The sequence below is a fragment of the Cupressus sempervirens genome, chromosome 7, assembly GCF_028749045.1.
Source record: "Cupressus sempervirens isolate cs-2001-9-10 chromosome 7, ASM2874904v1, whole genome shotgun sequence".
Taxonomy (NCBI): Eukaryota; Viridiplantae; Streptophyta; class Pinopsida; order Cupressales; family Cupressaceae; genus Cupressus; species Cupressus sempervirens.
Genome location: NC_143124.1, coordinates 789,241,726 through 789,313,814, shown reverse-complemented (window position 1 = coordinate 789,313,814; position 72,089 = coordinate 789,241,726). Strand labels below are relative to the sequence as shown.

Sequence of the window (72,089 nt, the reverse complement as noted above, 5' to 3'; positions counted from 1 at the left end):
CCTCTTGCATGAGCATGAAACACTTTTCACTATTTAGTGCCAAATTATGTTCTTGACACCTTACCAAAACTTTTTCAAGATTTATCATTGCTTCTTCAAAAGTAACTCCAAATGTTGTAAAGTCATCCATATAGATTCCAATACAATCATGTGATATATCAGCAAAAATACTAATTACAGCCCATTGAAATGTTGCAGGAGCATTACAAAGATGAAATGGTAAAACAAAGTATACAAAAGTACCCCATGGACAAGTAAATGTAGTTTTGTCTTGGTCTTCAAGAGCAATACTAATTTGATTATAGCCACTGTATCCATCTAAAAAGGAGAAGTACTTCTTTCTAGCTAGTGTATCCAAAACTTGATCTACGAAGGGTAAAGGAAAATGATCCTTTTTAGTAGCCTTATTCAACTCCCTATAATCTACACAAATTTTCCATTTTCCTCCTTTCTTAGGTACTATAACCAGCGGTGATACCCATTTACTATTAGATATAGGATAGATAAAGCTAGCATCAAGCAGTTTCTACAATTTTGTTTTGACTATTTATCTGAGGCTTGGATTTATCCTCCTCTAAGGTTGACGAAGTGGTAGACAACCTTCATTAATGTATATCCTATGGGTACATAGTGTAGGGCTTAATACTTTCATATCATCATAATCCCAAGAAAAAGTCTTCTCATGCTTCTAAAGCAATTCTTTTAATTGTTCCATTTGTACGGATGTCAATTTGGGGTTAAATGCAGTTTATGGCCTTTACTCAGTTCAATAGGAATAGTGGATTCTACCATAGCAATTTTAGAGATTGGGCTTCCTTCTAATTCACAGGAAAGTAGTGAACAAAGATTTTCAGGTTCCTTAAGTAAAGTACAACTTGTAATACACTCCTCATATGTAATCAATTCTAATATAGAGCTTTCAGACACATCTTTTCCTACCACACAGGTGTTGGTAAGGATGCTCTGGATTACTGAATCTTCTTCTTGCAACTTTAGAAAAGATTGCCTATGTAACATCATAAGTTGTACTATGGAATTTATCTCTTCTTCTTCATCTCCTAAATCTAGCCAAAAAGATGTTCTCAAACCTGGTAATGGTTGTGCAGGAGGATATAGATCAAATTGCTTGGTTGCTTGGCCATTTGATATGGTCATATTCCCTGATCTGCAATTTATGTTTGCATCACCTGTGGCCAACCATGGTCTACCTAGAATGACAAGATAGCCAGATAGGTTTACTTTAGGGGACAAAATCATGAAGTCTGCAAGATATTCTTGGGAATCTAAGGTCACAACAATATTTTCTATCATTCCATCAAGAGTGACAATGGAACTATCTGCAAGCTACAGAATAGTTGGTGTGGGCCTTAATCCTTCTATTTGTAACTTCTTCATGATTTCTTTAGTCATCACATTTATAGCAGCTCCCAAATCTATTAAGGCATTTTTAACAAATTGACCATTGATGCTGACACTTACTACTGGACTCCTTGGGTCAGAATATTTTGCTGAAATCACTCTTCCTAACATGATATCAGCTAAATGTCTAACAACATGAACTGTAGTAGGATCCTTCTTCTTCCTTCCAAGTTTCTTTAGACAAGCTTCCCTTATAGCTTTTCCATAAACAAGAATGTCCTTAATAGCTTGAAACAAAGGTATTCGAACATGCATATTCTTCAACTGGTTAACAATGTCAAAGAGTTGTTCCTTGCTTTGTTCCTTTTGTATTAGTTGGTCTGGAAAAGGAGGCTCTATTGCTGGTTGATCTGGTATTGGTATGGTAACATTAGTTGGGTCAACAGGTTCATCAACCAAAGGTTTTGATGCTGTAGGAGAGTCTGATACTTCAGTTATAAGAGGTGGCCTTGGTGCTGGTAAGGTCATTCTAGATCTCAAATGTATATCTACGACATCTAGAGCATAAGCAGGGTACTGTTGGGTATCAGTACTATACATGGGTTATTGTGGTTTACTATTTGGATTTGGCTAAGGTTGTGTAGGTAGCTGTGTTTTCTTTTGAGGTCCACTATTTGCAGGTGGTGGCATTAAAGTAGGTTGTTGAGTTGGAGGGGGTAATTGTGGAACACCAATATTTTGGTTAGGCCATTGTTGAGATCCCTTCCATTGGTTTAGAGATTGCCAATTCCCTTGGTTTGGAGATTGCCAATTCCCTTGGGGTGGTTGCCATTGGTTCTGCTAGTTCTGGGGCCATTGGTTATTCTGCTAGTTAGGCCAAGGTTGTTGGAAATTTTGAGACCTTTTAGATTGTTGTGGGTTATTTTGCCCAACATTATTCCAATTGGGTTGGTTTTGTGGAGGACCTTGGGTATTTTGATTTTGCCATCGATTACCATATGAATTTGAATTTTGCAAGGGGTCTTGAGGCATACCTTGACGTTGAGCCCATGGTCACCATTGAGCAACAAAGAATACTTGCTCATCATCCTCATCTATCTTTACATATTCAGTTGGAAGATTCTGGTTCTCCATGCTTGCAACAATTTATAGTGGCAATCCTTCTTTTTCTTTTGGCAATGAGGACAGTACTCAACTAGTTGTAACTCAGCCTTTTCTTGCTTCTTCTTTGCAGTCATTGTATCCAACTATGCAGTGACATCATTACTGATGTCTTGTTTGAAATCTGACAACAAATTGGATATTTCAAGTTTTGAAATGCCTTGACTAATTCCTTTTGTAACCGTAGAACGGGATCCTTGACCTTTCTTCATGGTTGACCTTGAGTAGTTCTGACATATCTTTTTGAGGTCATCCCATTGAGCTTGATATACATCTCCACTAGCCATCAGGTCTAATGCTTCCAAACAGTCTTCATTCACTCCTCTTAGAAAGACTAGTTTTTGGGAATCTTTAGACAATGTGTGCTGAGGATTCTTTTGTAGTGTATATAAAAATCAAGAAACATAGTCTTGTAATGTCTCTTCCTCCTTCTATGATATCCTAAAGATATCATCTCCTCTTGTGCCATATGCTTTGAAATATTCTTTATATTTTTCCAAAAACAAGGCTTGCATTTCATCCTAATTTACAGCTGCATTGGCTCCTAAGCCCATGAACCATCATAAAGCTAATTATTTCAATGTGGCTGGAAATAATTTAAGCTTATGGGCATCAATGTTGTAGTCAAAACTATGACAAAGGATGTCGAACTCAAACAAGAAGGTATCGAGGTCTTCAGTTGTAAGGCCATAGAACTTTGGAAGAGCAGTGGGAGGTATATTCTTGATATTGGCATTGGTTATGAGACTTGGAAGTGGAAATAGAAAAGTGGGTTGTGCCATGACTGGTGGGACTGGATTATGAAGTTGCTGCTGAAAAGGAAGGTTAGGCACTGGGTGATTAACAACTAGTGGATTCAAGGTAGTGTTATCAAGAAAACTGGTCAATATTTCAGTGAAAGGTTGGAGACCAGATATATCTAGGGATTCAGCTCTTGATGATGATACTATGGGGAAAATAGGACTTGCGTCTTCAAAGGGCAACTCAACTTCTTCTTCAACTTCTTCATTCAAATTAACAGATCCCTGTGGGAGAAATCTGCCATATTGATCTCGTCGTCTTCCTCTTCGATGCATGCAACTAAAATTTTCACACTAGTAAAAAGAACTTAATCTAAAAACTATGACTCAAAAATTCTCCTAGCTTGACACAATCCCCGACAACGGCCCCAAAAATGAACCACCTCACAATAGGTGTTCCATAGTCATGCGCTAGGCCTAGCTTAGGAATAATCTATTCAAGCTAAGGACTAATTTTGTCCTACCATGAGGTGCATTTAGATTGTTAACCTAGGGACGTATACTTGAAATGGTTGGCATAGTATGTGCACTAGGTACATTGATGAGTCATTATGCTTGTGCTCCAGGAAAGTAAAAATGCAAAGGAAGGAAACTACACTAGTGCTGTGGAAAGGAAACTACTGAATCTATGAATGTTGAAAACACAATGACAAGATAACAGAGATTCCATCTTGACTCATCCATTAGACTATTCTTGCAGATGCTGCAGGAACGTTCATGAAGTGTGATGCTACAGGAAGGAATTAACTAGCTACGTCTTACTTAAATTATTGCTAATGCTTAGTAAAATGAATCTATTCTATCCTAATCTAATCCACCTTCCAAGTGGGCCCCCTTGGTTGGCTTCTCTAATCTACCAACACAAGATGGAAACTAAAGAGAACTAATTCATTTCATTAATCAGTCATTACATAATTTAGAATTGTAAAACACAACTGCAACAAACTGTGAATTAGTGTTCTCTCTTACTCGATAAAACTTATCAAAAATAAAAACTAAAAAATTCACACACAGGAGTCGATCTCGACATATATAGGGAATCTACTCTTTATTACATAACAAAAAAGTAACTATCCTAAGTTAAGTCCGTAGGAGAGAATATAGGAGAACAACTGAAAGCGGAAAGGAAGGATAACGAAATTGAAAAGGGAGCAATGAAGTCGCGACATCCGCTTGTTACAATGTAAATGGAGAGAAGGTAATGGCTCATAAAAACTCCTCCTTATTCGCTTCCATGTTTCCTGGAGTGGTTATAACTTCCTTTTGTGGTTGTTCCTTGATGCTCATTTCTCCTTGAATGCTGTCGGCAACCAACTTCTGGATTCTTCCGCTTGTCCTTTAATCCTTATCATCAGGTTAGTTATGATATAAGAAATATTTGCAAATAAACATCCATCAAACTAAATTCAAGCATAAGAACGCACATTTGGATATTTATATGAAATACTGCATATTAGATATAATTTAGGCAAAGGATGAAAAAGTTTTTCTACCCCATAAATCATCAAAGGTTTATCAAACATAGGCTTATAAGTGTTAAAATAAGGATAAACAAAGTATCATAAAGTATCTTAAACATAACAAAATAAAGGCATTTTTTAGACTCGTCACTCCCCTAACAGAAAGAAAGCGCTGGAGCTTGGAGCTAAAAAACTCAAGTTAATAAAATCCCTTGACACCTCATTTCCATTGAAAAACTATTTGATAAGAATGATTCATTTTTCAGAAGGGAAAGGGGGAGGAAAGGTGGAACTTTTAGAGAATATGAAGGAATGAACATTAGTACTGAGTATAAACCCAAGATGGTTAATAATGGTAGTAGTTGCTCAAAGGAAGGAATTGCCAAGGATAATGGATTGTTGTCAGAATACCAAGATGTATTTTCTTGGGGGTATGAGGACCTAAAGAACTTTAGAAATGGTGAATTCAAACACAAAACCCCCCTCAAGCCTAAAGTCACCCCCTTTAGATAGAAGCACTATAATTAAACCCTATTGTCTTAGATGCCATCTTTAGAGAAGTTCACAAGATGTTAGAAGCAATAATCATCTACCCCACCATTTGACATTGATATCCAATATTATCCTTATCTAGAAAAAGAATACGGAGATTAGAATTTGTGTGGATTTTAGGAATTTGAATTAGGCATCTCTAAAGAATAGCTACACCTTGCCCAATAGGGATCTTTTACTACAAATAGTGGTTGGATCCAAAATGATTCCTATGTTAGATAGATTTTTGAGTTTTAACCAAATTGAGGTAGACTCAAAAGATCAGTTTAAGACAACCTTCATCACCCCTTGGTGAAAATTTTCATATAATAGAATGCCCTTTGGGCTCATTAATGTTGGAGCCACCTTTCAAAGAGCTATGAACTCCTCCTTTTATGATCTCAAAGATAAGATCATCATGGTAAACTTGGATGATTTGATAGTCTTCTCAAAGAAAACAAAAAGCCACTTAAGGGGCCTGAAGAAAGTACTAAGAAGATGTTGGGAGCATGTGATTTCACTCAATCCCAAGAATTCAGTCCTCTATGTTATAGAAGGAATTTTTTTAGGTCATATAGTCTCCCAAGAAGGCATCTTGACTCACCTAGAATGGGTTAGAGCTATCCAGTAGTTGAATTTTATAGGAAGAAAAATTAGAGTGAAATCATTCTTTGGACAAGTGAACTTTCTGAGATGCTTCATCCCTAATTTTATAGAAATCACCAAATGCATAGTTGATATGATGAAGGGAAATCAAAGCTTCAAATGGAAATATTTTGGAAGAAGGGCTTTTTATCAAATCAAGGATGCCATAGCCAAAGAACTCATTCTATTCTACCCAGGCTATACTAAGGAGTTCATATTGTATTTCTATCGCTTGGCCCAAACACTATCTACAGTACTCATGAAAGAAAATAAGGAAGGTATTTAAGTGCCAATCACTTCCATGAGTACTCCTGTTAAAGAGAATGAGTTAAGATACTCTCAAAATGAAAAAAAATCCTATGCAGTGGTAAGAGTGCTCAAGAATTTTAGATTCTATGTCTTACACTTTCACTATGGAATATGCACTTGGCTCAGCTGTCAAAAGCATATTAACCTAGAAAGAGATAGGTTATAACACTAGAGGCACATTTATGGAAAAGGTACAAGAATACAACATCAAGCTAAAGCCAATGAAGCTAGTGTGTAGAAATGGCCTGTGCAAGATGATGAAAAAAAATTAGGACCCAAGTCAAGAAGTGGAACTCTCCAAAGCACTAATGGTTAATCTCTAGGACCCTTGGTTTTCAAAAATTTCCTATTTTCTCACTTACCAATATTTCCCTAATGGATTGACATACAAAAAAAAAAGAGACCTTAGGATGAAATTGACTAAGTATTTCATATATGATGATCAACTCTACAAGAGGGTAATAGATGGAAGCCCCAATAAGAAATATTGCTTCAAACTTTCCACAATGAGGCCTATGGTGGGAATTTCTCTTCTACAAGCACAACATTAAAGATGTTGAGGCAATGCTACTACTGGCATGGCATATTTAAAGATGCATATAAGTGGGTGACTAAATGAGATAAATGTAGAATGTTCTCTAGAAAGTCTCAATTAGTTACTTTGCCTCTAAAGCTAGTTGTTATTGAAGGTCCCTTTCAATAGTGTTGAATTGAATTTATTGAACCAACCAATCATCCTTCTTCTCCAAGTCATCTATAGATCATCACTACTATGGAGTACTTCACCAAATGGGTGGAAGCCTAGCCTACCAAGGCAACTACTTCTGAATTTGTCTGTGATTTCATCAAATAGAATATTTTGGTAAGGTTTGGGCTGCCATTAGAGCTTGTCATGGATAATGCTACTTACTTTTCTTTTGTGAAGGTCATTGAGTTATACTACGACAAAAATGTACACTTCATTTATTCATTAGATGACTTCCCTCAACAGAATGGTCAAGAAAAATCAAGTAACAATAACTTGATCAATATCATGAAGAAGTTGGTTTTTGAGAACTAGAAGGACTAACACAAGATATTTCTTGAAGCACTCTAGGTAGATAGAGTGACACCCAAGAAGGTAATCAAGATTTCGTCATTCAAGCTAATATACATAGTTGAAGCTAGTCTTCCACTCCCATTAGAGCTATCCATTTGTAAACTATAGAAAATGATCAAGGATAAATTTTTTCCAAAATGATTTGGAGAAGCACATTGTGTATCTAACTAAGATGGAGAAGAATGTGAGAGGATGGTTGATAATATCATAGAGCATCTGAAGCATGTGAAGACATTCTTCTACGAGAGGGTTAGACCAAGGAAATTCATGGAGGGTGACCTAGTCCTATTATGGGATAAAAGAAATGAACCCAAAGTTATGGCCCATAAGTTTGACTCCCTTTGGAAGGGTCCTTCCAAGATTATGAAAGAAAACCAAAACAATTCTCTCATTCTAGCTTATCCCTCTCAAGCGATTTTGTCATTTTCCTATAATGGCCCGAATCTAAAGTCGTATCAAGTTCATAATTAAAAGTAGATAGCACCTATAGTTAGTGCTACTCTAGGTAGGTTTTCTTTGTTTTCCTTCTTTCCTAGGTTATTTTTCCTTTCTATTGCATGTGTAGTTTAGTTTCTCGCTGTAGTTTTTCATTCTTTCTATGTGATTTCTAGGCCCCTTCTCAAAAATTTGCATTGCCTAAGTCCTTAGTCAGAGCCAACTGTTGCCAAGTTTTAGTCCTACCCTTGTAAAACTTAAAGTCATTGGTATTTAAATGAGTTTGTGTCCAAGTGTGATTTTTAAGTATCCTTTAGGTTAATTACTTCTCATATTTCTTAATTACCTCAATTTCTTTGTTTTCTAGGACTCTCTTGTATTACCTTTATCTAATTATTCTATGTGGGTTTTCTATTTTTTTGATGTGCATGGGATTTAGGTGATCTAGGTATGTTTTGATGTGTTTTGGAATCTTCTTGATGAGAAATAATTTATCCATGTTTCACCATCTACTATCTTGCCCCAACATCCTTTTTCCCTACAAATTTTGAGAAATTGAGCTAATTTTCACCTTTGGAAAACTTAATCAAGTGTGTATCTGAAGAATGAAGAAATGGAAATGATTAAAAAAGTTTTGTACATGATTATATCATGATAGAAAGACACACATAGTTGTGCTTCATGGCTAGGAAGAATCTCATTCATGTTGTAGAGGTAAAATCTACTTTCACAATGAAAAGCTGGTCTATAAATTTTCCACTGTGCACTAATGAAAGTGAAGTTTTTTCTTCTACTTCTAAAGCTACAATGATTTATGTGAAATCCAACCCTTTACATATAGGCAGTAAAAGAATGATCTTGAATGATTTTTTTTGAGCTCTTAATCAATGAGGCATGCTCAAGATCTAGCTTTGTAGCTATTAGATTGAGGTTAAGGGGTAAAGTGTTGTTATTTACTTCATCCTAAAAATGTTGCTCAGAGAGGGGTTTTCCATCCCTAGGTAATGAAAAAGGCCTCTTCTCTAAAAGATTTGAAAATAAAAAGAAAAGCCACCCCAAAGTGTGAATATTCTTTAGAGATGCTCAAAAGATACTTCCAAAAAAGTTAGTGGTGAAGATCCAACCTCAATATAAAGGAAAGGAAGTGTTAACTGCTTAGGGCAGAAAGTGAAAGAATGAAGTGCACAAGATGAAAAAGGTTAACTCCTCACACTATAATTCTACATAGAAGGAAAGTGGGCTTACATAAAAGTTAACTTTCTCTCTCTCCCCCACATTTGTTAAGTTATCAAGATCTGCATTCTAGATTTTAAAGAAAAATAAGGCACTTCCCAATAGAACTAAAGTACCTCTTTCTATAAGTAATTTTTATTAGCATGACTATATTTTATGTAAATTAATAAGCTTTTTGGGGTTATGAAGTTTTAGGTGCAAGAAAATGGAAAGTTTAAATAGCCATTTATTATGACATTTAATGAAAATCCTATGATTATAATCATTGGCCAAACTTAATTTTGTTCGTGTGGCACCAATGTTCTAATTCCTATACCTATTTCATCAGAATTTCCTAAAATTGATTTCTTCAAGTATATTAAAATGGCTATCTATCGAGAATTGTATCCTATGCAATCATAATGAATGAAAATTAGAGTTGTAGTTTATGATAAGTTAATAGGCCCAGAGTGTGAATTGAAAGAGCTAACAAATATGTTATTCAAATTATACAATTTGCTTGATCTCCATAGTTGACTCAATTCTCAACCTATTCACCCAATCACTCAAAATCTTAAAGATAGTAGACTGGCTGAGGTTGTCTATTTTCGAATAGTAGTACATGGACCAGAGCTTGTGAGGGAATGTATCAAGAGATATGACCCATAAAAAAAGAAGATGTTGTTTCCTAATCAATCTATGCTCATCTCAATCAATAAGGCACTAATGCAATTTGCATTCAGCATCCCTATAAGAGAGCAGTATTGTGATATTAACTTCATCTCTTCTATGTCTATAAGAGAGATTGAAGAAGATAAAAGAGCTCAGAGAAGATAAAAATGCCCAAGACCTTGTTTGACACAAATTTGGAGAGAGAAATAGTAGATATTATGGCCTACTATTCAAAATAAAAGGAAAATAGGAGATCTTAGAGTTCATCATGTACCATTTCTTCCTAGTACAAGCTATCTATGCTAAGGGTGTGTAGATTAACTAGGCATAGATTATCTATCATGAGCTTGCCTCATAGATGAATTCAGCCAAAGGATTTAAACAATTTTACATATCCTCCTCTCTAATTTATGCTTTGTCCATTCACCATCTATGGCTTGACCTTCCTACCATTCATAAGGTGGTGGCTTGACCTTCCTAGCATTCATAAGTATGATGAGTGTATGAAGGTATATGCATTTTACCCCCATCTATAGCTGCATAGAAATTTCAAGGTGTATGTGGTAGTAAATTATGCCTTCACAATGAGGCTATGCCAGTAATCAAAAGGATGCCCTAAAAGGAGATTCTCACTAGAGACAATTTTGTCTATTAGCTAGTTTGGATGCTCATTCATCCCATTTTTGAGCTTCTCTTACTTTTGGATAGGTGCTTATGATGGTTTTCCCAAGAGACTTCCAAGGTATTTAGAAGACAAGATGGTTCTAGTCAAATTATGTTGACAAATTATTCAAGTGAATGCCTTGTGTTCTAGTGTAAATAAAATAGCTAGGATTCACTTCCCCATAGTGGCTAGACCATATTCATGTTCTTCTATATCCAATGCTCAGAATTTGGTGAAGAGTTTTGAGAACAAAATTAAATGGTGAAATATGAAGTACTCAGGCCTCACTATGACCCATTCATCTTTATTAGAGATCACTTGTAGTTAGTATATGCTTATAGGCATGGTCCAAATATCAAGGACTTCTGGGATGGCTGTCTCAAGAAATACTAGAGTTAGGAGAAATTTTTGTCATGACTAAAAATTGATGAGATTAACTTATATAACAATTTTTTTGATGTTTTTGACTTTACAGACAATGGAGCCTACATGCACCTCACATCCTATGAGAAAATCAAAGGTAGCCCAATTTTGTCTACCCCACTGACAAGTCCCTTCATAGACACCATGGAGATCCTCATGCATGGAATAATCAAAAGAATAGATAAGTGGGTAGAGTGGACCCAAGTGAGGAAAAAGAGGACTAGGAGCACTGGTTCTAGGAGTGGAGTATCTTTTGGAGTTTCCTATTCAACTACAACAGCCACCACCATAGCTACTACTGTAACATATGCATGCCCATTATAGTCTATTAGTTAGTGTAGAGACTAGTCTCTATAGAAAAATGTGCCAATCACTCCAACCTACAGAGGTGGCTCTCTTCTAGATACCAAAAAAGTTGAGGAGATGGAACAAGACAAGGACAAGGAGAAAGAACAAGAGAAATTAGTGGCCAAGCCTACTTCCCCTATCAAAGACGTCAATTTGGATGGCCAAAAATAAGACACATCTTAGTAAGGGGATACCTTGGCCCTATTAGTGACTGAGGTCACTACCTTCCCTACTACTTCCTAGAGCAAGAAACTCTTCTAGTGTCAAGGAAGCTATTCGATCCTACTATCCTATAGTCTACTATCAATGTGATCTCTATTGATTCATGACTTGAGGAGACCATCGATAGGAAGAAGAGAATATATGAAGATGAAGCTCAATCAAATGAATAGATCACACAAGCCACCTCTTCTCATCTGCCCTCTAAGAAAATGAAGAAGCATAAATCAATTGCTACATTGGCCACCAATTCTTCCATTGACCACATGTTAGTGGAAATCGTAGGGCCACCAAAGGAGGGAAAGTTCCATGAGCTTTCCTTAAATGACTTCCGAATGAGAATGGTGGATCTTTGGATCTATTGGTGTTTTGAAACATTATGGTTTCAAATTACCCTAATGAGAACAAGATACATCTAGGGGCAACTACCTGCAATCTTGAACATACCCTTTTAGACACCAGGCCAACTATAAGGCTAGACCCTTCTTCTACTTTAGGCTTTGTAAAACCTAGGTGGGTGGACCTATAGATTCTTCATATTGTACTAGTTGTCAAAAGCATACATTGAATCTAAAAAAATAAGATAAAACCCTTAATCTACTAAAACTTATACAAAAGATCTTAGACATGAAATAGCTAATGACATGACCTAAGAACTTGATAAGCTAAGTGAGGGCATCCTTTTTAGTTCCTTCAACATTAAAGGGAAAGATATTTTATTAATGATGTTGATTTCAAAAAAATATGACATGAACAACATAATACTCTGATCTTGTAGCTAATCAATGTCTTATCTATTTTGAAATCCCACAAACCCCTAACATACATCCCTGAAAGTCATTGACATATCCCATACATCAGTACTTTTTGATCTATGTATTCACCTTGTAAATTAGACATCTGTATATTTCTGAACCTCATATTTGACCTATCCTTTCATGAGATCTACAATCCTATAATGATAAATCAAGAATTTACATAACTCCTTGAGTCATAAGAAAAAAAAATCAACATATACAACCAATAGATTGCAACTGAGTTTCATAATCTTTGTTTACAAAACAGAAAAGATCACAAACAACATGAATGTGAGACAAGATATCAGAATGAAGATTAACTTGCTACTACATTTTCATTCATTTCTTTGAAACATGAATTTGAAATGTAAAACTACCTAATAGATTAGAACTAACTATATTCTTATTTCTTGTTGTTCATTACAAGGGAAATTGCTAAAGAAAATGTGGTTGAGTCATGGCTTTGGAACCAACAATGTGGTCTCACAAACAAACTGGAACTAACATGGTATCACAACAGTGAGATTTTTTTTGCAAAACTGGAACCCTTACAATGAATTAGAAAGAGAGAGATATAGGAGAAGAATGAAATCCTAGATCTAATCTAGAAGTGACATATGTCCACTTGAATCTTCATTATCTACAGTTGTAAAACATCTCTTCTCTTTCTACCCCTAAAATCTAATATGATTTTCATCATTATTATGTAAAAAACTTGGAAATATCTCTTATGAATGATGAAAACCCTTGTGTTACAAAAATATCTGAAATGCATCATGAAATGCTAATAATATCTTGATTCAATCGACTTGGAGGTAAATAAACTTGACCCTAACTACATTTTTACTACCTTTTACATTCATTTAACTCACCATTTTATTGCAAATCAAATCTGAATTTCCCCAACTAAATGAAATTAAAAATTAGGTACCTAAGACAAATCCTCACATAACTTGAACTAGTAGCCTCCTGTGCAAAAAAAAATTCTAGAAATATAAACTTATTGGAGATGCGTAGAATACCATTTTGAAATACAGGCTCCCTAGCAAGGGTCTCACAAGTCTGCAAATCTTTTCTCAAAAATTTAAAAAAATTCTAAAGTTTAAAACTTTAGCTTATATCCCCTTTTGAAAGTAAAAATTATGCACATCATTTTGAGAAATATATTTTAAAAATCACTTTTTCATTGTTTTTTTTTTGCCTTACACATGAATTCAAGTCAACTAAGTTTGACATTTATGCCTCATGGCAACATGCCATTGGTCAACATCTACCACATCACCTTCCACTAGGTACCACGTGGCACCCTCTACTAGTTGACATATCATTGACACATGTCAAAATCTCACTGACTTCTAGACTACCCCATCAGCACCACATAACCTTCTACTTGACACCTGCCACCTCACTAATGACTGAGGCCCGCTAGCACGTGTTAGTTAGGCACACTCCTACATCATAGTTAGTAGTTATTGACTATACATGCAAGGATGGACCTTTGTGACATGTGTCCCCCTTGTGCCACATCAACATCTTAAAATTTATGCTATGTTGGGGAGTCCTTTACCACTTGTCATTATAGAATTCATTCTTAGGTGTCCATGCCATCATGCCATGTCAATATTTTAATTCAATATTACATTTCTTTCTTTAACTTGGCATCGGCCATGGGCCCCTTGATGGCACTTAATGCTTCCAAAAACATTGTTGTCTCAAACACATTTCATTCAGTGAGTGCTAAAGTATATAAAAGGAAAAATGTTTCTCCACATAGTGAATGTCAGACTAAAATACTCCCAATTTCTTTCCTTTGCCATAGGTTTCTACACCAAAAATTGTTGTGCAAGGTGCTTGTTGGTTTAACCGCTAGCCTTCACCTTTGGGATTCATAACATGGCTTAACCACTGCTTGTGTTCTATAATTCTAGTGGTTGTATAGGGCATTAATAGGTCAATCTTTTGGTGCAACAAAAAATCTAGCTTGTAACAAGTGGTACTAGAGCTTGGTCATAGGTTTAAATCTCCTTGAATAATACCGAGGGGGGAATTGTTGGACTAACTACCAGCCTTCCCCTTTTGGATTTTTGACATGACCTAACTACCTCCTATATTCTATAATTCTAGTGGTTGTATCGAGAATTAATAGGTTAATATTTTGGTGCAACAATAACTTTAGCTTGTAATTGTCCTTTGACACGGTCTATGTATTCCATGCAACCATATTATAATTGCACCTTTGCTAGAGCATCTTTCTCTTAGTGCAGATTAGATCCTATTTTTTATCCACTAATTGGTTCAGGCTAGGAAGATGCCATTATAGGATGATTTTGAGAAGTGATGCAATAATCAAAAACCTATCTCCCTTCTGCACAAGGCAGTGTCTCCTTCAATGCTTCTTCATTGCTTCCTAAGGGGTCATTCATAATGATAACATTCTCTTCTAACACATTCCAAGTTTAGACTTTGGCATTTTCTATAGCTTGAGATGGGTTAAGACACACCCTTCCTAGTACTGGCTCTTCATATTTGCTATGAGTAGCCTTCAATATGCATTCAAGTCTAATTGTTAAAGAATACAAGAAAACCCACATGCTATCCCTTCATCTGTACTAATGGTGTCTTTCTACAAGATGACTCTTTCCAACTTTATACTTGGCTGCCTTCCTTCTGCCCTAAATTGCTCTTACCATAGAGCCTTTTCTCCTCTAAAATGCCAAGTACCCCCTTTTAATTATAATCCTAAAGATTGATCATTGGTACTGATAACACTTTGCACTCTATATTCTGGTTTGGTAGGGCATAAAACTGGTATGTACAGTCATGTTTGCTTGCTATCATCAAATGGGCAGTGGTGGCTATGTTTAGTGGAGTTGCAGATAAAATTTATGTTGTATGCTCCCCTCTTTCCTTCTTTTTTTAAATATCCATGTCACTACCTTGGATTGTGAATGTTGATCTTCATAATAATTATTAAGATCCAAATATGAATCCTGGGAAGAAACCATTATAACTTCATTACAAGCATTGCCAAGTGAAGGGTTACTTTCAAAATTCTCAATAGATGCCAATGATTGTTCACATATAATATGGGGCAATGAATTTCTTTAAAAAAAATTCAGGCACACTAGTCCATTGAACACAACTTCTAATGAATTTCTCTTCACATTTTGTTCATAAAATACCCTTCATATTCAATTGTCAATAGTTCTAGATTTCCTAAAAAGATGACTCAAATTGCTTTGCAATATGAATCAAGAATCCTCCACAAGTTGTATTAAGTTGAGCCAAGTTTTAGATGAAGTTAAATAATCAAATGTTTCTAATATCACTATTAGGATTGAGTAATCCTCAATCAAGCTATGAATCTCACATGATGTACATACCAAGAAATTATAATGATTACAAATCATTATAACTTTTCTTTTAAAAATAATGTCTTGTCAATTTGGTGAATTAGCTGAGCCCCAAAATGGGCCCGGCTAAAAAATATATATTTTCAAACACCTAATACTTTAAACTATTCCATTCACCCTCTGACATTGATTTGAAACCAATTCAACCTCTAGAAATAATTTTAAAACTCATTTTACCTCTTTCTGCGACTTATCAATTTCTTGCCAACAGGTCCCTTGACTAGCTTTAAAAACTTATCCAAACACCTGACCAAGCTTTGAAATGAAACCTACTGATTCTTTGTTCTATATTCCTATACCCTACCAAATATCATCTCATGATGAATTATCAGTCAAAAGATATTGACTGTCAAAGTTTCCTTCTCATAACTACCTACAAGAAAACATGTCAGAAAAACATAAAATGCATTCAGATTTGTCTTTGAAAACAGGTCAAACAGACACTTGGGGGCACAAAACCTGGGGCATTGGTTCACTATCATGAGGACAACATAAATCTAGGATTTGGGCTCATGAAAAATAATAGGGAAAATTTGGCAAGTGTTCAAAGTGGGCTACTCAGATTTTTAGAATTGGAAACACTAGCAAAAAAACAATTTTTGCAAATGAAATGGACCTGGTAAAGTGTGTAGATGGATTTGTGAAGACTTGCAAATTGGCACACTTAAAGAATTTTTAGAGTAGAACAAGATGATACAATCCATTTGATCCACCTATCACATATTTAGAGTTATGACATCACAAATAGGGGTACCAATCAATCTAAAATTCTTGACACCAGTAAAAATTTATAAATTACATTTGGAATCGAGTTCGAAAACTGATCAAATGGATTCATCATAAGCTCAAATCAGAAACATAAGTAAAATGCAATGCAAAAAGAATTATCTCATTTAAGTCAATTGAGTCAAATTTATAACCAGTCAAATAGAGCTTTCCAGAATTATGAATAGTTTGCATCAACATGACAACAATAAACAACTGACTTTGAGGGATTCAAAACCTAGTCAAAACATGTTGAAATGACTTGAAATTTAAAACATAGGCTCTTTGATAAGAATACTAAACACTTCCAAAGAAGTTATTTAGGAAACATTATTGGGTGTGCCCCCCACCCCACCCCACTATTTATAAGGGATAAGGGCCTGCCTATTATTTGCCTCAAATTCTATGGCCACTCACCCCTAGCCTAATGCAAACTAGGCCTCATGTCACTGTTTAACATGTAGGAAAAAATGCAGATTTGAAGATTTCTCAAAATAGAACTTCACAGAATGACTTAGAATGGAAATTTATCTTTATGAGATGAGTAGATATGTTGAATTCAAGGTGTTAGAAATATTAATCACCTCTTAGGCCTCAAAAGGATAGCTGGGTACACATGCATTAAATGCACGTATAAGGCTTAGAAACTTGGAATGGTACTCAAATCAAGAAGGTGATTTTGAGTGCCAATAGTAGCTCTGTCTGGGGATGCATTTCCCTTGTGGGGATGGAGAGGATCTCAAAATAACTAGAAGAAGTAGACCACACACTTGGCAACACAAATCTTCTCTTGAACAACTTATTGAAAGCAAGAAAATTTACTCCTAAACTGTAAAAATGATGGCCCCGAGTTTTACCTCTATCATAGATCTAATTTTTATCTATATTTTCATGAGGTAAGTTGGAAACATCTCTTCTATTGGTCTCACCAATCAAGTCATCATTATGAAATAACTCACTTGGCAAAATGAAATAACTTCCTTCATTCCCATAGTGCATATATAAATCAGCATTAACTTCTACTTCATGCTCATGTAAACTAGAATCAATCTAAAAACAATCATCTACGTATGATTTCTACATGCTATCAACTAGAAACATGAACAATTCATATTATGCTTTGTTCAAAAAATTGCACATGTCAAAAATTTGCAACTCACCTTGTGTATCTGAGTGTGAGGAGTATGTGAAATTTGATCATTGCCTATTTGTAGTCATGTTACTCATCAAATTAGATATATCTTTTGCTGCAACCTCTTCACACTCAAATAATTGATTAGTCACCAAGTACAAAAACTTATCCTGAAAGTGTTGATCTAGACTATGTTGATCACAATTATTTTCTTCATCTAACAAACTATTAGAATAAACCTTGAACTTATCACTAAAAGACTTATTGGCACATAAAGAAAATCCATAGCCAGATTGATAACTTTCACTATTTTCCTCTTCATTACATGAAACATCAAAATGGATTGTAGCACTATCATCATCAAGAGAAAAATCTAAAATAGTGTGAAATTTCTCTTCACTAACATCCTCTGCATCTGACAAGTTGTCATGCGAAATGATATTTGAGGTACTATCATATACACCTTCAAATCTTGATCAAGATTGTTTGGATTTGATATCTCTTTCCATATCAAACTTTGGGAAAGTAACTTGACTGAATGAAAAAATGTTATGGGGGAAAATATGAGCATCCTTAGAAGCACTTACATGTTTTTCAAAATCATGAGCCAACAAAGCTGAAATTTTATCAAGGATCAAGAAGACTTCATCACAAATATTCTCCTAGTTGTGATTATCATGTAGATGACATGAAGAACTTACAACAACAAAATCATTAGTATAACAATCTAGAAGATCAAAATCATTACAACATTCATTCTCATCATGGCAAGAACTACCTCTACGACTATTATATAATTCCTCAACTTCATATTTACTATAACAAAGTTCATTTTGACTTTCGTATCCATCTTCTTCATGCTAATTGCAATTATTTGATTCATTTGCATTTGAATCCATCTCTTTAGACTTGGAAGACAAATTATTTTTATGTACGCATTCATTATATTTATCACTACATTGACTTTCAACACAACCCATTATTATCATTAGAAGATGGAACATGAACTTTATAATTATCACTTTCCATCTCCTCAATAAATATTTCAACTTGCAAAAACTCTTGTAATATTATAGGTCTTGGCTAATTAATTGAATCATGCATTAGAACATCAAGGAAAACACTAGGTAGGGAAGATTCCTTAGGTCTAGACTGAAAAGGCATCTTGTTGATTACTAATTTAAGCTTTAGATAACATTGTTCAGCATTTAGACCTTGAATAATTCCTACTTCAATTCTTATGATGTTGATAATCTTATTGTATATTTATTTATTCAACATCGTAATGTTGTTAACCATAGTCTCCAAACATTTAAAACTTGGCAAACTAATTTCAGATTTGAGATTTGATTGCATCTTAAAATAGATTTCTACCTTTTTCTTCTGGTGCTAAAAATAAGTGAATAGAGGCAACCATTTTTAACACTTGACTTCCATGAAAGAGAAATATGAAAATCAAAATACCTCAAGTGTTGATGCAAGAATTTGATCTGCTGATTTGACGGGGGTACATATTGAAAATCCTTCACACTATTGATAAAAATTCATAGAGTAGCCACCTCCTTGAAAGAGGATAAATAAATTAGTGTTGTGATTTAATTTTTAACACTTCACTTTCTTATAATAGTAGATTGCAAACAACACTCTAAAACTTATCAAGAATGTAAACTTTCTTTTTCAATAAACTATCAAAAGCTTTAGATTTTCCCATACAACTAAAGGTCCTTCAAAATATTACAATGAAATCAATTATGAAACAACTAGTACAGAGATTTTAGATTTTCTACTCATGCATGTTATAAATAAAACATAATTTTTTACTTGACAAATCCAAACTAAACCTTTGCATGTAGGAGAAATGCAAATCATCAAACCACTCTTGTAGATTTACAAACTTGTAAAAGAGAACACAACACTTTATTCATTCTTGACTCTAATTTTACAAAAACACTTCAAAAACTAAATCCATCTAAATTTACAAAAGATGAACTCTCTTAGTAACCATAATTTACACTCAACCCCAAAGCTACTGTTGCAAATGGATAAAACTTCACTAGGGTTCATAACTTGGAGTTAGAAACTAGAAAGAACATCAAAAAACTTACTACTACAATTTTTTTAATGTACTTCTACTATATTGAATCTCCTTTTTCAAATTATCAAGGTTTATCTACCATTACAATTCAATATAGTCCCCAACAATGTCACCATTTTGTTGGTGACTTGGATGGGCAAAACCATACTAAAATATTCAATTCACACCAAATATTCTTGTCCTTTTAACAAGGCGTATTTGCCACCATGCCCCCATCAAAGTCACCATTTTTTTGGTGACTCAAATGGGAAAAACCATATTGAAAAATAGGATTGAAATATTCAATACACATGAGAGATTCTTGACCTTTTAACAAGGTGTATTTTCCATCATCTCCCCAAAAGAGTCACCATTTTGTTGGTGTTTTAAAACATTATGTTTTCAAATTAACCTAATGAGAACAAGATACATCTAGGGGAAGCTACCTCCCATCTTCAACATACCCTTTCAAACTGATGGGGACACAAACCAAGCACAGAATGGACACAACAGGAAAGGGAAAATTTAATTAACTGTAAAAATATGCTAGTACACTTAGTGCATAGAAACAGACTCCAAAACATGCCCTATGGGCTTACAATAGCATAAATCTAGAGATAAATTCTTCTCCCAGTACCTTCTCTCAAACTCCACACCTAACTACCTTTTACAATTCTAGAAATGTTCTTAAATAGACCCCAGAGGGTTAAGGATTAGGAATACATTCTAGAAAGTGCTAGTAGGCATCCACCAACCAAATAGAAGGCTCTAGAAGTTGCATTAGAAGTCGGTGCAAAATTAGAAGAATTCAAAAACGGTAACTGAACTTTTGGGAGGCATAACTTTTGAACCGTAGCTCTGATTGACAAACCGTTTACATTTCTAGAAGGCTTTCGAAGTGCTCTATAGCCCTATGGACCAGCTTTGCTAGTACCCTATTTTTTGGCCCCATTTGAGGTCATTTAATGCCCCTAACCTGACTTTGAAGCATTCTTAGGATGTCTCCAAAAATTGAAAAACTGTAATAACTTTCAAACGATGGGGCCTTTTGACCTGATTCTTTTTTTGGAATGCTCTAAATTACAATATTTCAACCAATTTACACCTTCTAGTTCACCAAAATGGTGGCTCAATTACATACTTGTATTTTTTTGGCATTCACACGTATCCCAAGGTGATTAAAAACTCTATCTTAGAACACTGATAGTGGAACTGTGAGAGTTGGAACCTTTATTTGACCCAAATGGGTATCCAAAAATGAAAACACATGAAATAGAAAACTAAGTAAATTTTTTTGGGTGACACAGGATTTCTCGTATACCTTTGGATGCTCCTACATCATAGACACTGAGCCAACTATAAGGTTAGACCCTTCTTCTACTTCAGGCTCTACAAAACCTAGATAGGTGGACCTCTAGATTCTTCATATGGTACTAGTTGTCAAAAGCATACATTGAATCTAAAAAAAGTAAATAAAACCTTTAATCTTCTAACACATATGCAAAAGATCTTAGACATGAAATAGCTAATGACATGACCTAAAAACTTGATAAGCTAAGTGAGGGAATCCTTTTTAGTTTGTTCAACATTAAAGGGAAAGATATTTGATTAATGATGTTGATTTTAGAAAACCATCAGATGAACAACATAACACTCTAATCCTATAGTTTATTAGTGCCTTATCTATTAGGGAATACCACAAACCCCTAACATACATCCCTGAAAGTCATTGACATTTCCCATAAATTAGGACTTCCTGATCTATCTATTCACCTTGTGAATCAGACATTTGCATCTTTCTAAACCTCATATTTGACCTATCCCTTTATGAGATCTACAATCCTATGATGATAAATCAAGCATTTACATTACTGCTTGAGTCATAAGAAAAATACATCAACATATACAACCAATAGATTGCAATTGAGTTTCATACTCTTTGTTTACAAAATACAAAATATCACAAACAACATGAATGGGAGACAAGATATCAGAATGAAGATTAACTTTCTACTACATTTTCATTCATTTCATTGAAACAAATACAATAAGATGCATGAATTTGAAATGTAAAATTTCCTAATAGATTAGAACTATCTTTATTCTTATTTCTTGTTGTTTATTACAAGAGAAATTGTTGAAGAAAATGTGGTTGAATCACAACTCTAGAATCAACATGGTATCACAGCAATGAGAAATTTTCTCCAAAACTAGAACCCTTACAATGAATCAAAGAGAGAGAGAGAGATATAGGAGAAGAATGAAATCCTAGATCTAATCTGGAAGTGACATGTGTCCACTTGAAATGTCATTCTCTATATTTGTAAAACATCTCTCCTCTTTCGATCCCTAAAATTTTATATGATTTTCATCATTATTCTATAAAAAACTTGGAAATATCTCTTATGAATGATGAAACCCTTGTGTTACTGAAATATCTAAAATATATCATGAAATGATAATAATATCTTGATTAACTAACTTGGAGGTAACAAAACTTGACCCTAACTGCATTTTTACTACCTTTTACTTTCATTCAGTTCACCACTTTAATGGAAATCAAATCTAAATTGTCCCAATTGAATGAAACTAAAAATTGGGTACCTAGGACAAATCCTCATATAACTTGAACCATTGGCCTCCCGTGGAAAAAAAACTCCAAAAATGGAAAGTTGATTCTCTCCCAATTTTGGCGATATATAATATTGCTATATTTGATTAACAAAAATACCAAGAATACCATTTTGAAAAACAGGCTCCCTAGCAAGGGTCTTACAGGTCTACAAATCTTTTCTCAAAAATTAAAAAAATTTCTTAAGTTTAAAACTTTAACTGATAGCCCCTTTTGAATTTAAAAAATTTGTATGTTATTTTGAGAAAAATATTTTTAAAAACACTTTTTCCTTATTTACTTTCTGCCTTACCCATGAATCTAAGTTAACTAAGTTTGACTTTTGTGCAGCGTGGTAGCATGCCATTGGTCAACATCTACCACATCACTTTTCACCAGGTGCTACATGCCTCCCTATGACTAGTTGACACATCACTACCATGTGTCAGTATCTCACTGGCTTCTGGACTACCCCGTTAGTGCCACATAGCCTTCTACCTGATGCTTACCACCTCACCAATGATCAGGGCCTAGTGCCACATGTCAGCTAGGTGCATTCCCACATCAAAGTCAATAGTTGTTAACTTTGCATGCAATGATGCACTTTTGCGACATGTGTACCCCTTGTGCCACATCAACATCTCAAAATCTACACTAAGTTGGGGAGTCCTTTGCCACTTTTCATTACATGATTCATTCTCAGGTGTCTATGTCATCATGCCACATTAGTATTTTCATTCAATTTTAAATTCACTCTTCTTTAACTTGGTGTCGACCATGGGTCCCATGCAGGAACTTGATGCTTCCAAAAGCATCATCGTCTTGAAGACATTTCATTTAGTGAGTCCTGGAGTATATAAAAGGCAAAATATTTCCCCACATAGTGAATGTGGGACTAAAATACTCCCAATTTCTTTCCTTTACTATGCATTTCTACACCAAGCCTTGTTGCACAAGGTCCTTCCACATGGTCTACATCTTCTGAGCAATGATATTATAATTGCACCATTATGGGATGATTTTGAGAAGTAATGTAGTAATAAAAAAACCTATCTCCTTTCTACACAAGGCAACTACTCCTTCAATGCTTCTTCATTGCTTCCTAAGGGGTTACTCCTAATGATAGCATTCTTTTCTAATGTATTTCAAGTTTAGTCTTTGGCATTTTCCATAGCTTGAGATGGATTAAGACACACCCTTCCTATTGCTGAGTCTCCATATCTACTATGAGCAACTTTTAATATGCATTCAAATATGATGGTTAAAGAATACAAGAAAACCCATATGCTTTCCCTTCATTTGTACTAATGGCATCTTTCTAGAGCATGACTCTTTCCAAATTTATACTTGGCTACCGTCCTCTTGCCATAAATTACTCTTACCAAAGAGCCTTTTTCCTATAAAATGCCAAGGATCTCCTTTTAATTATAATCCCAAAGACTGATCACTGGCAACAATTATATTCTCTACTTTGTATTTTGGTTTGGTAGGGCATAGCACTGGTAAGTACAGTCATGTCTACTTGTTATCATCAAATGGGCAATGGAAGCTATGTTCAATGGAGTTGTAGATAAAATTTATGTTGTATGCTCCCCTCTTTCCTTCTTTTTTTATATATCCATGTCATTGCTTTGGATTGTGAATGTTGATATTCAAAATTGATATTAAGATCTAGATATGAATCCTAGGAAGAAACCATTTTAACTTCATTACAAGCATTTCCAAGTGAAGGGTTACTTTCAAAATTATCAGTAGATGCCAGTGATTTTTCACATATAATATGGAGCAATAAATTTCTTTTAAAACTTTTAGACACACTAGTCCACTGAACACAACTTCTAATGAATTGCTCTTCACATTTTGTTCATAAAATACCCTTCATATTCAATTATCAATAGTTCTAAATTTCTTGCAAAGATTTTACTTAAATTGCTTTGCAAGATGAGTCAATAATCCTCCACAAGTTGTATTAGGTATGAGCCAATTTTAGATGAACTTAAAGACTTAAATTCTTCTACTATCACTATTAAGATTGAATCATAGTCAATCAAGCTATAAATCTCTCACGATGTACATACCAAGAAATTATAATGATAAAAAATCATTATAACTTTTCTTTTAAAAATAATGTCTTGTCAATTTGGTAAATTAGTCAGGCCCCAAAATGGGCCCAGCTAAAGAAATTTTTATTTTCAAACACCTGATCCTTTTAACTGATCCATTCACCGTCTAGCACTAATTCAAAACCAATTTGACTGCTAGAAACAATTCTAAAACTCATTTTACCTCTTTCTACAACTTATTAATTTATTTCCAAGAGGCCATTTAACTGGCTTTAGAAAAAGATCCAAACACTTAACCAAGCTCTGAAATCAAACCTATTGATTCTTTGTTCTACATTCTTGTACCCTACTAAATCTTGTCTCATGAAAAATTCTCAGTCAAAAGATATTGACTGTCAAAGTTGCCTCCTTTGAACTGCCTGTGAGAAAATATGTCAAAAAACCATAAAATGTGTTCGAATTTGGATTTCAAAATAGATCAAACAAAGACTTGGGGGCACAAAAACTAGGGCATTGGTTCACTGTCATGAGAAAAACATAAATCTTAGATTTGGGCTCATGATAAATAATGGGGAAAATTTGGTGAGCATTCAAAGTGGGCTACTCAGATTGACAGAATTGGAAATATTGGTAGAAAAGTGATTTTTGTAAAAGGAATGAACTTGGGAAAGTGTGCAGATGGATTCATCAAGACTTGCAAACTAGCACACTTAAAGAATTTTCAGTGTAGAAGACAATGATACAATCCATTTGATCTCATCTATCATGGATTCAAAGTTATGACATCATGAACAGGGGTACCAATCAATCTGCACTTCTTGACACCAGTAGAACTTTATAAATTACATTTGGAATCATGTTTGAAAGATGATCAAATGCATTCATCATAAGCTTGAAATAGAAACATAACAAGTCTCTAACCTCAAAAATGCAATGCAAAAATAATTAACCTATTTTAATCAACTGGGTCAAAGTTAGAACCAGTCTAGCAGGGCTTCCTAGAATTGTGAATAGTTTACATCAACGTGACAATAATAAAAAACCAACTTTGAGGGATTCAAAACCTAGTCAAAACATGTTGAAATGACTTAAAATCTGAAACATAGGTTCTTTTATATATATTCTAAACACTCCCAAAGTAGTGAGTCATGAAACATTATTGAGTGTGAGATATTCAATTTCAAACTAGGCCTCCTATCATTATTCGACACTTAGGCAAAAATGCAGATTTGAAGATTGCTCAAAATAGAACTTCATAGAATGACTTAGAATGGTAATTTATATTTATGGGATAGGTGGATATGTTGAATGCAAGGTGTTAGAAAAATTAATCACCTCTTAGGCCTCAAAAGGATAGCTAGGTACACATGCATTGAATGCACTTATAAGGCTCAAAAAGTTGGAATGATACTCAAATTGGGAAGGCAAATTTGATTTCCAATAGGATCCCTATTCATTATTCCATGGTGAACATATGGAAGTCTACTATTGACAAGATTGAAGATAGGTTGGAAGAGCTTAGAGCAAAAAAAGAGGTCCTCAAGGCCTCATCCAGAGATTTGATGGAATATATCAAATCTATATTTGGGACCACATCAACCACCCAATTTGACCCAATTGAAGAGGAGTACAATAATCTACTCCTAAAGCTACAACAAGAGAGGCAATTTGGGTAGATTGGCCAAGCATGGATAGATCAAATGAAGGATCAAGGTCCCCCATTGATCAAAAGCTTGGGAAATCTTTTGTTGGATACTAACAAGTTGAGGGAGGAGGCTTCTAGCCATCAAACCACAATGCAAAAAACAATAAATAAACTAATTGAGAAATTGGCACTACTGCAGGAAGTGGTCGATATGAATACCAATGTTGCCATCTATTGTGGGATCATTAAAATAGGTAATGGGTCATTATTTCATTGGAAACAATCTTTGGAATTTATTGTGGAAAGTTCCTCAATGTTCACGAACGAGCTCAAAGATGTGCATGAACTAGTGGAGAAGGTTATTGAGAAAGTATTTGATCAAGTTTTTGATCCACTCAACTTCCAAATGTCAAAGGCCCAAGAAATCTTAGTAGAAGACTCAATTATAAGGAGAGAATCAAAGAAGTTCCACTCAAGGGTCACTAGAATTGATGATTTTCGTGAGATACATGACTACTAGATGATTCAAGTTTACAATATCAACATTCCAAATGTTGAGAAACTAGACAAAGCAATTGACACTATGCAAGCTTATAGAGCCAAAGCAATTACTTCTAAGAAGACATGATGTTCTGATGTTCTTCTAGACATCTGTCATTCTCTCTCATCTTTCTTTTTGTAGCCATTCATGGTATTTTGTCAGTCTTTATAATGGATAATGATTTGAGCTTGTGATATTTTTAGCTTATTCTATTCAAAGATTCTCTACGATGAAATCATCTATTGTAACTAGCCATTTTGAGAAGGCCTATATATGCAACTTATTGGGGAAGTTAATAGGATTGACAAAAAATACTTTTGGGAAAACCCATGTAGTTGAGACTTCTGTTTGTGACTCTAATTCTATTTCTAATTTTGTTGTTCATATAGTTTCAGTATAGTATATGGAATAAGAGTGTTATTGTTGAAAATTAAATGAATGCAAATGAACTTGGTTTTATTTCCTTCGTTCAATAGATTGTATGTCTTACTTACTTCACCATAAGTATCTTTTTGTTCTCTCTTCTATATTTTGTAGTTCATGTAGTTGATCGATAGACAATTCAGGTATTGTCAACATTTTGGTTAACTTTGTAATTTGGGAATTACCCATTCTGATCCCCTTCCTGCTCTCTTGTTGTAGTAGTTAGTCTTGCATATTTCCATATCTTGCATTCAATTTATAATAGATTGCATGTTTTGAGTTAGTCCCCATTTTCACTTTCCTAGATTGTTTAACATGTTGAGCAATTTGGTACTTTCCTCTTTTTCTCTCTAGTTAAGAGCATACACCCAAAATTTGAAAGGTAAAATTCATTGCAAATCCTGCATTCAAAAGGGAGTTGTACCTTTTAGTTCAGGGGCCTTTGATAGATCACCACATTGATCCATTCTATTGTTAACTTCTTTATCCTCCATAAGCCATTGGGCAATTTGAGAGCCAAGGTATAAACCAAAAAGGTAAGGGAGACAAAATATTAATGATTAGTTTGTTAATCTAAATGTCTAATGTGATGTTTTCAAACCCATAGTAATCAATGATCACAGAAATGAGGAAGAACTCACAAAATATTTTGTTGATGGTTATAAAAAAAGATCATTGTGTATGGAAGATATCAATTTTTGATTGATGGAGTAAGGTCCTGGATGTATAATCCCAAAAGAAGAGATAATAAATGGGAGCCAAGAAAGAAAGCAACTATTGTTAGAGATTTTCCTAGGTATTTTTCTTTTCCTCTGTGAGATTCTGATAAGTGGGTGGACTCTTTTTTCTAAGTTGTTACTATACAAACCTTTTGGTAATATCAATAGAGACATTGTTCATGATGATGATACTATAGTAGCAAATTGGGACTCACTCAATTATAATCCTTGGCATGTCCAAAGGAAAGAGCCTGTAGAAAATGATGAACCTTCAAGTGATTCAAAGATAGAAGACAATGGAACCATTCATGAAAATACTACAAAATGAGTGGGAAATAATATTTTTGTTATTCCATGGCCAACATATGCTAGTTTATGAAATTAACATGTTGGGAAGAAGAGATATTGATAGAAATACAAATTGGTGTAGTGAATATCAAACTGAAGAGGAGATAATCAAAGTAATAAATTTCATACCTAAAATGAATAAGCATGGATGTCTTATGTATGATGACATTCCATAGTGCATCAACTTTACAAATCTCATTCACAAGAAACAAAAGGTAGTTGACATTATTCTCATACACTACCATAGCAATCAAGTGTGAAATCCTTCATTTATGAAAATTACAAGAAACAACAAGAACATGAAAGTCTAATCTAATTGGTGCCATCAATCAATCTCTTCAGATGACATCGATGAAAAATCCTTCTCTGCTTCTATTTCTTTCATCAACTGGAGTTGCAATTTTCAATATAGGAGTGTCTAGAATTCATTCAAAGTTGTAAATACCAATTATAGATTTTTCCCAACTAGAAGGGACAAAACTTACAACTCCTATTTTTCTTTCCAAACACAAAATGTATTACAAACATATAATTTATCAATTTTAATTTTTAAAGACCCACTAGTCTTAATATTCGTTTATAGTCTTATTGTGCCATATCATTCAATTAGAGATGCTAAACCAAGCTTGATTTAGTTTCACTAACCTACATAGTGTTGATTCCTCTAGACTATAAAGAGTCCCATGGATTGAATCTTTAGCCAACACCAAATTGATGGTAGCCAACTGTATTGTCCCTAGCTAGTATATTATTAGATTTCTTATGAAATTCTAGACTAGATTTGGGACTTCATTTGAGAAAAACACATAGCTCTATATGATCTGCATTATGGGTTGTAGATTTTACCACAATGGATTTTGCTAAAACATTATCTTAAAAAAAAGAGAGGGATACATACAATTGTTTTTGAACTTTGGAGAATTGTTCTTGTCATTCATATATACCCAAACAATAAAGGCTCTTTGGAATTTCTTTCCCTGCCAACTATAGAAGTTTTATGCTAAGTAGAGCTATAGTATTTGCATGATTTTTCAAATCTTGTATGTGGTTCTTTACTTTCAAAATCATAGTTGCATTGTTGTAGTGAATCTCTTTTATATGAAAGATTATACTTCCTAATTATTGGATGGTAGCCTCTTCTTCATGCATATTGTCTAGGCTTCCTCTTATGGCTTCTTTAAATAGAAATAAGTAACAATTTCTAATTTATGCACTGAATCCCCATGTAAATTAATAATTATTACATTCTTGAATTCAATGGACATTAAGGGCATAGAGACTGATTATCCCCTTTATCCAATTGAGGGTGTGTCCCCACTAGTAGTATTTAGGTGGACCACTATATATTGTGTGGTTGGATGATTATTTTCTTTGTTATTTCTTTAAAGTGAAGAATGAGAGAAATTTAGTTTGGACTACTTTACCAATATGAGATCTAGGTGAGATATTTTTTTATCTATACAAAGACTGATGAGGTTAAATTTGAATATTTTCATGCCACATTTATTTCAAGAAAAATGAGGTTTGTATATATTTCAAGATGAATACTAATTTGTGACATCTAAGTGTTATATTTCTAAGCTACTAGTTTTGGTTCCATTCCAAGTTCGAAGTTTGAGAACTAGTTTGCAAGTTTGTCAAAATTTTGGAAGAGGGTGTGGGTTCGTTACTACAAAAATATGTAAAAAGTATATATATGAAGAATGAGTTAAAATCAGAATGTAGCATAGTATCATAAACACATTTGAACAACAAAAACATCATAAAATTATAATCAAAGTGATCATACCATCATATAGTTCAAGTAACAAGTTCAACATCAAAGATTCAAAACATTAAAAGGTTCTCTTTTAGAGCACTACCTTCTGAAAAGATAAATAAAATAGGGGTGCCCATTGGCTCTTTCTATATTGGTGATTTCTTTTGATGGTAATCTTTTTCTTGTTGAGAGAAATGACTAATCACTAGTACAAAAACAACAATATGTGATTAAAAAACCTACTAGAATTTTTATATATGTGACTAAACTTAATCATGTGACTAATAGTAGTTAATATCCAGTCATTTATAACACTACTAAATTTACTACTAAGTAGTTTTAGTCATGTATTTAATCACTGATTTTGATCATTGATTTAGTGGTACATTTAGTAGTGTATATAGTGGTATATTTAGTAGTATATTTGGTACTTGATGAGTAGTTTATTTAGTAGTATATTTAATCACATATTTAGTTGTATATTTGATAGTTGATCTAGTCACATATTTAGTAGCATATTTAATCATATATTTGGTCAAATATTTAGTATATTCAATCATATATTTAGTGGTATATTTAGTAGCATATCTAGTAGTATATTTAGTAGCATATTTAATAGTGTATTTGGTCATAATAGGGCATGATGGAATCAAACCACCATCTATCTGCTTGTAAAGCAAGAGCTCTTCCATTGAGCTAACACCCTTTAAAAAATGATCATACAATGTGTAATTTTCTACATTGTCTTGGTCCTTATCTTTTGAGTTCTTGCTATTTAATATATCATCTATTTACTTATAATTGAGTTTTTCTATTTAGGTGGAAAAGAAACAGCTGGGCATTTTTGAAAGAGCCTCCACTGCCAGAAATGGAAGGAGTTGCACAAAAATATATTGCTCAACATCATGTTGCTATTATTGGGGGGCCAAAACAAAGGATAACACCCACAGATGTAATAGCAAGCACAAAGACAATATGAGAACTTTGTATATATAAACTACATAAATGATGTATAAATGTAAATATTAGATTGGTTTCTACATGGTAGACAATGATAGATATTGTGAAGTTGGGAAAGCATTGTAAAAGCATTAGTATTTGAACTATATTGTGCTACAATTTTGTGTGCATGCATGGATAAACATGAAGAAAATGGTATTTGAGGTGACAACATGGATACAAATGATGCTTGTGGGTGTTGGCAAGAAGGGCTTTAACTTCAACTTTATTCGGAATAAAATTGTATGGTATAAATCAGGATAGAATTACAAATATTCACTACATGAATTGTAACAATTCTTGCATTACAACTACAAGTTTATAGAATACTTATTAACATTGAAAATACGACAAAATCATTTACATGGGATTACCTTCCTTGCATTATTGCATTGATTGTATTCTATTATTGTGGGCTCAAGTTACTATTTTGAGTGTCAACACTTCTTGTTACCTATAAATATTTAACTTGCATTAGATCAGTTGATAGCCAAAATACATACAAGCAAAATATGAGGAAAACGTCATCAATATGCCCACACTAAAACAACAAAGACTTATAGAAGGATAAGAATTTTGGAAATCAATGATCAATATAAAGAGAGTTTGAGGATGGGTACAAGCATAAACAATAAGGACAATGTGTGTAGTGTAAGTGTATGTTACATGTAATTAAATAATTCTAGTAAGTAATTGTTGTTTATCCAAAAAGATGAAAGAAATTTCAATTTCTTAAATTAATAGTACATTTGAAAAGAATCATAATTAAATGATATACAACTTGTCCATCTACAATTATCAAAAGAACATGGTATTGCCCCCAACTTTGCTCGACAATACGAATCATTGCTTTGATGATTGGTGCAAAAGATGTTGGCCCTAATACAAAACGAAAAACATGAAATACATTAGTAAATGGAATAACTATATTCAATACCTATTGCATATATGAACAATATAAATATGAACCCAATCAATCATTCCAGAAAGACACTTGCTGAGCCTAAGACTTAAATACACAAGCCATTCTACATTTAGATTTTATCATAAACATCAAAGCTTAATCAAATACAAATCCTTACTAACCAGAAAGTTGTAGTTGGAGATTATTTCCTTGTATCATCTTAGTGCTTTTTCAAATCCATTGCATAAATTACCATCGAGATAGAAACTGAACACCTGCTGGTCATAAGTCAAAGTTGTATGATGCAACAAGGATGTATTTTTAATGACATGCATTTCACTTTGTCTCATGTGAGCTTTGTAAAGTGTCATATGAAAATGAATTGGCAAGATAATATGAATTTTTTTTGAAACTTAACATCCCCAAAACCAAGATATTGAAAAAAGTTGTCCTTGTCCTAAGGTTCATCCAATAATTGAAATTGCTTGTTCATAAGGATTTGGATTATCTCCAAGATGATGTAAACTTCCTCGATTAAAAGACTTTGCACCTAACATCCACAACAATGGTTTTGTTTCTACTAAAACAATAAGAAGAAAGCTTGCAAAGCTACCAACTAAAACCAAGGAAAAGCAGAAATCCTATACAACTTCACATGAAACATTTCTAAAACCAACAAAAAAATTAAATCGTTGACAGGTTAGAGGAAAACCTATCCACTCATTTCTTTTTGTGAAATTGATACCCACAATCAAGTTGGATGATTTTAGGCTAGCTTGTGAAAGAGCCTCAATCACCTACAATAAATATAGAAGCATTCCAGAGTTATATTTTTCTACAAAGTTTTACATAATCATTTTTAAAAATAGTAAAAAATTTAAGCATATAGCAAACTTCTAAATTGCAAAATGTTGAACATTGCAAATAAAATACTTTACATATGACAATTTCATTCCAAGAATGTAGGATTTAAATGATTTCTACATTAGAAATTTAGTTATTCATTGCTAAGGTAAAGTGATAGCAAATTGTTGAACACTTTCATCAAGTCTTAACCATTGTAATGGAGACAAAAAATTGGAAACCTTTGCAACCCAATTTATTATCATAAATTCTCTACTAATTGCTTCCCTTAGTCCTAGATGTCTTACTTTCACAACCACTATCATAGGCTTTACTTCATGACCTAGACTCTGAAATCTTAGCACAACCCTATGCACATGAGAATATTACCAGAAGCCATAGGCTCAGTTTCAAAATTGAAAATCCTCAAATATATCCTAAAGCCTATGACCAAAGGCACTTTCAACAAAATTTTTTGTATGGGAAAATCTATGTATTGGAGCCTTTGAATGTAGTTTTTCCATCTGATCACAAATATCTTTTGGAAACAAGTTTGAGCATGTAGTTGCCCATTGACCCCACTTAATGAAAGTTGGACCTGCTCTTTCCAATGAGAAATGTAAAATGTATCCATAATTTCTTATAATTTCCTCCAAAATCATCTATAAAGGGAGCCATTGCAATAGTTGGAGCAAATAAATTCATCACATAAAGTATTTGTAGAAGTAACATTAATTTTTCCATGATGGCCTAGAAAAATGAGATCAAATGTTATAGTTATTATTCGAAAGGCTGCAACAAGAATTAAATGTCTACATCATGTTTGATTCAGCTAACACACTATGGAAAGGAGGCCTATCCAATAATAATAGCTAAAACTTGAGAAGTGATATTTTATCTACATGTAAAGCTCACAGAATTAGAATAGGACAACTAATGCCATATGTCAATGAAAATCTTGTCCATGTAGATTGAGCCTGACAAGTTGTGCTAGTATTTTGGGCTAATAAAGAGAACCCTTTCGAAGTCTATGCCCCATCAAAACCTACTTTAATTCTAGAAGCAATTAGAAGCATTGAAAGAGAGCATTGAAGCTTGAAAATTTTCCCTAGTAAATCAAGCAACCCTAAAGAAGAAGGCTTTCCATGAGTCTCGTGCATGTTTTGCAAAGTTTTCCTTGGAAATGTGTACCATTCTTTTGTGATTACAAAGTTTTCCTTGCAAATAGCCACACCCATACCGGTCCCCATACCCTAAGTACCCAAGTACCCTCATCCCCATGCAACATTGATTTTAGTCTATTTTTAGAAAGCCTTCTTTGTCCATTATTAGATCATATGTCTAGCCATTAGAAAACCAAATTTGTAAATAGAATCAACAATTTTTCTTCATGATAATAGTGTGATATAAAAAGTATTAAATGATGGCTAATAGTAATAAAATACCTTACCAATTGATAATACTCCTCTAGTAACTCTAAAAGGATGTCTATCACATCAAGATCTAACTTGATGGTTGGATCAACATGCTTAAATGAAAAGTGTAGATTTATATTAGACCAAATAAATAATCATTTAATTCATATTTGATAATGAATAATTCCTTAGAATAACAATTAATTTCTGAAACTAAAGCATGTTTTGAGTACCATTCAGCTAAAAATTCCTAAGTTATTCATGTCATTTTACAAAATTCACTTTTATTGTGAATATTCCTTGGGATTTGAAAGAGTATTGCAAGATAACTCTCTTGATTACAGAGAAAGGTATAAATGAATTCAGCTTCTCTATTCCAAAAAAATTGTGAAAATATAAATGAAATTATATTTACATCAGTAAGAGACCCTCTAGATTCTGATTTTTCTACATCTTAGCTGCCTTTAGCCTCAAGGATATAGGTGCTCATGTTTTGATGTTCTTAATTAATATAAATATCCACCTGGTTGTTTAATCCACAAAATTAGGAAACTCCATAAGCTATCAGATCTTAATACTTGACATGTTTGTAAAGCATTATTTACTCTCAAGTAGCGCAATAGTGTATGGCCTTTCCCCCTAAGTTTCTCCTTGCTTAGAAGAAAAAATAGATGTTCTTCTCAAACTATATTTGTCCATTTCCCTATTTTAAAAGATATACAATGGGATCTTCACTTGAAATGATAGTATTATTTTTCTATAAGAGGTTTCAATTTCCAAACAAGCCACTTAGCAAGACACCGCATTATTTACTAGCAATCAAGTTTCACATTCTTGAATTTTCCTTAATTCTCTACACTTTTGGCAAAATATGCTAGAAATCTAATACCCTAAAAATAAGAAAACTACTTGCTTTACTTTTACAAGGGGATAGCCAATATTCCAGTCTTGGATCCATGCCTTAGATCCAATAGTTGTTCTACTGAGACAATAGTACTAAAACCACAATGATGTCATTTCTTGCAATTTACTTTTCACTGTTCCTCAGCTCTTGACATATAAGTAGAAACTAACCCAGGTAAATCCTTTCTACAACTTATTCAAGCATGGGATTTCTATACTGACTTGTAACTATAAAATTGAAGCATACGACCATCCATGATCTAGATGCAATTATACTAGATGTGGGTAACTCAACTGACATGTGACCCTTACTAATGCACCACTATGAATATTCAAAAGTCCTTCATTGACTCATCATGTAGGAATACCTCTTTCTATTAATGAAACAACATGCCTCTATAAGGTTATGGCTGCAAGAATAATCTTCTAAAAAAAAGGACCTTGGGATTTTTTCGATGGCCCTACATAAAACTACTTTGGACTGCCAAAAAAATGATATAAGATGAGTCATGTTTTAAAATACACACGCCTTATTGAAAATGGAAACCCTACTTTTCTCACTTGGTAGGTCATAGTTTGTTAGTTTGGTTATAGTTTGGCAGTGATTTTGCAGTCCCATGGTTGGAAAAGTTACTTAGCTTGAGCAAGGTCTTAGAGGATAATGACCAATCCTTGGTTGCAAATTCAACTCTAGGATTTAGTTAATGATTTTGATTGTTTGAACACTTTGTAAAATCTTTGATTTCCTTCAAATAATATTTCCTTCCACTTGCAAAGTTTCAAAACCCTTGACAAAACTATGATTTACAAATTGGTAAGATGCCTCATGAATGGCTAAGTGTTGTTGCTACTGCAGATTGATAACATGCCAACTTTTAGTCGACACTATTATAATTCTTCAAAGGAGAAGGCTGATAGTTGAATTCTTATTGCAACAGTTAGAATTCTAACTTAAATCGATGAAAGGATCTAATGCAAAACTAGTAGTGAAAAATCAAGAATCAATAAAGGTACTAACCTTACTCATATCACTATTGCATCTATTGCCACTTTGGTGTATGTGGAAGTGAGCTTGAGTGAGAAGATTGCTAACCTTGGGAGAGGCCAGTTAATTGAAAAATCAAAGATCATACTGATGGAAGACTTGACATATATTGTATATGTATCTTCTTCAAATGAAATATAACATTGTAGCTCAATTACATCACATGAAAAATAATGTGTAGGATTGACTACTTACAAATTATTTACACAAATTCAAAGAATACCTTTTCATTATATCTTTGACCGATGTACTCTTTCCAACACCCACCCCACCCCCAATTAGAAGCACCACAGGGCTTCTATCATTGGCATTCACTGGCACAACTATACTTGCCCCACTAGGAACATGAGGATAGTGACCAATAGCTTTAAACTCTTTTAACAAAGTAGAAAAGGCATTTTTTGTCTTGATATTCTTTACAACCTATTTAATACTTTATTCCCTACAATTTGTTTGTTTGGTACATATCAGTTTTGAAAAATGATTGGTAACCTTGGGAGAAAAACATGAATGCTAGAAAAATGGAAAATGATATGGTGCAATGTCAAATTTATAAAATGAAAGAGCTAGGGAGATCTCTAATGAATGCTAAAGATATTGCATATGTGGTAGTAAATGAAGTGGATTTAATTGTAGGGGAAACTCTTAGCATAGTTTAATCAGATCACTATTGGTGCTGGTGATTTAGTTGGAATATCAGATGTACCTAGATTTAATAAGTGATAAGCATTCAAGAGGAGTGTTCTTGTGAGCTATTATTCTTCAGATGTGGATCATAAAAATGATTTTATAGCTGACAAATATTCAATCTTGTGGAAGGATAGTTCTTGTGAACTATTATTTGTAAAATATGATTCATGAAAATAATTTGATAGTAACAAAGAATAGAATCCCAAATACATAATAATAAAATCTAAAAAAAATTTAGGTTCAAAATGTCAACCAAAAGAATATGTGCATATTAATAAATGATTCACCTGGTAGCACTATACACAATAGTTTGAAGCTTATTTTGAGAATAATTAATTTGGATAATCTACAAAATTGACAACAATTCCTTGAATGTATGAGCTAGTGTAAACAAACTTAATGAACTCAAAACGGGGGAATTCTTTCTCTCTGTGGCATGTGATTACCTAATTAATCATAAACATATAGTGATCCCAATGAATGAAAAGTTACTTTTCATGTAGCTATATAGCCCATCTATTATCAGTTCAGATAGAGATTTAATTTCCTCTTTAGGGCACATATCAGAGAGGTATGTAGTGATGTTGTCTTGGCTCCTATCAGAATTTCTCTTATCTCCCCTCAAGTACTCTTCAACAAGTTTGGAAAGGTGTGAACAACCATCAGGTCTCACAATACCAAGTTGTCGAACTATAACATGTACAAGTAATTTCAGTTTAACTCTCTATTTCTTTGGACAAGAAGTCAGCTAACAAGAAAGGGTTCCCAAACACTAACCTTGAAAAGGAACTGCCCTCCCTTTTAACTATGAACAATAAAAAAAGCACTACCATATCTGTACAAATATTATAAACTGGGAGGTTCTAGTACAAGCTTTAAGAGTAAAAGGAAAAAGATCTCAGAGAAGGTAAAACAACTTGAGAGAAGGATGCAGGTTAAAAACTTAAGAATCCAAGATGTGTGAAACTGAACTCACCTACATATTCCCCAAATGACTCAAGCTTCTTGACATGGCCACCTTCTATCAGCTCTATTAGTGGCACCAACTTATCATATTGTTGAGGCTTCTTAGAGGTTCGATGTATATAAAGTTCTTTTAGTATTTTTTGTGCTGCTATAAATAGCCCAAGAGTTACTACAAGAATACACATATTGTCTGCAACAGGTTGTTCATGCCATGTAAGAGTACTGAAAAAAAAAGAAAACCAAAAATGATTGTGCCTTTCGAATTTACTAGATTTCTTTGTTAAAATGGATATTTTAGAAACTCTTGTAGAAGAAATTTAGTTTTTTTCCAAGCAAAGTATATGACAACATGATACAGATGTTTTTAAGAGAATTCAGCCCTCTAAATACAATCAATTTAGAGTGAAAGAAACTTACTAGAGTCAAGTGGTAATGATTTGGAGCATTACTTTCACAAAAGTTCTTGTGATGAGTCGAGCAAGGGTTTGAATTCATATATTTAGGCTAAATATTGATCAAAAGAAGTGTAGGAAAAAGATAAGCTTTTTAAGCTGAGTTTAGAAGAGGGACATCCTTGTAGAAGGTTTTAGTTAAAGAGGAATTGTAGTCAAACTGCCAAAAGGTGAGAACCCCTCAATCGAACTAGTTAAAATATAAACCAAAAACAAGTAACTATAAAACCAATAACAAAAATACATGGAGAATACACAAGTCATAAAAATACCAATTAACTAATCAAAATAAAACTTCAGCAACTAAAGCTAGAGGCTACATATTACCTGCATATTGAGATGTTGTCTAGCAATTGTTTTAATTTATTTCTTGAAATATTCAAATATTTGAGCCTTTTTAGAAGTCCTATGGAGTTTGGCAATGCGAGAAACATATTACCACTCAAATCCAAAGACTCTAGGTTTTCAAGACATGCAATTGAATCAGAAATAGCCAATATTTTTCATTAAAAAATGAATTAGAGCTAGAGCTAAATCATTGAAGTACTATGCATGCATTTAATCTGATCTAAACATAAATATACAACTTCTTCAAAAATATTAATGAAATATGAGTCCAACTAAACTATAAATCAAAAAAATGATAAACCCCTTCACCATCCCTACTTCCAAATGGGCATCCATCATAATGCATTGATGCAGACGTTGATAAATGATGGAAACTTAAGCAATTAGTTTGTGAAAAAGATATAACAATTGCAATGAATCAAGTGACTACGCATGCACTTCATCCACAAAGCTTGCACATTAGTTTTTAAAATGAAAAATGTACTTATAATCTATAAAATGAAACACTACCTAATCTTTTAAAGATTGTTTATAGATAATTCAAGAGTGCTATAACATGATAAAGCTAGATAACTTGCAGAAACTGCAGGCAAGTAATTGCAAAGAAATAAAAAATAAATGAAATGCTAAGAACACTATAGCATGACTATGCTGATTATAGAGAATGTGCAAAGTGAGAAATTCAAATTGGGTAACACAAGTAAATTACTTTAAATATCCTAAAGACAACTCCAACCTCATTAACAAAATGCTGAGAGAACCTGTCTTTAATCTATTTTTTATGCTGGAAGGCTACATTCAATCCATATCAAGTCTCATGTGAACCTAACATTTACATATCATATGGTTTTGATTTTTCTATATGCTTCGAACCCGAAGTTGAAAAATCCATTAGATATATTTAAAAAATCTAGTTATTCAAACATCCAATTTAAATTGTCATCATGTCTCATGAAACATGGAAGGATGATAATGATGGTATCTTCAATTTCACATGTGAGATCATGGAATAAAGATAACAAAAAGTAGTAAGATACAATTAAGGGCTTATAACACTTTCATGCAGATGTGGCTATTGCAGAATCATTGAGATGTCTCACTAGACTCAAAATGTTGCTTCTTTAGATTGAACATACAACATAACTGGTATCCCACAAAAAAAAATTAAAGCATTTTCCTTGCTGAAAAGATGAGCAAACATACTGTGAGTTTTTAATAGAAAATGGCATCTTACCTCAAGTTTATTGTTGGTGAATTTTAATGAAATAAGTGTGGTGATCTTGTAGAAAGCCTTAGGAAAAAGCTTCATTGCATGACCACACAAGTCAATTTCTTCAATGTGTTTCTCCATTGCTTAATGCAATATTTTCACAACCTCATCATCATTATTAGTAACAAACACCAATATTTTTGGATGTTTCAATAGGTTGTGATGTTTCTGACCCACTTTTAGCCAATCTGCATATATTCACAAGCTACTCCTTTTCCTATGATAATAATTCTTCATAAGGTACATGCATCTCATAGAGAGTTACTACAGCTTTGTAAGCTTGTTTCTCCTTCTCAGCAACATCTCAATCCTCTTTTTCTTTCTGAGATAGAAGTAAACCATATAAATTAACCCTTAAAACTATAATGTCAACCATAATCTAGCAGTATCTATATTGAATATGGAGGACAAGCCACCGTCTGTCATGCCAAGTGAACAGGTGCAGTCTTAGTGAACTCCTAGGACTAGAACTTCAAGTTATCCATGTCCCCTATTTTTTAATAGATGGGAAGTGATAGATGTAATGTGTTTTGATGTATTTACAGTTAGTTTACAAAAACAATTTGATATTTTCTTTTTCAGATTATCAGACATCAATATTCCACATGAGTGTGCAATTCTGTATCTAGTTTGCATTTAAAATGCACTAATATAACTATACTCACTTTGTTTCTTTAATGTGATAATTTATTGACTCATTGGATGCATCTCCTCATTGAGTTTTTCAAAAACAATACACTTCTCATGAAACTTAAGCAAAATTTTAAGTTGGCAAGTTTTTAGCTAGATTTTTTGCGAAGATGCATTTTATAGTCTTGATGAGTATTTGTTGAATGTGGGTTTTCCACTATGCAATAAGCTACTATTTCTTTTTTATTTTATTAAAATAGGCCTACAAATGATTAAACATACAAGAAACAAGACAATATTATTACTTTAAAATTAAAAATCTTAAATAGACATTGTTGCAAGAGGAAAAAAATCCATATTTATTTGTAAGAATCAATATAGTCATACTCATAGTTTGTCTATTTTAATGAAGATAAATAGGAGAAATATAAATCACTTCAAATAGAAACTATTAAGCATGATTCTTTAGTAGGTTCATAACAATAGCTTTATCTAGTAGTGTAGGAATTGCACCCTTTTCTATTGTGGCTATGGCATCGACACCATTTGCAAGTAGCAATACATCCCTCAATCTCTTCTCATCCTCAAGCAATAAAAAATATTTGACCATCTTTGTAAGAAATGCTCCAACATAAGCATCACTAGCACCAGTTATATCAATTGTCTCTACTGCAATTCTATTTATTTTCCCCCAAAAATCCTTGGTGTAATATTTTCAACCTTTTTCTCCCTTAGTCACAAGTAGTAACCTAAGTCCGAGGCGTAATAGGGTCCAATTACTTCATCTTTTTGATAGTTTCCTCCATCTATAAGGAATGCTAATTCTTCATCGCTGACCTTAGTCATATTAGCCTCATCCTAGATACTAAAAATGGTTTCTCGAGCTTCTGAAGGAGATGACCATAATGGTATTCTCACATTAGGATCATATGATAAGAGAGAAACTGCCTCTTTTGCCAATTTCATGGCTGCAAAATGAGCTATTTTGCATGGCTCTGTTGTCAAACTTATGGGTCCATAATGAAAAATCTTGGCCTATTGGATCAGATCTTTATCAAGCTCATTCTTAGTCAAGAGCATATCAGCACTTGGATTACAATAGAACATGGACTCTCGTTCACCATCATTTCACAATGTTACAAATGCAAGTGTTGTTCTAGCATGGCTATTAAATAGAAAACCCTTGTCATTTACACCATTTTCCTTTAAAATGACTGCCAACATATGCCCAAATTCATCATCACCAACCCTGCCGATGAATGTTGCATGACCTCCAAACCTAGCAATCCGTAGAACAACATTTTTTGGTGCACCTCCTAGGGCCTTCTTAAAAGCTAGTGCTTCCACCAAAGAAACACCAGAGACTATTGGAACAAAATCAATGAGCATTTCCACAAATAAAACTATCAAATTGGGATGGTGAGCAGGATCAGTCACATTATCCAAATCATTTTGAAGAGTTACCATTCTAATGCGCTGAAAATTCCCAACAATAATCTCTATAAAGATCTAAAATCGAATTTCTTCTCTTAATTGCAAATTTTAGTAGCTAATAAATCCTGTAAACTCTAAAATCTTCTCAATATTGCTCCGATATAGTGCAAATTAATCTAATACCATTGAATCTTGCTACTATTTCTTACTTTGGAATGCATTTTGATTTTAAAAGGTAAAGAGATTTAAAATGGCAATAGTCTTTAGCAAATTAGTTGAAAATCGTAAAAAATGTTGATTCTAACAACAATGATTATAATAATTAGATACTTATTTAGCTCATTTTGATTTCACAAAGACTAGGATACTTTATGAAGCATATTTTTTGTGATTTTCAAAAATGAGAAAGTATTTTGAACTTTGCATAAATATTAGACATTTTTACCTAGGAGGAATTTTTATAATTCTTGAAAAACCCCTAATTAACTTTGATCTCAAAATAAATATTGTGTTATTTATAATTTTCCTAGACTTTCAAAATAAAACTTTTCCAAATTCACCTTGGACATTGGTCATATTATAGTAGCATGATTTGGCACTTTCTATTTAGTGCAATTACAATGGGCCACTTACTAGTTTAGGGCATAAGCAAACTTCTAATTTTGATGGTTACACCAATAGATATGAAGCTATATCAAAATAAACAAGATAAGACAGAAAACCTCTCAAGGATCTAATTAATTACAAGTGCCAATAGCCCAAAATGAGACAAAATTATGAAATTACTATGTCTACTCAAAATTACTCCAAACTAAAACCAGATGTAGAAAGTAGACAAAAATAATGTACTCTCAAAAAAATAGCACCTAAATATGTGTCCAAATGAGCCTGAATGAAGGCTTTGAAATTGCAAAAATCAAGATTTATGAGTTGCCAAAAAATTTAGGAATAGAGATATCAAACAACCTTTACCAATGTGTAGATCACAAGATTCTACCCCAAAACAAAACAAAAAATTGCTCAAAAAAAAGAGTCTGTCTAAGGGAGATATCACTGTTTGAAAATCACCTCTGTAATTATTTTTCCCAAATCATCATCGTCGCACCTCCAAAAATCATATGAATCAAAATTCACCTTAGATGTTTGATTTTGATGAAACAAAAGTTGATTTCGGGGTTTCTTGATCTTCTAAATATGATGCCAATATTTGATTGTAGATCTAAAAATCAATTCTATAGAGCTGAAGATATCATACCAATTTTGCAAATTGGGCCTTTGGGTTTCAGTTTGCAAAAAATATTTTCCATAGTTTTGACTATGGCCTAGGGTAGGAAAATTTAAAATCAAAATTCATCAAATCAACCCTCTAAAAGTAATGATGAGTTCCACTTTAGCTCTAGAAGCTCTTAATAGCTACAAATACTTTGGATTCGAATCGTGGTCCTCCAAGAGGTGAAGCAAAAATGGTCTCCAATGGCTATGAAATGATGCTCCTATGGCTCTGATACCATGTAAGAATATTGTATAGCTCTGATACCATGTAATAATTTGGTATAGCTATGATACTAGAACAATATGGACTAAATAATGTATGATCATAACAATATGAGAAATGAATTGATGTCTGAATCTTTGGATATCAAATCATTCAATAATTAATGTTGTACATGTACACTAGAAATGCCTATATATAAAGGCCTCTAGAATGACTAGGAGTTAGCAAAATGATAAGCCTCACAACTAAGAACATGTCCCCCAAGAGTGGATTGTTTTCCATTGAGCACAGAAGTTTGTGTGATGATGAGAGAATAATCTTACATAGGTGTGTCATGTAAAATTATGTTGTAGATACCATGTGTTCAATTAGAGTGTGAAAAAATGTGTTGTCTACATGACAACTTAGTTGATTGTGCAAACTCCAATGTTGTAGACACCATGTGCCAAAATAGAGTTGCTAACTCCTGTGTTGTCAACAAGACAACTCATATGAATACACATACTCCTAGGTGTCTAACTAATAAATAATAAAATAATGCATTCACCTAAGATAACTTAAGTAAAGTGTAAATAATAATTATTTGTAGTAACATTCCTTCTTAAGTGCAACTTAGGGGAATGCACTTAAGCTTACAAAAGTGATGATGAAATGTATAATGGGTCCTAACTAATAGGCCATGTGAGGTACCCATGTACAAATGAAATGATCTACATAAAATACAATGAAACAAAATGTAATGCAATCTCTCTGAAAATGAAGAAAGAAGGAAAACCTCATGAGGAAAAACCCTCCCCCAAAAGAGAGATAAGTACAATAAAGAAAGATGCATGTATTGATGGAGTAGTCAAGACCACCCCTCTCCTCCCCCCTCCTTATGACATACATCATTCATATACAATAGAGAATCCCTCCATGAATCCTCCCCTTAGTGAAGGATCTCTTGATGATGAGTGCTTGAAGACAAAAGAGAGTCCAATGCCTACAAACAACATTTCTACCTTTAGGAAGAAGATACACCAAGTATAGGTGTAAGTATACTTCCCATTGTGGAAAGGAAGATGGAAGAGGGATCCAGATGTAGTATGCTATGGATGTTGCCTCAGAAGTCTAATCATATGTTGAAAAGTCCTTAATGAATGTAGATGCCACAAGCCAATTTGGTGGATGCCCAAAAGAAGGTGGCAAACAAGGTAACATGTCCATGTATGAAAGTGAATCAACCTCCAAAGAGAATGAAGCATCCTAATAGGTGTATATGAGAAATATGTTAGCAAGAAACACTAATCTATCAAGAGAACAAAAGCATTAACTAGCATATAAACTATAACATATACGAGAGACAAAGTGAAACCCTCAAATGAGAATATGAGCCATAGAATGGCTCTCCCAATGAGGATAGTCACTTGATTTGGGGATGAGTCTATTTGATAGGATTTGGGATGCATGCTCAAGATGCTAAAAACTAGCTTCAATGGAGATGGAAGATGTCAAATTGGTGTGGATGTATGTAAAATCATGGATTTAGCTTCTCAAAAGGCCATTATAACTTTAGCTCAAAGGTTGTGATGAAATGGATTGGGAGGGGATTCAATTTATAGGCTAAGGGCTTGAGGGATGGAGGGTTAAGATGCAAGGAGAGATGAAAACTTAAGGAGGGCTATGATGCACTCAAAGGGGAGCACATGGATTGTGCTTGTTTAGCACCAACCAAGGAGTGACACATGTCACAGGGTGAGTGGATGGAGGAAAGGGGAAGGATTAGTCAACAAAGGAGGCTCAAGGGATAATATCTTCATAAAGACCATTCATAATGGCTTGTAAGAGAAATGAATGGGCTTGTAAGAGTCTTTATGGCTTTTGTAAGAGCATTCATTGTTGGGTGGTCAGGATATTTTGGAGGGAGTTGAGATTGTTGACTTTCCTTGGCTTAGGAAAGTCTTAAGCTTGCTTAGGGAATGTGACAACATTAGGGGGTGGATTAGGCTTGGGTTTAGGATTAGATTAGGGATGTTAGATATTTGCAAGTGGATGGCATTCATGAGGGTGGGTGAATTAGTGGCTAAGCTTGGTTAGTATGGGTGGATGGGGTGGATTAGGCTAAAAAGGGGGATTTAGGATAGGTTAGGGGTTATTAGCTTTGAGGGTTTTATTTATCAAATAGATTTATTTAATAAATGGGGATTTTGGAATTAGATAGAAGAATAGGATTTAATTGATAAATAATAGGTTATTTGATTTATCAATTAGGATTATAGATGATTAATTAAATTAATCAGCTAGGGGATGGCAAAGGATTAATTGAATAGGAATTTAATTAATGATGCCTTTAGAGATAACTAAATAGGATTACCAAAGTGGTGTAATCAAATTTAGGTGTCTAAAATAGGAAGGTATGGGAAGAGAAGAAATGTAGCCTCCTCTCAATGATGAATGCACACCCATGCAAGGAGCTCCTTGATGATTGAAGAAGCTGCACCATGAAAGTTGAATGAAGTTCCTCCTTGTAGGAAGAAGTGGTACCATAGGTGTAGCAAAGAATGCTCCCCAAATAGTAGGAAGAATCCTCAGAAGATATGATGTCTGAGGAAAGTAGAATATAATCTGAAAAGATTGATATATCTCCTCTAAAGTAAAGGAGTCCTTCTCCATCTATTGTAAAAAGGTGTCCAGAATCATGTTAGTCTCAAAAGAAAGATCAAGTGGTTGAGGGTCAGTGTGTTCCCTCACAAAAAGTGAAGAAGAAGTCTCCTCAACAAAGAGAAGATGGATATCATCAATGATGTCTCCCACATATTCAATGTAAGACTTGGTGCAAAGGCATCTAGAGCACATAAGGAGGTCAATAAACCTTTGGAGATAAAAAAGGCATCAGTGAACATGAAGACATCAAATGACATCAATTGGAGTATTTTGTAGCCTATAATGACCTATAAGGTTAATCAATGTAATAACTTTGTAATAAAAAGGCCTAACAAGCCTTAGGACTAAAATGGGAGTCTAGGATAGAACTAAGTGTTAAATTTTTCACATAGGATAAATTAGTCCTTTTAATAGGTTAATAAGTCCATCTAAATGGCTTGGTAAAGTTTTAGCCCTTAGCAATTTCAAAAAATTCCAAAGTTACAAAGTTATAAATTTGAATTTTCAAATTATAACGGTCATGGAAATTTAGGAAGGAATTAGTTTCTTTATTTTTTAATAAACCATCCAACCAAATTGGATCAGTTGGGGTAGTTGATAGGAGTTTATTTAATGTTTCCCAAGTCCATTGTATAGAAGATAATCTATTGTACGAACTGCTACAACAATTTGAATAAAAATCTGATTTCTTGCAAAGTTTAAAGGATTTTTGGCATGGTTCAAAGTTCTTGCCAATTGGATTGCATTGTATAAGGTTTTGATAAGTCATATTTCAACTCTTTGAATTATTTCATGTTCTAAAACCCTACTATAGTCACTGCCAATCATTTTTGTGTTGTTCGGTCTTTGGAAAATCTGATTTTTTAGACACTTTGTGTAGTTTTTCATACTATGAATGTCATTCTATGAATGTAGCACTCTGATTCCCATAGAATGGAATTTTATTAACACCCATTTAACATTTAAAAAATCTTACTAACCTTGGAAATGCAAGTTTGATGAATTTGTGTGGTGATCACCATAAGAAGACTATGAAACTAAGTGAATTTGGAGGGTAGGCTGAAGGTTAGAGAGTTTTGGCCAAACAAGGGCACTATTTTATGATGTAATGTGTATATATATGTTGTATAAAACATGTTACAACCTTTATTTGTTGTAGGAAACTTTGGGAAGCATGACATTGAGGAAGCCATAGATTTAAGGGTTTTGAGGGCACAATTTGGGACTTTGGTACCTAGAAGCCTCTTGGAGTCAAATTGACTTCATATTTATTTGATTTGAACCAATTTATGACACTATGGAAAGATTTGGAGTCTAGGAGTTTGAATGGTTAGTACTTCCTTTGTAAATGCATTAGGATTTGGCCTTAAAAATCTGAGAAATAGTGAAAAGTATCATATATTGTCCAAAACAACCTACCATATCCTTTTGGTATGTTAAATAAATCGATAAAGGGTACTCAAAAATATAATTTATTTTCCTAGTGTTTTTGGAAAAGTTGAAGAAAAGTCCTCATTACTGTTGCTGCTGTTACAGGGCATGTTATTAGGCCTAGTTTGAGGACTATTGAAGTTTTGGTGTATAAAACATTGAAGAAAGTCTAAAACTTGTTCAAGTAGATTGGATTGAATATTTTAGGGCTATTGGATCACATCATAACACTTGTTGGTGGATAATTTACCATTTCACTTATCGAAGGCACTTTTGGTCACTAGTTTCAATTGTGTACTTGATTGAGTTTGTATTTGGGACCTTGGATCCACCATTCTTCCCTTTCCACCTCATGCATCAAGAATCCAAAAATAACAGTGCAATGTCTAGAAGGAAGTCATCTCATGAAGCTAAAATAGGAAGACATGGTGTTTCTTGCTGCATTGAATCAAGAGCATCATTGGTTGAAACTAGATTAGTAGAAGCAACAAGAGCATTAGGATGTGTGATCTCATCTAGAGTTGAAGGTACCACAACTAGAGTGATTGGAGGTAGAATTTCCTTTGGAAATGGAGGAACTATTTGATCTCCATATTCTTTCCAAAGAGCCATCCAAATGTCATAAGGTTTAGTGAGCTTTCCAATGATGGCAAAGCATTCAACATTGATACTGAAAAAAATGACTCACTAAATTATGTTAATACGTGTACGATCAGTGTAAGAGGATAGTTCTTTAGAACACAGATAAGGAAATAATTCATATACTCTCCTAGATGAACAATTATCAAGGCACTCCATTTGTGATAGTTCCTTTTTGTCGACCTTGGTCTTATACCAAACTGACATGTGAAACAAAAATCCATGAGATCAATAAATGTATGCACCCCAAAAATGAAAAAATAATCAATGAACCCATCCTAATGTATGATTTGGCACTTTATATTTAGTGTGATTACAATGGGCCACTTGCAAGTTTAGGGCATAAGTGGACTTCTAATTTTGATGGTTACACCAACAAATATGAAGATATATTAGACAAAACAAGATAAGACACAAAACCTCTCAAGGATCTAATTAATTACAAGTGCCAATAAGAAAAAATGAGACAAAATTATGAAAGTACTATGTCTACTCAAAATTACTCCAAGTTGATACCAGATCTATAAGGTAGACAAAAAATATGCACTCTCAAAAAAAATAGCACCTGAATATGTGTCCAAATGAGCCTGAATGAAGCCTTTAAAGTTGAAAAATTTGGGATTTGTGAGTAGCATAAAAATTTTGGAATAGATATCTCAAAAAACCTTCATCAATGTGTAGATCACAAAATTCTACCCCAAAACGAAAAAAATTGAAAAATAAAAGGGAGTCCATCTGAGCGAGATATTGTTGTTTGAAAATCCCCTCTCTAATTATTTTTCCTAAATCACCACCCTCACACCTCCAAAAATCAAATGACTCAAAATTCACCTCAAATGTCCAATTTTGATGAAACAAAATTTGATTTTGGGGTTTTTTGACCTTTTGAATATGATGGCAATATCTGATTACAGATTTAAAAATTAATTCCACAGAGTTGCAGAGATCATACCAATTTTGCAAATCGGGCCTTTAGGTTTCGATTTGCAAAAAAAAATTCCTTAATTTTGACTATGGCTTAGGGTAGGAAAATTTATAATCAGAATTCACTTAATCAACACTCCAAATGCAATGATGAGATCCACTTTAGCTCTAGATGCTCCCAATAGCTACACATACTCTGGATCTGAATCATGGTCCTCTAAGAGGTGAAGCAAAAATAGTCTTGAATGGCTATGAAATGAGGCTCTTATGGCTTTGATACCATGTAAGAATATTGTATAGCTCTAATACCATGTAAGAATTTGGTATAGCTATCATACCATGAAGAATTTTCCTTAGGGAAAAATAATGCCAAGATCAAGAAGCACAAAACTAGCATAATATGGACCAAATAATGTATGATCATAACAATATGAGAAATGAATTGATGCCTAAATCTTTGGATATCAGATCATTCAATAATTAATGTTGTACATGTACACTAGAAGTGCCTATGCATAAAGTTCTCTAGAATGACTAGGAGCTAGCAAAATGATAAGCCTCACAATTAAGCACATGTCCCCTAAGAGTGGATTATCCTCCACTGAGCACAAAAGTTTGTGTGATGATGAGATGATAATCTTACATGGGTGTGTCATGTAAAATTATGTTGTAGACACCATGTGCTTAATTAGAGTGTGAACAACTATGTTTTCTACATGACAACTCAGTTGATTATGCAAACTCTAGTTTTGTAGACACCATGTGCTAAAATAGAGTTTCTAACTATTGTGTTTTCAACAAGAGAACTCATATGAGTATGTATACTCCTAGGTTTCTAACTAATAAATAATAGAATAATGCATTAACCTAAGTTAACTTAAGTAAAGTGTAAATAATAATTATTTATACTAACACTTCTTCTTAAGTGCAACTTAGGGGAATGCACTTAAGCTTGCAAAAACTATGACGAAATGCATAATGGGTCCCGACTACTAGGCCATGTGAGGTACCCATGTAAAAATGCAATGCTCTACATACAATGCAATGAAACAAAATGTAATTTAATTTCTCTAAAAATGGAGAAAGAAGGAAAACCTCATGGGAAAAAACCCTCCCCCAAAAGAGAGATAATTATAATAGAGAAAGATACATGGATCGATGGAGTAATCAAGACCCCCCCATTATAAAATCCATCATACATATAAAATAGATAATCCCTCCATGAATCCCACCCTTAGTGAAGGATCTCCTGATGATGGGTGGTTGAAGATAAAAGAGAGTATAATGCCTACAAACAACATTTCTCCCTTTAGGAAGAAGATACACCAAGTATAGGTGCAAGTATGCTTCCCATTGTGGAATGGAAGATGCAAGAAGGATCCAGATGCAGTATGCTATGGATGATAACTCTAAAGTTTGCTCATATGTTAAAAAGTCCTTGATGAATGTAGATGCCACAAGCTAATCTAGTGGATGCCAAAAAGAAGGTGGCAAACAAGGTAACATGTCCAGGAATGAAAGTGAATCAACCTCCAAAAATAATGAAGCATCCTGATAAGAAGATATGGGAAGAGAAGCAATGTAGCCTCCTCTCAATGATGAATGTGCACCTATGTAGGAAGCTCCTTTACGATTGAAGAAGTTGCACCATGAAAGTTGAATAAAGTTCCTCCTTATAAGAAGAAGTGGTGCCATAGGTGTAGTAGAGAATTTTTCCCAACTGGTAGGAAGTATCCTAAGAAGATATGATGTCTAAGGAAACTAGAATACAATCTGCAAAGACTGATATGTCTCCTCTAAAGTAAAGGAGTCCTCCATCTATTGTAAAGAAATGTCCATAATCATATCAGTCTCAAAAAAGAGATCGAGTGGTTGACCGTCAGAGTGTTCCCTCGCAACAAGTGAAGAAGAAGTCTCCTCAACAAAGAGAATATGGATGTCATCAATGATGTCTCCCACACCTTCAATGTAAGACTCCACAAAAAACATTGCAATGTGTGGAAGGAGTTCATCCCATGAAGCTTAAATAGGAAGACATGGTGTTTCTTGATGCACTAAATTAGGTGCATTTGTGGTTGAAACTAGATTAGTAGAAGCAACAAGAGCATTAGGATGTACAATCTCATCTGGAGTTGAAGGTAGCATAATTGGAGTGGCTGGACATAGAATATCCTTTGGAAATGGAGGAACTATTAGATCTCCATATGTTTTCCAAAGATCCATCCAAATGTCATAAGGTTCAGTGAGCTTTCCAATGATAGCAAAGCATTCAACATTGATACTAAAAGAATGATTAACTCAATTATGTTAATAGGTGTACGATCAATGTAAGAGGGAATTTCTTTGAAACATAGATAAGGATAATGAGAGGATAATCTTACATAGTTGTGTTATGTAAAATTATGTTGTAGACACCATGTTCTTAATTAGAGTGCAAACAACTATGTTGCCTACATGACAACTCAGTTGATTATGCAGACAATAGTGTTGTAGACCCCATGTGCTAAAATAGAGTTGCTAACTCCTTTATTGTCAAAAAGACAACTCATATGAGTACATATACTCCTAGTTGTCTAACTAATAAATAATAAAATAATGTATTAACCTAAGTAAACTAAAGTAATGTGTAAATAATAATTATTTACACTAACACCCCCCCTTAAGTTCAACTTAGGGGAATGCACTGAAACTCACAAAATCTATGATGAAATCCATAATGAGTCCTAGCTACTAGGCCATGTTAGGTACCCATGTAAAAATGCAATGTTCTATATACAATGTAATGCAATCTCTTTGAAAATGGAGAAAGAGGGAAAACCTTATGGGAAAAACCCTCCCTCAAAAGAGAGATAAATACAATAAAGAGAGATACATTTATCAATGGAGTAATCAAGACCCCCAATTATGACATACATCATGCATATATAATAGAGAATCCCTCCATGAGATCTCCCATTATTCAAGGATCTCCTAATGGTGAGTTCTTGAAGACAAAGAGAATCCAATGCCTACAAACAATATTTCTCCGTTTAGGAAGAAGATACACCAAGTATAGGCACAAGCATGCTTCCCATTGTAGATAGGAATATGGATGAGGGATCTAGATGTAGTAAGCTCTACATTCTACCTCTAAAGTCTATTCATATGTTGAAAAGTCCTTGATGAATGTAGATGCCACAAGCCAATCTAGTGGATGTCCAAAAGAAGGTCGCAAACAAGGTAAAATGTCCATGTATGAAAGTGAATATACCTCCAAAGACAATGAAGCATCCCAATAGGAAGATATGAGAAGACAAGAAATTTAGCCTCCTCTCAATGATAAATACACACCCATTAGAGAAGCTCCTTAATGGTTGAAGAAGTTGCACCATGAAAGCTGAATGAAGCTCCTCCTTGTAAGAAGAAGTGGTATTATAGGTGTAGCAGAGAATGCTCCCCAACTAGTAGGAAGAATCCTTAGAAGATATGATGTCTAATGAAACTAGAATAAAAACTCCAAAGACTGATATGTCTCCTTTGATGTAAATAAGTCCTCCATCTATTGTAAAGAAGTGTCCACAATCATGCTAGTCTCAAAAGAAAGATCAAGTGGTTGAGAGTTAGAGTGTTCCCTCACAAAAAGTGAAGAAGAGGTCTCCTCAAAAAAGATAATATGGATTTCATCAGTGATGTCTCTCAAATCTTCAATGTAAGACTTCACAAAAAAAAAGTCTTGAAGGAAGTCATCCCTTGAAGCTGAAATATGAAGACATGCTGTTTCCTCCTACACTGAATTAGGAGCATCTGTGGCTAAAATAGGATTAGTAGAAGCAACAAGAGCATTAGGATGTGTGATCTCATCTAGAGTTGAAGTTGTCGTAACTATAGTGATTAGAGGTAGAATGTCCTCTAGAAATGGAGGAACTATTGGATCTCCATATGCTTTCCAAAGAACCATCCAAATGTCATAGGTTTTAGTGAGCTTTCCAATCATAGCAAAGCACTCAACATTGATACTAAAAAAATTGACTAACTGAATCATGTTAATAGGTTTATGATTAGTGTAAGAGGGTAGTTCTTTGGAACATAGATAAGGAAATACTTCCTTATTCTCTCCTAGATGATCAATTATCAAGGCACTCATTTGTGATAGTTTCTTTTTGTCAACCTTAGTTTTATACCAAATTGACATGTGAAACAAAACTCCATGAGATCAATAAATTTATGCACCCCAAAATGCAAAAATAATCAATCACCCCCCCCTAATGTATGATTCAACACTTTATATTTAGTGTGATTACAATGGGCCACTTGCTAGTTTATAGTATAAGTGGACTTCTAATTTTGATGGTTACAATGACAAATATGAAGCTATATTAGGCTCAACAAGATAAGATAGAAGACCTCTCAAGGATATAATTAATTTCAAGTGGCAATAGGCCAAAATGAGACCAAAATATGAAAGTACTATGTCTACTCAGAATTACTCCAAACTGATACCAAATCTAGAAAGTAGACAAAAAATAATGCACTCTAAAAAAAATAGCACTTGAATATGTGTCTAAATGAGCCTAAATGAAACCTTTAAATTTGCAAAAATTGGGATTTGTGAGTTGTATAAAAATTCAAGAACGATGATCTCAAAAAACCTTCACCAATGTGTAGATCATGAAATTCTACCCCAAAACAAAAAAAGTTGCTCGAAAAAAGGGATCAGTCTGTGGGAGATATCATTGTCTAAAAATCACCTCTATAATTATTTTTCCTGAATCACCACCATCACACTTCCAAAAATCAAATGACTCAAAATTCACCTTAGATGTCCAATTTTGATGAAACAAAAGTTGATTTGGGGGTTTTCTAACCTTCTAAATATGATGCCAATATCTAATTGTAGATTTGAAAATCAATTCCACAAAGCTAAAGAGATCATAACAATTTTGTAAATCGAGCATTCAAGTACTAGTTTGCAAAAAAAATTGCCTCATTTTTTACTATGGCCTAGGGTAGGAAAATTTATAGTCAAAAGTTGCCAAATTGACACTCTAGGCACAATGGTGAGGTCCACTTTGGTTCTAGATGCTCCCAATAGCTGCAAACACTCTAGATTTGAATCATGGCCCTCTAAGAGGTGAAGCAAAAATGGTCTCCAATGGCTCTAATACCATGTAGGATTTGGTATAGCTCTGATACTATGTAAGAATTTGGTATAGCTATGCTACCACAAAAAATTCTCCTAGGAGCAAAATAATGCCAAGATCAAGAAGTAAAGGACTAGCACAATATGGACCAAATAATGTATGATCATAACAATATGAGAAATGAATTGATGTCTGAATCTTTGGATATCAGATCATTCGATAATTGATTTACATGTACACTAGAAGTACCTGTATATAAAGGCCTCTAGAATGACTAGGAGTTAGGAAAATGATAAGCCTCACAACTAAGCACATGTCCACCAAGAGTGGATTATCCTCCATTGAGCACAAAATTTTGTGTGATAATGAGTGGATAAGATTACATAGGTGTCTCATGTAAAATTATGTTGTAGACACCATGTGCTTAATTAGAATGTGAACAACTATGTTGTCTACATGACAACATAGTTGATTACGCAAACTCTAGTGTTATAGACACCATGTGCTAAAATAGAGTTGCTAACTCCTATGTTGTCAACAAGACAACTCATATGAGTACACATACTCCTAGGTGTCTAACTAGAAAATAATAAAATAATGCACTGACCTAAGTTAACTTAAGTAAAGTGTAAATAATTATTATTTACACTAATAGTAAGAATTGGGTATAGCTATGATACCATGAAGAATTTTCTTGGGGAGAAATAATGACAAGATTAAGAAGCACAAGACTAGCACAATATGGACCAAATAATCTATGATCATAACAGTATGATAAATGAATTGATTTATAAATATTTGAATATCAAATCATTCAATAATTAATGTTGTACATGTACACTAGAAGTGCCTCTATATAAAGGCCTCTAGAATGACTAGGAGTTAGAAAAATGATAAGCCTCATAGCTAAGCACATGTTCCCCAAGAGTGGATTATCCACCATTGAGGATAGAATTTTGTGTGATGATGAGACAATAAGCTTACATAGGTGTGTCACATAAAATTATGTTATAGGCACCATGTGCTTAACTAGAGTTGATTATGCAAACTCTAGTATTGTAGACACCATGTGCTAAAATAGAGTTTCTAACTCATGTTGTCAAAAAGACAACTCCTATGAGTACACATACTCCTAGGTGTCTAACTAATAAATAATAAAATAATGCATTAACCTAAATTAACTTAAGTAAAGTGTAAATAATAATTATTTACACTATAAAAAGAGAAATAAGTTTTCTATCATATCTCATAGAATTTTTATCACTTTAGAGATGTCAAAGAAGGAAAGTTATCTATCAAAAAAAGATGTTGATATAGAGTTTTGCTGATAGAGGGTGAAACTAAAGGTAGAGGTAGTTCAAACTAATAGAGGGAGTTCTCATGAATGAGAATCATAATGAATCTAAGGATATGCTCCTTACTTTATTGTTTCTCGAAATACCTCATTTTATTATGACATTTTGTGTTGCCATCAATGCCAAAAGGGGAGATTGTTGAAAATAATTGATCATTTAGTGTATACCAAGCTCACTTGAACAATAAAGAAAGTTTCTAGTCTCTACCAAGAATTCTAGAGTTTTCTTTGTTTAGAAGACAAAATCTACCAAGTTCACTTAGTCTTCAAAGGAAATTTTGGAGAAGTTGAGTGTTAACCAAGCTCACTCAGTTAATTAAGAACATGTTGGATAGGACTAGTGTTAACTAAGCTCACTTGGTTGTCAAGGGAACTTTTTGAATATGTAGTGTTAACCAAGTTCACTTGGTTAACATAGGAAAAATTTTCTAAGTTAGTGTCTACTAAGCATGGTCAGTTAATGAAGGATTTTCTTGTTTTGATAGATAGAGTTCAATTGATTTAGTCATTGGTTCTAGCCGAATGAGGAGATGGATATTAAGTATTCTAAGTTGTATTCAAGCTACAAAGATACATTTCATCAAGAAGGATCAAGTATTCAAGCTAGAATTGAGATCTATAATCAGTAATTCAATTGCATAAAAAATAAGGTCATTTCATTGTTACTCTCTAACCATTGTAGCAATGATCAAAATCTCTTAACAAAATTGGCTTAATAGCTATTTGTAAATTCTCTAACAAGATGAAATTTCTAGATTGATGTGTCTAAAGACCTCTAACAAGATCACTCCTAATAGGGTGATTAAATTCTCTAATAGGGTCATACCTAATAGTGTGTTTTGTAACCTTTAACAAGGTTGGCTCCTAATAGGGCTCACTTGAGAAGAGTGAAAATCAGTAACTAGGTGCAGATGGTTTTTCCCAAATTGGGTTTCCACATTAAATCTAGGTGTTACTTGTGTTCATGCTATTTGTTTTATGTGTATGCAACTAAGTTAATCTTAAGGTTAATCACATTAAGTTAAGTATATTTAGTTAGTGCTAAGTTATAGTATTTACTAGTGTAAATCAAGTGCATATGTGTTTGCTGAGTTATAGAAGAATACAGTTTAATATAGTTTTGATTTGTATTGACATCTAAGGGATTTAGGATTTATTTTTGTAGTAACTAATTCACCCCTTCCCTCTTAGTTACTTCTCTTATATTTCCAACAAAAGGGACATTGAGATCACAACCCTAAAGTTATAGAATGATCTACTACAAAGTGAATTAAGAGTAGAAAAGGAATTCATTCAAAGAATAAACAAACCAAGTGAAGCCATAAAATACTTTGAGAAATTGATGAAATCACCAAGACCTAATAATGATACTACTAGATTGGGATTAACTAATATTGGGGAAGGAGAATCATCTAAAAGTGGCAAGAAAAAGAATGAAAAAGGTAAGAATCAAAAACCCACTTGTCATAATTATGGAAAATTGGGTCATACAATAAATACTTGCAGGAGCAATACTGTCAACCAAAACCCCAAGCAGAAATACAAAGGATACTACTACAACTGCAACAAACAAGGAGATTAGGCAAATGAATGTAGGAGCAAGACCATGAGCACTCAGAGGTTTGAAAAATACTATAAAAATTGTTATAAGTATGGACATAAAGCATATGAATGTAGATCTAAGACCAAGTGGACATCAAGCAAATAGACAAAGGTACACCAAAATGGTAACTCCTATGATTGGGATTACAACACAAGGTACGATTGTTACTATTGTCAAGAATATGGACATGTTCCTAAAAATTGCATAAGGACACATTTTAGAGGCAACTAAAATAGATGGTTGAGTGAGATTACATGCTTTAGTTATCTCAAGACTAGTCATGTTAGCAGAAACTATCCAACTAAGTCACTAGCACTGAGCAATGAATCTAGTAAAAGCAAAGAAAAGGTCAATGTTGAGAAAGTGAAGGTGCACATGAACAAGACATGGAGAAAGAAGGAAGACTATAGTACATCAAGTTTAGATGAGGTCACTTTATCCAATGGACTAGGTGAACACATAACCCCCAACTAGGCAATATAAGGTATTTGTGGATCTGATATTTTAAAATCTATACTATGCATCACTTTCAAATATCTAAGATCTAAAAAGAATAAAAATGCATGAATCAAGATGCAATGAAGAAGTTAAGAGTATGAGTTATTCTATAGATATATTATTTTCTATGTTGTTGTCAAGCATGGAAGAAATTGTAGCTATGGTTGAGTGATGGAGCCAAGGCTAGTATGATTTGAGTTGGCTATGTTAATTGAACATTATGAATATCCTCTTATACCTGAGCTTATAGTTGTATAAGTATTGATCATTTAATGTTGAATTTGTAGGGTTATATAGTTAATTTTTGACTAGTTTTCACTTACCAGATTTTGAAGAGCATGAAGAACATGAAGGCAATTGGTGAAAGGAGATTCTAGTGTTTACTGACCATATCAAACTACTATTTGACACCATTCTATACATTGAAGAGGTATTTATCTTGTGTTGAGTTACACTATTTAATTTATCACAAACCCTTGGAAAGTAAAATAGCAACTAGTTCTTCATCTACTATTTGGAAAGAAGGGAAAGAAGTTTTCAATGTTCAGTTGATATAAGAAATGATGTTAGACAACCCCCTTTCTGAGAAATTCCTAATATTGCATTCAAGGGAGATCTATTTGGTGTGATACCTATGATAACACCAAAGGTTCTCATGATCCAAGATGTGAGATGTTTATATACTAAAAAGATTATATAGGTAGGAGACATTGAGATTAGAGACATTTATAGTAAGCTATATGATAGTGAATTTTTGAGGGAAAAGAATAAAATTGTTGATCTAAAATGGTTAATTCATGCCATAGAATTTTGTCAAATGTTTAAAAAAGAATAGATTCAAATTGTTCCAAGTCATATACATGACAACCAAATGTGGTTCGAGGGTGGACCAATTAGTATTTCTAAGAGGATTGTACATAGAATAATAGGATATCCTACCCTTTATCAACAAAGAGAATGTAGAGTGATGAAAAGGAGGTTATTGAGAAGAATATAAGTGCCATGTGGAATAAGAGAGGGATGTCAATTGACACTATTTTGGATCCCATTTTTTCCTTTGCAGTTGGAGTCATTGCCCATAAATTCTTTCAGTCAAGTTGACTGAACAATGTCTGATGTATGGTAGTGGACTTAGGTTACAAAATTGTGAAGAGAGATCATTCCTATGACCTTTCTGAGTTACAACTATAGTAGTTTTTAGATAACTTCAAAGCCATTAGGAAAGCCAAAAGTGCTTCTTGCAAGTTTGGTTCTTTGATTGTTTGCATATGTTTCTATGTGTAAAATACATTCCCCACCTTTGGTAAAGTTGTTTGGAAGACAAACAGGTCAATTACTCAGTAGATTTCAAAATTCATTGAGTAACTTAGAGACAATTTTGAGTTAGCCATGACTAGTTATTTTGAGGATTTTAAGAAATCCATGAAACAAAGATTGGGGATTCCTATATCATTAGTGGAACAATATTACAATGATGTGTGTTTCCTAGTTGATGCATTTTATACATATGTGCAAGTAGCAATACCTAGGCTTATATGGTTAAAATCCTTTCCATATGAGATCAATATGGATAAAGCCTTTGTAACAATCACAACCTTATTGGCAAAATAAATTGACAAAGATGCTACATCTTTTGGAAACTATGATGAAGAAAAATTTGAAACAACCATTGACTTGAAAACAACTACAGTTTTGAGAAAGAAGAACAAACTTATCAAAAATCTCAAGGAGAGATTTGGTGAAGGTGAAGATGAAGAAGACAAAGAAGAAGAAGAAGATGGAAAACAAGAACAGGGCTAAGCACCATTGAAACTTACCCAAGGCCTAGATGAAGATGTTGAAGGTGCTGAGGTAGAAGACATTGATGAATAACCTAAGGAAAATGAAAAGAAAAGGAAAGAAGAGACTCAAATAGTGGAGAAACCTAAGAAGATTATGAAAAAGTCACAAAAAAAGCCAAATATACCTATAAATAGGCCAAGAATAAGGGTAACCATTGTATAGGCTAAGAAAGTGACAAAGGAAAAAAGAAAGAGAACCAACACTATAATAGAGCTAAGCCAGCCTACTCCAAATACATTTAAGAGATTCAGGAAGAAGTGCACACCTCAAAAAGATTCAAATATGGAAAAGATAGAGTTAGATGACTTGAGTCAATGCAGAGCAATAAGCCATAATCCCTCTTCTGACATTGACAACTTGTATGAAAATATTAAAATCAATGCAGATTTGTCAAGTTTTAAACATGTTGATTTTGATAAGCTAGGGAGTGTTGATAAAAATAAGGTTACAGAGGCCATATATGATATGATGGATACATTCAAAATTAATCCTCTAGAGATTTCCAACTCTTTACCTAAAAGTCTTTATGATAGAATTGAGAAAAAGTGGCAATTTAGTTTGACTAGTAAGAGACAAATAAGGGAAACTACACTCACTCAAGTTATGCCTAATTTAGATAAAAAGATTATTGCTAAAGTTGTGGAGAAGCATAAAGGGAAATTTTCCCCAAAATACAAAGCATTCCATATTTGAATCACATAGAAGATGTGGTAACCAAAATTACATCAATTTGGAAATCTATTTATGGGTTATCCACTGAAGAAATAATGGAGGAAGGTGAACAATAAGTGAAAGAACCTAAGAAGAATGACAAAGAGATAGCTAAAGTAGTGAACCAAATCAAGGAAGGTAATGTGGAGGGAACTGATGAAGTAGTAGATGAGGTAACAAATAAAGAAGAGTAGGTCAATGTATAGGATACGCATATGCTGAGTGCCAATCCCCGACAAGATGATCAAGAGAGTCAACAAGACTCAGTGAGCATCAAGGGTGTTCTTGATAAGACAAAAAAGAATGTCAATCCTTTGAATGAATATGATGTGAATAAAAATTTGCAAGACTTTATCCATGCAAAAATTTTATGCAGTAATCCTATATTGGTAAGAGTGGATGAGATTCAATAGGAAGAAGTTGCATTTGCAGGAGAGATACAAAAAGATACATCAAAAGTTCCCCCACCAACTATATAGATAAAGGAAAAGAAATCATAGGATCTTGAAAGAGATGAAAGTATAAAATTTGAATAGAAGGATGTTACAACCAAGACACCATCAAAAATGCTAACAATTGTCATTCAGATGAAAGAGGCAGAAGTACAACCTACAAATACATCAGTGCCAAGCCTAAATAGTTTAGGTTTATCAAGTGTAGTGATTATTGAGAAGGATGGAATAGAAGTGCATAAGCTTCAAGAAGAAATTCTTGTACCTATTCCACCTTAACAGAGTAAAGTCCAAAAGTAAGGAAACAATATTGAAGAGTTGAAGATGTCTATTGAGCCCTAGCAAAAAATAGAAATGCAAACTCTGGTTACATTGGAAATTTCTAAATCTCCTCTTAGTTGTGACACTCTTTAGAGGTTGAGTACACATGACACACCATTACATATATAAATGCCAAGTTCTATCACACCCAAGAGTGATGAAGTTACATCATTTGAGGATGTAAATTTGGATGAAGTGATTGAGCTACCAAAGTTTGATTTGAACACAATCACTATCGAAGAAATGATAATTCTTCAAGATACTCTACAAAGTAAAGGAGGAAAGAAATCTTATGAAAGGAGCATAAGAAAAAGAAAGTTTTGCATGAAATCAAAGACATTTTTTGATGCTTTCAGTCTCCCAAAAATGAATGAAGGAAATCCTATATTAGAGAAACTTGTCACCATTATGGACAAGATAAATGATGAAGACATGTATTCTAATGTTATATTATTAGAATGGTTAGAAAGAAAGTTTCATACAAAGGTTTTAGAGAAGATATCTAGTGCTATTATACTAAGACAGGTTGATCTTGCAACCAAAATGGAAAGTGTGAAAAAGGTGTTAGAGAGAAAATTTTCAGTCTTTATACAAATCTATGTAATGTTGATCTATTCACTAAGGAAAATAAATAGGCTATTGACCAACTACTAGGAGATCTACACCTCATAGGTAGTACTTTAAAACTATCTCCTAGTAATACTCAGATACACTTTTGGAGGTTACTGACAACTGAGAGTAGGATTTTCAAGTTGCAAGAAAAAGTTACCAATATCATATCTATTCAGATCAGTATCGAGTCATTGTTAACATCTCACATGGTAGTGTTACATAAGGAACTAGCCTTTGGAGATACTTTGATGAAGAAAGATTAACAACTTTCTACTCATGAAGGTTTAGTTGACCTAGCTGCTAATCTTGAAATATAGATTCATTCAATAGATGCAACATGTGATAACTAGGATGCAAAATTGAAAATTATCATGAAGCCACACAAACCATTCCTAGAAAAACACATAGTAAGTGTACAACCCATATGACATAAGTGTCATAAAAGGGGGCTATGACATTTTTGGGATATAAAGTTTTGGATAAATTTTTTATTTTAATTTAATTTTGAATTAAATTTATCAAGTCAACATATCTAATCAGTAGGAGTAATGAATGAAGAAACATAAATAAATTATTTACTGGGGGGAGTAATAAAGTATGGAAGATAGAATTTTTTTTTGAAAATTTTGAAAATTTGAATTGTTGTATTGAAGCTGAGCAACAAAGAAACATTAACTAACTTATGCATTACATAAGAATGTATATGTCATGACAAAGTGTTTTTCCACTCATGTTAAAGGGGGAGATTGTTAATCTCAGATTGGTTTTGACAAAGTAGTGAAAAAACACTTAGTCATTATTTAGAAAAGATCAAAGATTGCTAAGCATAACTGTTTATATACTACATGTGGAGTATTATGATAGTTAGTGCTGAGCACTATCAGGTGCTGGGTAGTTAGTGTGTGCCAAGTCATTAAGGTTTGAAGCCAATAGAGGGAGCTAAGTAAATAGTATGTGCCAAGTAAACAGAGTGTTTTAAGCCATTTAGAAGTCAAGTTACAAGGTTAAGAGCACAATGAAGGTTGAGCATTAGAGCCTTTTGTTAGAAATAGATAATACTGAGAGGGGGGGATGAATCAGTATTTTCAATCCTTTTATCCATAACTAAATATTATTAGTTACTTTGACATGTGCATAAGAAAATAAACCAATCGTGTAGAATAGCGTAAACAACCATACACAAAGAGAGATCATGAGACCATATTTTGTTAACTAGGGAAACCCTGGCCAAGGGAAAACCTCAGTGGGAATGGAACCCACTAGATGATTCACTATATAAAGAATCTGGTTAAGGATATTGACCCTATTAGGAGTCTATAAAGCATGTATAGTGTCTCAAGTCCCTTTTACAAGACTAGGCCTTGTTAGAAGCCTCAACCCTATTAGGAGTTGCTTCAACCCTGTTAGGATTTGGTGAACCATATACAAATGTGTGCAAGAAGATCCCACTACCCTAACATGCAACTTTACAACAAGTTCTTCAAGAAATAAATATACATATAATACTGATTTGTTTGTTGTACTTTGTAAATCTTTTGATTGATGATTCTTCACACAAGAGTGATTGCACACATATCAAATTGCATCATATTATTTCATAACAATGCTTTGTATCATATATCACAATGTCACATTCACTTGTTACTCTCATTTTACAAGATCATATCAATTTCACAATCACCGATTACTCATCATTATCATCATATTCCTTGTCCTCCTAAATTTGAAAATGAATTTCTTACTTATACAAACATTTTAGTAAATTATTTCTTAGTTATCTCATATGACATCATTAGAGTTGGCTCAACAAGAAATTATAACTCAAAATAATAAATCAATTTGTTAAACACATTTTGCTGATCTGCTTTGTTTTGCACAGTGTCGTTACTGCATTACTAATTCCTTCATAACTCAAACTCAGTTGATTGTATGGACATGTGCACTGGTATATATCATCATTATGACATCATGCAGCTCTCATCAACTACAAAAGAGAATATTCCAAGGGAATATTCTATTATCATCAAAACTGTCCTGCTACTGTAACACTGTCTAATACTTAGACAATTTTCTTTTACAACTGAATGAGGCTAGTCTACAAAAAAAATATGTTGCCATAAATGAAAACCATAACTTGACTTATTTGATTGATTGGACATATTTCCTACAATCCCCCCCTTTGGCATTGATGGCAACATTTTGGGAAAATTGGCTAAGTCCCAAACATGTTTTCATGTCAATCAAAACAAATAATCATAACATAAAACATTAAAAAAATTTGTATTCATGTTATGATAGATTACATCCCTTATAACTTCCTATTACAACTTATTTCTTCACCTTACATGTTATACACATTACAATTTCTCATAATACAATTTTTCCATACATCTCCCCCTTTGACATCAATGGCAAAGGTATCAAAAGGATTGCCAAAATCTGGTAGCTATATATCAAAACTTGGAAAAACAATCACTGAAACTAGTCCTCAACTACTCAAATTTTTTCTTTTAGCTATCCTTCAGTGCATCAGATACACTAATAAGTCCACATAAAGCATATGTTATCAGTTTTTCTACATTCAAGTCTATAGCCAAAAACTTGTCATATGAAGATTTTGTAGACAAGCATTCTTGCAATTGGTTTTACAACAATGTTATCTAAGGGAATAAATGTACTCTCAAAAGAGTGAATGTCTTTAGAATTTCTCCTTCTCTTCTTGCATTTACCTTATATTACCATGAAGTAGCTGAATTGTGTGCTCAATGGTGTCCACTTTCTGATTCTACTTTAAAAAGTTGTCAATGACTATCTAAAGCTCAGTCACTTTATCCTTGATCTTATCATCATATTCTTTTAGATAAATGTATTCTAAGTTACACTTAGCATATGCTTGTTCTCCTTCCTCTATGCACTACCTTGGTGCTTTAATACATATCTTTAGAGTTTGTATATCATTTATCATGTTAGTGCACATAGTGTTTAGAAGTTTATTATCATGCTCAATCTATGCTTGAATGGTAGCTACATTCATGAGTGTAGAAAAATCATCATCAAAAGCCTTGCACAAAATTGTTGTGCGCTATTGAATATTAGCTGGGGTGTCAACAGAGCTTACTATCTTTTCCATCTTGTCCAAAATTGTGGTCAAAGTCTTCTCAAGTGACTTGACTAATTTCTTCTTTTCAAGGATTTTTCTTAAAGAAGAAATAAGGTTCTTCACCTTGTCTTCTTCATCAGATTGATCTAGAACTATAGCTACTACTGTTTGGGTAGGAGGAGTGGAAGTTACTACTACTATTGTTCCTATCAAAGGCACACTTGAGATACCTATTTTAGTGCTTGTTTCCAGCTTCTGTGTGACTTCTCTAGTAATCTCTTGATCCTCTTCTTATTAGAGCTACTATAATCCATGATATTGCCAACAATGCTAGAACCAAAGTCCTTGAATGGATCTTCTAATTTTTCAATAGTCACTTTGGTGTTGTCCACTTGTATAGAGACACTGCCAATACTGATCTATGGAGGAAAGCTTGGTGAGGCTATTAGTTTAGTATTGTGAGGAGGGTTGTAAGCTATAGGACTATTCTCCTTTTTCTACACACTCTCCTTGGGTGTCTAGCTGGCTTCTACTAATTTCAGACTTACTTTAGGCTTCTTGCTTGCCTCTTCTACCTATGCACTTATTCTAGGCATCTACACACTATCTCTAAGGATATGTGCACTTTCTCCAAGCATCTGTGCACTTTCTCTAGGCATCTAGCTTGCCTTATTATTCTGTACACTATCCTTAGGTATAGTGGACATGAAAGAAACTATAGCCTCCTGAGTTTCTTTATTGACTTCCTCATAATTTCCTCCCATAAAAAGAATGGATCGTTTCTTATGCCTTAGTAAAGGTGCTAAACCTTTCAAATTTTCTTTTATGTCTTCTTCACTATTTATAGTGCATAACTTTCTCACCATACTTATTCTTATCTATTTATCCTCTTCTATAACTCCACTCTTCCTATTTGGAAATCTATTGTACAAATCTTCAAGTATTTTCCCTTTTATAGTATCAAACCTATCATCTTTCAAAATTGTGTTTCCAACTACAACATTTTCTAGCTATCTACTATCCATGTTATTATACAAGTCATAGTATTTATTTAACTATACAAAATTGTTATCATTAATAATTTTCATGTTAAGGTTTTCTACCTTTGGCTTCCATGCTTTGCATCCTGCTAATGTCTTGGCTTCTTGATTAGCTACTTCAACTGGTCTATCACTAGTCTCTTCCTTAGACTCAGATGAGCTAATCTATAGAGTTTTCCTTCTTTTTCTTGGGGCACTAATGGTCTACTTTACTCTCCTTTTAGGAGGGGTTGTTATCCTTGTGGATTTTCTTGATGTTGATGTTTCCTCCATCTTCACTAGTTTTCTTGGAGGTTGGTACTATGAAACTACTACATAAAGCATAGAAGGAGTCTACGCACTTGTTTTGGAAACTATGGTCTCTTTAGTAGGTCTTGCCACTGCAATGGGTGTAGGGCTTAATAGCTTAGTTTGGCCAGTAGCCTTCATTTCCATAGCTATTCCCTTTGCCTTATCAAACTCTTTTCTTGTCATTCTAGATTCTTTCAAGATAGAATCAATAGCTTTCTCTACCTTTTTCTTGGAGTCCTTCATGACTTGACTAGTTTTCACTTCTCTCATTTTCTCTGAATATGTTCCCCATCTGGGAAAATTAGAATCAACTTCAAAATGAAGAATTATTTGTGCATACCATTTAATTAGATTCTCACTCATCTCATATCCCATAGGTTCAATAAATTTCACTTGAAGAACTACTACCTCCATGCATGTAAAATCTATCTCAACCATGAAACATAACTCATCCTTATATTTTTCCACTAGTGCTAGAGGTATTCTATACCTTTTCTTCATTTTTGTTTGGAAATATTTCATGATCCTATCCATGTCACTATCTCTGATTACTTTAGGTCTTGACCTATAAGCTTGAGTGATCTGCTACATAGCACACTCATTTTCATTCCAAACTGTGATACCAAGAAACTTCTTGATAGCATAGAAGAATATATGTGTCAAAAGGGATTCAAATATAAATACTACACTTCTTGATTTCTTGATTCTCAAGATATTATCCAATAGTTGTGTTTTGAAAATATCACACATGTTCACTTCTTCACCTCTTACTACCAAGTAAGTTGCATGAAAAAATCCTACAAGGATTGAATCTATTCTTGATCTATGATTATATGTGTAACCCAAAAACCTACAAATAAGTCTCACTCCATCATCTTGGATTGAGTTGACTTTCATGTTCCTTACATTGAAAATGTGTTTAGATTTGCCTCAACAAGTTTGCACACATTCTTGATGTTTACTAGATTGCTACCCTGATTACTCAATCTTGTGACCTTGTGAATTAGGTCATTGTCAATGCTAATGATAGAATCTCCTAGCCATAGAAGATCATCATGTACTCTACTAAGGATTATTCTTGTCCAATCATTATTATCAAAATATCTATAGAACATATGCACATCTTCTCCAAATCCTTGTGAATCTTTGAATCACCTACACTTTTAATCTTGTAGTGAATATAACCTCTGATATCTTCTACATGAAGAACATTTTTTAGAACTCACAAAAATGCTCCAATGGGGTCATCGAGCAAAGAAACAAATGGGTGTAGCTTGAAATTATACCTAGGCTTGTTTCTTACATTATAAACTTCTTATCTTTCCATTCTTGAAGGATTATGCTCAACAATTCATAAAAATACCTCAATTTTGCATTTTAGGGTTTCAGGCAATTTTGCGTACTTGTAGGGCTCTTTAACTCTCCAAATCTTGCTTCAATCTCACACACACACTTCACATAAGAAAATTATGTTTGCAAGTCAATTCATGTCCTTTAAATCTTTCACAATTTGTACTATGCAATAAATGGATATCTGCCACTAGTTCAGTATAATGTCTCTATGCAACAGAGAGTTTGATCCTTTCATATATCCTCATCTTGATCATATCAGGAAATGCACACTTTACTATAGAATTTTCTCAATGTATACTACCTAGTCTTAACTACGCAACCCTTAATACTTCCTCTAGCATCAGTTATCAACAATTGATACTCTGTTCCAAAAAGAATGCTCAATTCTAGTGAGAGGAGTCACAGATAATAAGTGAATTCATTTTCCTACTACGTGCATTTGTATAGTTGTATGAGAGCTTTCTAGTTCCTTTGCCTTCACAAATTATTCCTTCAATTCATTTGGCTATTTTCTTACTTCATTTCTTTTATTATTCCTTCTATAATTCTAATTCCTATTTAGATCCCTTCTATCTATTCTGCAAAACCTTGATGTGTGTCCAAAGTTGTTACACAACTAACATTTAGGTACATCTCTTTTCTATTCATTCAGTTTGTCATTAGGTGTTCTGCAATTCCTTACAATGTGTCAATGACTATTGCATCTATAGCAAATAGTCTATCTTCTTTCTCCACTTTCATTACTATGGGATCTTCTTTTGTTTCCTGCATGGTTAGTGTTCCTATGCATCCTACTATTTGCATTATCACTATCAAATTTAGGTTTCTCACAATCTACCACATAATGACCATATCCATGAAAATTATGACAATAAAATTTTGAAATAGGTTTAAAAGACTTAACTTTCCAATTGGCTTCAATGTCTTTAGGTTCATCACACCAAGAAAAAGATTCCTTTCTTTTGGTATTCATATCTTGATCAGATTCAAAGTGAACAAAATTAAATTTATCTTTAGATGTATCATCTATCTTTCTTAGGTCCTTATTGACTTCAAGAGTAATAGGTTCTTTTGTTTTAGCAAATTTCTTGGTGGATCAACCAAGAAAGAATCCAAGTCTAGTCTTATCATAACTGGGTCTTTGCACCCATATTTGTTCCTCAATTTTATCACTGTTGGTATATAATTTCTCAAGTTGCTGCTTGGTTTTTACCAACTCACCTTTCACAATGTTGTTTTATTTCTCTAATTCTACATGTTCTAACTTAGATTCTAGTTGTGATGTCACCTTTCTTAACTGGAATCTCAGATCTACATTTTCATCTTTTATTTTAGAGTCAATCTTACCTCCATTTTTCTTAAGACTCAACTTAAGTTCAACTATCTTTAACTCATGTTTTAGGATCTCATTTTCTTTCTTCAGATCTTCAATTTCATCATCATTAGTTTGATTAGTAGGTCCTTTCTATTTTAGGTCATCTATTTTGTCCTTCAATTCACCAATGTAGGCTTTTGCATCCTTGTATCTGTCTTTGAGGCCATCTCTTTCATTAGTAAGAAGATCAATCTATTCAAGTGCTTCTTCAAGATTTTTCTTCAGTTGTTCCATATCCATAGGGATCTTATTCAAATTGTTTAGCCTCTTCTGAGTAACTAAGCTTTGATACCAATTTTTAGAAATAGATAATACTGAGAGTGGGTGGGGGGGGGGGGGGTTTGTGAATTAGTATTTGCAATCCTTTTATCCACAACTGAATATTATTAGTTACTTTAACATGTGCATAAGAAAGTAAACCAACAGTGCAGAATAATGTAAACAACCATACACAAAGAGAGATCATGACACCATATTTTGTTAACTAGGGAAACCCTAGCCAAGGGAAAACCCTAGTGGGGATGGAACCCCACTAAATGATTCACTATATAAAGAATTTGGTTAAGGATATTGACCTTGTTAGGAGTCTATAATGCATGTATAGTGTCTTGAGTCCCTGTTAGGAGACTACGCCTTGTTAGAAGCCTCAACCTTGTTAAGAGTTGGTGAACCATATACAAATGTGTGCAAGAAGAGCCCATTGCCCTAACATGAAACTTTACAATAAGTTCTTCAAGAAATAGTTATACATACAATATTGACTTGTTTTTTGTACTTCACAAATATTCTCATTGATGATTCTTCACACAAGAGTGACAGTGTACATATAAAACTGCATCATATCTTCACATAATAATGCTTCACATCATATATCACAATGTCGCATTCAGTTGTTACTCTCATTTCACAAGATCATATCAACTTCACAATCACTGATTACTCATCATTATCATCATATTCCTTGTCCTCCTAAGTTTGCTAATGAAGTTCTTACTTATACAAAACATTTTAGTAAATTCTTCCTTAGTCGACTCATTTAACATCATTAGAGTGGGCTCAACAAGAAATTATAACTCAAAATAATAAATCAATTTGTTAAACACATTCTACTGATATGCTATGTTCTGCACTGTGTCATTACTACATTACTAATTACTTCATCACTATAACATCATGCATCTCTGGTCAATTGTGCAAGAGAATATTCCAAGGGAATATTCTATTATCACCAAAACTATCCTAATACTATAACACTATCTGATACTTAGACAATTTTCATCTGCCACTGAATGAGGCTAATTTGCAAAATAAATATGTTGCCATAAATGACAACCATAACTTGCCATATCTAATTGATTGGACATATTGTCAACACCTTTGGATGCTGAGTTAACAATTTATGATATAGATGTTTGCAATGGCACAAACTTCTATGTAATCTATTTTTGGGTTAACATAATCATAATTTTGATTATAAGAGATAAGTGTGGAATCATGTTATGAAACCCTATGAAATACATGCACCCAATCAAATTGAGGGAAGTATTAGAAAACAATAAGGACCAACCATAACCATTGATTCTTACCTAATCCATCACCACCATTTTTTATTAAAGAATTTAAACTCTAAAAAAATTATGGATGTGAGAGGAGATGAATGCTAAGATTTTTTAGGGAATTCATGGTGGTATAGATGGATATGATAGAATTATGCATTACAAAATAAGTTTGAGAAGAGTAGAGTAAAGAAGTGAAAGGATAGAGGAGACATGTCTTCTTAGGAGGATCAAGGTTCAAATAGTGAGGAGGAGATCTGACATCAAGCAAAAAGGTGATAACTGAAGGATGATGTTGTTGAATCTTTCTTATAGGTGATATAGAGAAAATATCTTAACCAAGTATTCCTAATAGGCTATTGTAAATCTCTTAAGTGAGCTCTTGCTTTATTGTAAATTGAAATCCTCTAACAAGGTGAGACTTAACAATCTTTGTAAGCCTTTAACAAGGTAGAGCTTTCATAGGGTAGATCATAGATTATGATCAAACACATTGTAGCCATAATTGGCCACACTTGAAAATTGTAGTAGCGAAGATTTGTGGGTGTCATCCCCACCCTATTTTTACCTTATCATTAGAGGGTTTCTAGGTAACTTGACAAACATTGTGAAATTGACAAACACCACGAACTCAAAAAACCCCAAGAACTCAAAAACCACTATGAACTTGACAAAAACTAGGAATTCAAAAACCATTACAAACTCAACAACCACTAAGGAACTTGGTAATGCAAGGCATTGCAGATCAATATCAACTAAGGACTCAACAAACATGTAAGATATAAATGCAACTTAGGATGCTCCTATATCATTTAATCATTCACTTCTAGAAACTCCATCAGTTTTAGACAAGAACCTAGTTGTTGTAATCTTTAGATTGATGTATCTTAAGTAATATGATTGAATAAATATTCTTCCCTCTTATTTAATCATTTCAGATTTCAAAGTGTTAAGCCTTTGTTGACTATGTTTAAATATTTAATTTAAACACATTTGTTATAAATCTTCAAGTTATATAAGCTTTTTGTTAGAAAAAAAAATAGATAGAACTTGGTTCTTGATCATGGAAACCCATCAGTCATGTCCCTCTAGCATTAACTGCTATTTTCAAGTTGACAAATGTTCATTTTGTGGTGTAAAAATATTTGGACTATATCATTAGGTTTATCATTAGAGTTATCTAACAATTATGCCCATAATTATTTGCACATTTCCATTTAAGTGCAGTTTTCTAAAAAATTTCTTCATAAATGTCAAGAGAAACAAAATTACTATTAATTTAATTTTATCCATCTATTTTTGTATTATAGGGAAGAAGAAAAGCACAAAGAAAATGTAGATAAAAAAATTAATGAACACAAACATGCAATGTTCTAGTTCATAGAAGCCAATAGTTTGTTGATATAGAAAATGTTGATGAGGAGATGGATAAAGCACATGATGATGTGAAAATGAATATAGAAGATGATAATGCAAAGATTGATATAGCACCTACAAATGTGTTGCCTGATATAGCACATCTAAATGAGCAACTTGATGGACATCACAAAGAGAATCCACTTGAATATGATGTACCACCTCATACTATAGTCATTATGTCTATAGTTTTGGATGAATTTGGTGAATCAACAAAAAAATATTGATGGTGGTTCAAGAGAATATATTCATACTACTATTAAAAGACAAAGATTGAGCAAAAATCTATACAGATCTATAGAGAAGAAAGCAAAAGAAAGAGTATTAGAAGGTAAGAAGCCATTCATTATTGAGGTATCAAGAGATGGTGAACCTATTGGGTATAGTGCCACAAGGTGGGCTACTAATTTAGGCATAAGATGTAGAGTCTATTTAGATATTTAGATATTTGAAAATCAAATTTTACAGAGAAAAGTCCACGAAATGTGGAAATTTTTATACAAAAAATAGAAAAATTCCTTTGACAAAATTGATGAAAAAATCTGTAGGAGACAATACAAGAAGAAGATGAGATTTCTCATGAATAATTTTAGATAACATTGCCAAAAAATAATCATAGAGGGAAAAGAGAAGTCAAACTCCACTCTATCTCTAAAGTAGTGGGAAGAATTAAAAGAAAGTATGCATTCTAAGGAATATTTGAATAAGAGTAATAGAGGCAAGAGAGAAAGAGATAGTGTGAGGGCTGAATATACATATGGTAGAGGTGGGCTATAGGATAAAATGG

General features: G+C 33.5%; 2 pseudogenes; both read right to left on the bottom strand.

Moving 5' to 3' along the window:
- Positions 1-32,537: 32,537 nt before the first annotated feature.
- LOC149549711 (ABC1 family protein C21C3.03, mitochondrial-like) lies at positions 32,538-33,611 on the bottom strand (annotated as a pseudogene).
- A 6,932-nt stretch (positions 33,612-40,543) lies between these two features.
- Positions 40,544-41,535, bottom strand: LOC149549710 (putative fructokinase-4 pseudogene; annotated as a pseudogene).
- Positions 41,536-72,089: the final 30,554 nt, after the last annotated feature.